Source organism: Musca vetustissima, unplaced genomic scaffold (assembly GCF_032173495.1).
Source record: "Musca vetustissima isolate MV318-11 ecotype Yass unplaced genomic scaffold, APGP_CSIRO_Mvet_v1 utg1266, whole genome shotgun sequence".
Classification (NCBI taxonomy): Eukaryota; Metazoa; Arthropoda; class Insecta; order Diptera; family Muscidae; genus Musca; species Musca vetustissima.
In genome coordinates this window covers 248,447-309,394 of record NW_026882875.1, presented here as the reverse complement: position 1 = coordinate 309,394, position 60,948 = coordinate 248,447, and the positions used below count along the sequence as shown (strand labels likewise).

The window sequence follows — 60,948 nt, the reverse complement described above, 5'->3', positions numbered from 1 at the left end:
GAGCCCAGAAAAAACATTTTTTAATAAATCAACGCTTATTAGGGCTCTGAAAAAATATTTTTTAATAAATCCACGCTTATCTGGATCGTGAAAAAATTTTAATAAATTCACGTTTACCTTAAAAAAAATTGTTTAAAAATTGCTTAATAGGGTCTTAAAAAGGTATTCTCAAAAAATCTTGAAATATATTTTTTAATTAAAAATTCCAAGCATATTTAGGCCTTAAAATCATTTTCTTTAAAATGTCCAGTCTTAGTTAAGTCTTGGAGAAAATATTCTTTAAAAATCCGCGCTTATTTAGGTCTTTAAAATATCCAGACCTATAAAGGCCACATAAAATATTCCATAATTTGCTTATTATAAATTAAACAAGTCCAAGCTTATTTTGCCTTCAAAATATTTCACGCGGATACTTTAAAAATCCACGGTTATTTGGCCATCATCAAAATGTATTATTCTTGTCGACTCAATTGGCCTAAATTTTTCTAGACCCCATTGGCCTAGATTTTGTAAATACGGCGTGGTGTATAATATAAAGAAATTGATCCAGAGATCGATCGAGTAGGAATAAAACGCCCGTTTAATTATTTTTTCATGTTTAACAGTGTCCCAGTATTTTGCTAGTCGTTGAAGTTGTCCATAAACAATTTTGGAAATGTCTCGAATGGGCATTGAGCTCAGGTGTATGTGCATTTTTCTCTCACTCTCTTCTTATTTATCAGTTATACAAATTTGGCGATAACGTTTTATTGACATATAATTGACAATTACCCATAAACGTGTTGCAGCATGCTATAAACAAAATACACTGCATAATTTAAAAAAAACTTGTTGTAATATGTCAACGAATTAGCTTTATATCATTTGTTTTTTGTTTCAACCAATAAATATTTTTTGTTTCCTTCGACAACAACAAATTAAAAAAATCTCACTTTAAATGTTTACGTTTAAACGAATAGCGAAATAAAAAATTCACAGCAAAAATTCCAACATTTAAAAAATTAAAAATACAAAAATCACAAACATTTGAAAAAATATTTACAATTTCTTGTAGTTATTTTTAAGACACACTCACACCACATAACATAGTTGAGCTGCGGTATTGTTACAGATGTTCGGCAGCAGGTTTTATTTCGCTTTTGCTTTGTAGTTTTATTTTATTTATTCGCTATAAGCGTGGCTTATTACCATTTTTGTTTTGTTGGTCGTCACCGCTTTACATTCGGTTCGGTCTGTCATAAATTGTCCAAATGTAATTCACATTGCTGTAGTTCATTCAAATGGCTATTTGTGGTTGTGGTAATGCGAGTTGTAAGTGTGCGTCATAGATTGGCCGGACAAGCCTCTCTCTATGTCTCGCGCTCGCTCTTTGAATCTATAAAATCGACATACCAAAGCGTTTTAAGCGCCGCTTGTTTAGTTTTAAGTTTTTTTTGTGAACACTTCTGCTTAACTTCTTATTCATTCATTGAATAGTATTCAGGTTTTGCTTTTTTTTTCTTCGACGGCATGGTTAACATAAACCACCACAGTGGGATTGGGTTATGACGAACGCAATTATTTATTCGTTACAATAATTAATAATTTGTAAAAAAAGTTATTTATATTCAGTTAATACACCATTTTCATTATAAGTGTTTGGTCATCTTATCCCTGTCTACCTGTAAGTCTGCAATTTTTGTTATTTTTTTTATAAAAAACATAATAGTGGATTTTGATTTATGTTTTTGATAAATGATAGAAACAAAAACTACAACACAAAAAGTATCTACAAATAATTTATAAAGAAATGGGTGGCAAATCCATGATGTGAATACTAATGAGCTATAGTGGCAAAGGAGAGCTTCGTTTCGATTAAATTTAATCCATGTAAAGTGTGGTTGTGTGAACCAACAACAAATCTAGTTAAATACATATTTAACTAATATTTAAACATTAAAAAATTGTTTTGTGATTTTTAGTTTGGCTTACTAATTTTAGCCGCTTAGTAAAGTCTAATACGGTTAATAAAACATAATTAAATTTTTGGAAAAAAAGAAATGCTAAAATAAAATGGAAAATATTTTGGTGATAAGCTATAAAATTATTTCTAATATTAGGCAAGGTGTTAATGGAGTTTCTCTAATAGAAGTTATGAGTCATTGTGTCGCGTGGGGTATGAACTTTTTTGGTGGTCTTAAAAATTAAAAAGACAAACATAAAACTCTGTTTGAATCTTTGGAATACAAATAATAATTTGAGTTTCAAAAAATTATTCTTTAAAAAATTCACGCTTATTTGAAAGTTATGAAAAATATTCTTTAAAAATACACGCTTATTTGAGTTTTTAAAACTGCTTTTTTTATCCACCCTTATTTGAGTTTTGAAGAAGATAAAGAAATTGACAACTTCGATAAATATCGGATCAATTCTAGAAGTATTTTATTAAGTATCCTTTAACAAATCCACGCTTATTTGGGCCCTGAAAAATATTCTTTAATAAATTCAACTTTATTTGGGTCTTGAAAGAGTATTCAGTAAAAAACAAGGCTTATTTTTTATTATTATTATTTAAATATTTTTTAATTTTTTTTTAATAAATCCACGTTTGAAATTTTTTTTAATTTTTTTAATAAATCCACGCTTGAATTTTTTTTATTTTTTTTTTAATAAATCCACGCTTGAAATTTTTTAAAATTTTTTTTAATAAATCCACGCTTGAATTTTTTTTAATAAATCCACGCTTGAAATTTTTTCAATAAATCCACCTTTGAAATTTTTTTAATAAATCCAAGCTTGAATTTTTTTAATAAATCCACGCTTGAAATTTTTTAAAATTTTTTTTAATAAATCCACGCTTGAATTTTTTTTAATAAATCCACGCTTGAAATTTTTTTAATAAATCCACGCTTGAAATTTTTTTAATAAATCCAAGCTTGAATTTTTTTTTAATAAATCCACGCCTGAAATTTTTTTTAATAAATCCACGCTTGAAAAAATATTTTTTTAAAAAATCCACGCTTGAAAAAATATTTTTTAATAAATCCACGCTTGAAAAAATATTTTTTTAATAAATCCACGGTTGAAAAAAATTTTTTTAATAAATTCACATTTTTTTAAATACATTCACGCTTGAAAAAATATTATTTAATAAATCCACATTTTTTTTAATAAATCCACGCTTCAAAAAATATTTTTTAAAAAATCCACGCCTTTGATAGGCCATGAAAATATTCTTTAAAAAAGCCTATCAAGCTTAAAAAAATATTTTTTAAAAAATCCACGCTTAAAAAAATATTCTTTAAAAAATCCACGCTTAAAAAAATATTTTTTAATAAATCCACGCTTAAAAAAATATTTTTTAATAAATCCACGTTTAAAAAATTATTTTTTAATAAATCCACGATTACCTGGATCTTCAAAAAATATGCTGAGCCTTAAAATAATTTTTTAAAAAATCCACGGTTATTTGAGTTTTGAAAAAATTATTTTTTTAAAAGATCCCAGTCTGGAAAAATTATTCTTTAAAAAAACCACGCTTAAAAAATTATCCTTTAAAAAACCCACGTTTAAAAAATTATTCTTTAAAAAACCCACGCTTAAAAATATTCTTTAAGAAATCCACGCTTATCTGAGTCTTGAAAAATTATTCTTTAAAAGTCCACGTTTATGTGAGTATTATTATTTAATATTAATAATTAAGTCTTGAAAAATTATTTCTAAAAAATACGCCCCTATTTGAGTCTTGAAATATTATTCTTTAAGAAACACACGCTTATTAAGGTCATGAAAAATTATTCTTTTCAAAAAAATTCGCGCTAATTTTAGTCTTTAAAAATTATTCTTTATTTATTTATTATTTTTTTATTTTCGAAAAACTTTAAAATATTCACGCTTACATAAATCTTGAAAAAAATATTCGTTAAAAAGTCCACGGTTGTTTTTGAGTCTTACAAAAATATTCTTTAAGAATCCACAATCTTGAAAAATAATCTTGCAAATATCTACGATTCTTTTGAGCATTGGACATTGAAAAGTTTCTTTTAAAAATCTACGCTTATTTGGGCCTTAAAGCAGATATTCCTTGAAGTTCCACGATCATTGGGTACTTAAAAAACATTCACTAAATACTCACAACACTCGGTTGGGTCTCGAAAAATATTCATTAAAAATTCAAGCCCATATTAATGAATATTCCTTAAAAATCAAGTCTTAACAACCAAAATGAGGTGGACATACAAAATATCTAAAATTAATATTGTAATTATTCCCAGAAAAAATTTGAAAACTACTAGTGACATTTGTGGTAATTATAAAAATCCAAGATTTTCTAATATTTGAACCAATATATTCTTAAAAAAAATTCGCGCCAATAAGTTTTCTCATTCATTTTTTGGTTATTAAAAATGTATTCAAAATGTGAATTATAGTTCTCATACAAATTACCTAACTTTAATTCCAAAAAATTGTTAAAAATAATTCTCAATCTTTTAATATTATCTAATATTTTGCTGAGCATAAAATTTTTGTTTTTGTTTAGCTTCATTTTGTTTGTTTTTTTTTTTTTTTGCAAACATTACCTTGTAGGTTTGTTCATTTCATTAGATTTCACTTTATCTAATTTACTTAATATAGTAATAACAACAATTATAATAATAACAACTTATCATCATTTAAATATCTACAAAGTATTTAAACTTAAATTTCATTCCCCTATTGTCATCTTCTTCCACATTGTTGGGTATTATTTTTGGACTAGCTTTTATAATTACTTCATTTGTCATAAACTATGTGATTTTTTGTTTAGTTCTCTCGCTCTCGTGCTTGAATTGCTAATAGAGAGGCCTGCTGATATACTAGCTCTTAGGCCCTTATCTTTTTTAATGGTCTTATCAAAGTGTTTTTTTTTATAAAGCTACCACTGCTGGAATATACAAGAACAAAATGCATACGAATATATGTAGGAATATATACTTTTGATTTCTTCTAAAGTTCTGTTTTTTTTTTTACCAAAGTCAAGGTAAGCTAATAGTGGCAGTTGACTATACTTTTAAGTGGATGGGGGGATTTATATATGACCAAAAACATTCGTTATCATCATCAACATTGTTTGGAGACACCACTTCGGTCTGAAGTAATTTGTGTACATTTTGTTCATACATACACCGGCATAGGAAGTTCATATTTATGTGTGGACGTTGTATGTTGTCATGTTTACCAAAACACACAAATGAGTGAACACATGTTCGTAAGTGTTAGCCCACTTGAAATGTTTGCCAGAAATTACTATAAACAAATATATTAAAATGCAATTTTTGGTGGAAGACTAGCGGGATTCGAAAATTCATAAAAAGAAAATAAAAATTCAAGAATGGGGTGCATTGTAATTTAAGTTTTCACGGCTGTTAAGAGCAGCACAATTATGGGGTACGAATTTAAGTCGGTGTATATAAGCATTTAATATACAAATTTGGGGAGTATATTCTTGATTAGATCGATTTAGCCAAGTCCATTTGCTAAAATCACAAAAGAGATTGTAATATGTTCGACAGACATTTAAAATTTGGTATTGAAATTTAGCTATGTCGATTCGAATAAGACCCCATATAACCGTACGGAACTCATTTCGGTATTTTGTGGGTTTTATTCACATGTTCAAATATTCTACCGAAGGTTCTCAAAAGGAGACATACATTTAAGCTGATTTGTACATATGTCAAATAATGGACCCAGTCTTGACGTAACCCTAATTTAAAGGCCCCGACTCATTTTCCATACTTTGAAGTTTTAGCTGAATTTCCCACTGAAGATCCGGGCCCCTCTTTTCACAATATGTTCACAGAAAATTTTAAACATAGGTCCATGTTTTGACATTGCTACCATGAAAAGGCCACGGTCCATTACGCAGGAAATGTTCATGAGTTGGCAGTGATCCCTTGTAAAATCCCCGGGCTCATTTTGCCACCAATATACCTATTCGGAGGATAAAATACCACTTGACGGCCAATGTTCAAATATTTAGGTATTTTAATGGCCCTAGATGCAGTTTCCAACCAAAGTGGCCGTAAATCCGGATTATTGGAGGGTTAAAACGTGTATACGTTGTCGCCATATACCGTTATCCTTAAAAGAGGACCGATATCGATCATTTTTTTGGTAAGGTTATTTGCTACAGAAAGTACCAAATTACAGCCGAAACTCTTAAAAAAAACCCCGATTAATGGATATACCGTTATATATGGACTATCATGGGGGCTCAAGTGGACCGATATTCATTATTTTTAGTAGGTAGGAGGTTTGCTATCCAATGGAAACTCAATGTACCAAATTACAGTCAAATCGATTGTAATAGAGACTTAAAAACCGAATATTTTGGGGTACCGTTATATGAAGGTTATATCGTGTTTTCGGCATTTTGAGGTTTTAACCGCATGTTCCAAAAGGGCTGGTTGTAATTTGGCATTCCGGATTTGTATACTTATATCGCAGAAGTTGGGCTCAGTCCAATTTGTATATCCTGATGGAAGTATCAGGCTGCAGAAAGTACCAAATTACAGCCTAAACTCTTAAAAAAACCCCGATTAATGGATATACCGTTATATGGGGACTATCAAGGTTTCTAAAGTGGACCGATATTCATTATTGTAATAGAGACTTAAAAACCGAATATTTTGGGGTACCGTTATATGAAGGTTATATCGTGTTTTTGGCATTTTGAGGTTTTAACCGCATGTTCCAAAAGGGCTGGTTGTAATTTGGCATTCCGGATTTTTATACTTATATCGCAGAAGTTGGGCTCAGTCCAATTTGTATATCCTGATGGAAGTATCAGGCTGCGCCAGCGGGTAGTGCTTCTCAAATATCAAACTTTTTATTTCGAAATAGTATTTGTTGTGAGGGTTATATAAGATTGTGTGGATCCATAACGAAATATCGGACCGACCGGTCACATCTCGTAATGTATGAAATGCGATGGTTGACCTCTAAACAATTCTATTAACAGTAGCGATTACATGCTTCTGGCGGTCCTCTTAAACTGTTAATTGTTTCCCTGAAAAAAATACTTCTATCCTTGGGAAGAGATTACATTTGTTGTTGTTTTTTTTTTTTTTTTTTTTTCTGGGTTAATGCCTTGTAATATTTAAGTACCTTGACCGTCTTAGCCGGTTTTTTCCAATGAATTTGTTTTTAAACTAATTAGTCGGGGTATTTTAACAATTCATTTTTTGTTCTTTTTACCGATATTGGGCCCTACCCACATTGCTGCGGATGAACTCAATACGACATTTCTTTGTCAATTTTTCAAAGCACTCAAAGGTCATACAATGTGCCGGCGGCAAGCAAATTCGCAAGTACTTGCCAACGAAATGTGATATCATATGTTAAGGCTGAACAAAACCTTATTTTTTTGGGTTGTTTGGATATAATAAAATTTTCAAAAAAAAAAAAAAAAAATGAAAAAACCTGTTAAGCAAATAAAATATTTAACCTAAATTCTTTATGTTCCAAACAAAAAAAAATTGTCTGTTATTTTGTGTGGTGTTTTTTTTTTTTTCTTTTTGCCACTCGAATATAAAAAGTGAAAATTTCATACTAGCCATTCTATTACCTAGAAAACAAAAGTAAAAGCTATATTGTCTAGAAAAACTAAAAACTATGTCTAGTAAACAACGCATTCCATTTTTTTGCTACTGCCACCAACCAACTTCCTGGGTCTGGGTTGTCTAGGTATGTATTAGTTTAGTTTTTTTTATTATTTCCATTTCTTAGCATTTCCAGGCCAATGTTAGTAAACATTTACATGGAAATTACGTGTTAAACGATAATAACACAAAAAAATAAAATAATGAAGAAAAATATTTCCACCATCCCCATTCGAGGTGGGTGTATGGCATACGGTGGCATCTAAAATAAAATCGATAAAAATTTATTTTAGTTTATGGCCAAATACAATACAATATTTTTTTCCAATACGAGGGCTACAATATATACTTCTAGCCTAATAATGAACAAGTTGATATGTGTCATTAAAAAAATCGCCCGCCACCAACTTTGAATCCTTACTGTTATCATTATTGTTCCATTTATATATTTATTTTTTTTTTTTTTGTAATCCATTTAAAAAAAACTGTCGACCTAATTTAATGTTATTTAATATAAAATACCAACACCACCTACAGAATAACAAATTCTGATATTTACCCCACTTGCATGTTCTTGTTCCAGGGGGGGAATAACCACCCACCCTGTGCCCGACATAGGTGGCTAAAGTAAATTTGCATGTTGTCAGGATATTGCAATTGTTAAGTGACCCCAATGCATAACAAATTAGGCTGCCGTGGATTGCTTTTGTTTGTTTAAATATTCTACATACTTACATATATACAAATTATAACAAAAAATATATACGTATAGGTGAAAAATAAAATTCAGCAGCAACAACAAAGGGGTAAATAAACGTTATAAAACTGAAATATTTTTCGTTCGTGTGTTCACTTTTTTTTGCTTTGCTGCTAAGATAACACACTGCAAATAATAATAACAATAATAATTGTGAGCGAGTTAAAATGAAATGACGTCAAATACTACTCATTTTCGCCACATATCACTCACTCAACACGAACAATTTTGAACAGAAAACAATAATCTAAAATAACACCATTCAGAAAAATCACTGGTACTTTATAAATTTTATATTTTAATTTTCAGTAAAGAGAGATATTCGGTGTATTTTTTATTATTGAAATTAAGTAAATATTTATTTTAAATTTATGGATAATCTATATATATAAAAATGGAGCCATAAAAATGTATACTAACTCATCAATTGAGAACGGCTGGACCGATTTGACTCAAAGTTTCTTTCAGTTGTCGGTAATTACAGTGGGAAGGTTTTTATGAAAGAAAAATTTAAGAAAAATCCGCGAAAATCTTGCAAAAAATCTTTTAAATACTGGCTGGATCGATTTGACTTAAAATTTCTGTTAGTTGTCTGTAATTGAAGTGGAGAGATTTTATTAAAAGAACATTTTGAGAAAAATCCGCGAAAATTTTGCAAAAATTATTTTAAAGAAACGGCTGGACGATTTGACTTACATTTTCTGTTAGTAGTCTGTAATTGAAGTGGAAAGGTTTTAATGAAAGAACATTTTGAGAAAAATCCGCGACAATGTTGCAAAATATATTTTGAAAGATATTAGAATGTCCACACATTTTATATCGAACCTTTATGATTTCATCTCTTCGTAGTTCTTCTTGGACATATTTTGGTCGAAAATTGGCAGCGTATAATATCTTTAAGTAATTGTCATTAATGGAAAATTCTCAAAATATGTTAATTTTCTACAATCAATTGGATTGTCATTGCCTTGAAAAAACTATTGTATATATGTATATAAAAATGAATTGCTGTTCATTAGTCTCGCTAAAACTCGAGAACGGCTAAACGGTTCTTAGTCTTGAAAACCGCGGAAAATTTGCAAAAAAATTACTATGAAGCATATTTGCATTTCCACGAATTTTGTATCAAGCTATTTGCACCACGTCGTAGTTGCTTTTTGAGATATTTTGGACTAGAATTGGTAGCGACCAATCCTATAAGCCTGCATTTGTCAATTATTGAAAATTTTCAATATCAATTGGATTGACATTGTATTTAATTTTTTTTTTATGAGAATATAAAAAATAATTGAGAAGTATATCATTGAATGTACACGCGATCATTGTATGTACACGGTTTTCTATAAAATCCACGTAAATTTTGGGACAAATGCAAGGATGAAAATCAGAAGACAGTCGGAATAGTGTTCTGATTCTAAGATTCATGCCCTACATTATTTTCTTGAAAATAATAATAATAGGGACATGTTGATCCTTATAGTACCTAAAATGTTGCAATGTCACGAGAAATATCAAATCTTCTCCTAATCGTTGGTTAATGTCTTTGAACTTTTAAACACAACACTTCGCACTTTGTAGATTCCCTAAATCGATGGGGACAATGTTTCAGCATTATGTGGTAGTAAGTTGTCCATGCTCTGAAAAAAATAATTTTCAAAATTACAGACATACCGATAATTAAACGGGAAATATTTATGGCATCTTTTTAATACGTTAGGCCAACCCAATTCGCTCAACGTCTTTACAATACGAAATATTGGTCCTAAATAGAATTGTTTCCGCAAAAATGTGTTTTACCATCCCGGAATGATATATTACAGTTACTACAATGGGAATGGATATATGCCAAATTACAGTCCCATAGCATCGAACATGTGGAGTACTAATATATAGGCGATATTTGGAGGCTTGGGCGAATATAAAATTACAGCCAAATACCGAATTTTAGGTATATGGGGGATATTCGAATTCTTGGGCCAATATTGATCATCTCAATTAGGCAGTATTAGTAGTAGTATCCCTAAATTAGAAGTTGAATATTGGGGGCTACATTAAAAAGTGAACGAAAATGTAACATTTTCAATACCAAATATCTTATGAGTAGTAGAAATGTGAAAATTTCAAAGTTCTATATTAAATCGTGGAGGGTTTAAAAATCTTATTTAATATTACACTACCTTTATATGGAAGTCTAATAAATATATTGGGAAAAATGTAATTAAAGCCGGAAGTCATACTTATATGTGCATTTAAATGTTTTTAATTTAAATTGATTTTCCACGAATTCAATTATTAATCAACGAAACTTTAGAAGACAAAAATAGCAAATAGCTCATAAATATAAAATTTTAGATATTCTGTAATGTTATTACAAAAATCTGTGGAGGGTATAAAAACCAACCTAAAATGACGAAAATTATACATCAACTATATTGCTAGGCAAGACAACGTTTGCCGGGCCCGCTAGTTATAATAAAAAAATCGAAATTTTGGAAAATAGTGTTATGTGCTTATATTCTTCACAGAGGCGTTTGAAGAAATATTACGATATTATAAACACATATATATCAATCAAAATAAAATCTTATAAAAATATCATAAAACAGTTATATAACCTCTACCTAATATTGAGGTGGAGCAATTTTTTTTATTGAAATTATATATATTTTTTTAAAGTGTGATTGTTTGTGATTAGGATGGACTTATATAGCCGACAGTTACTTTAAATCTATGGTTTGGTTAAATATTAAAGTCTTTAATTTTCAGAAGGGTCAAGAAGCAATGACCCCATCTTCCAATTTAATGTACGTTCAATTTGGACACTTCATTCGCTTCATATGAAATTTACATGCTTTCAAAATTTTGCCCTTGGTAGGATAGGTAAAAAAAGGAAAATCTCATAAGTCCCGTCGTCTTTGGACTTGATCTGGGGTTGGTAGAAATTTTATTTCCTTTCGCTTTGACACCCACATATATCTAAACTAAATTTGTACACATTAAATGAGTACCTGACATTGCGAGGGTTCGTGAATAATAAAATCATTTTCCTAGAAAATATTTTCAAGGCCCCATTATGAATAGATTTAGGTTTGGGGAAAAATAAATTATTTTTATATGAACAATATGACTTTATTCAACATGCTTCGGAATGTCCGATTTGGGCCAAATATGCACCGTTTTGTTATATTATTTGTTGCCATTTTAAAGGTAACCTCATAATTCCTCTCTCATAGAAGTCCTGCTCTATATTTGCAAAAAAAAAAAAAAAAAACAGTGAGCGGAGCAGTATTGTCGGACGTGGCCGACCATACGATACCCTACACAACTACCACGGAACTCAAATTTTCTGCGGGTGTTTATTCCGAGTCTGGGCAATATTTCGTGATATTTGCCCGATTAGGGTTAAACAGCACCTCGTCCTCACACTGACATATTTTCCGAATATTACGAGTATTCAGTACAGCTATTGTACAGATTCCCTTCACCGTGGGTTGTGTTGTAATGTTCGGCTTTCATTTGTGGTCTATAGATCGACTCGAAAATAAAACAAAAAATTAAGTTTTCGGTCCAATTCATCCCAAAATTATTATGTGATCATCACCGAAAATTATAGGCGTTGCCCTTGACCATAACTGGAACCTCATTGAACATTTCAAATCGATCAGCGCTATAGTTCCGCTCTCTAGAGTGATAATGGGTTACTAAGTAATATACGAATACGGAGATACCTGTAAATATTTAGGTGTAACTCCCACATTTGAGCACATACAACAATATAATTGGCATTAATTTAAAGATCAATCACTCCTCTTAGATATAATATCAACTTCTCGGGTCTATGTCCTTCAGGGGTAAATATATACGCTATAGAATACAAATTTTGTAATTTTTCACACAAAAGTCAGGGTCCATTTGACCCGCTAAATATTGATCGATCTTTATTATTCTTTGGCCCGATCCCCTTCTCCATGCAAAATTTCACAATGTTCGGACCATAACTGCGGCCTCTGCAGCGACCAGAAAAACCGACAAAACTTAAGTATTTGGTTAATTTCATCCACTAAATATTAACCGATCTTTCCCAATAGGGGTCTTCATTGGCCAGAACCCATCCTACATGCAAAATTTCGTGAAGATTGGTCCATAACTGTGGCCTGTATCGTGTTTACAAATTATAATGGACAGACGGACGGACGGACAGACACACATGTCTATATCGACTCAGCTAGTCGAGATATGACGATCGGTATACATAAAGGTGGGTCTAGGACCAATATTTCGCGGCGTTACAAACTTTTGGGGCTGCACAAAGCTATAATACCCTGACAACATAGTTGTGTAGGGTATGGTCGATTTTTAGCTCCTGGGCGATATTACGAATGCTAACATGCCGGTCAACTTCGATCATTTCAGGATTTCTTTTTCCCCAAACTAAAAAAAGAGTAGATTTTACTACAAAAATTTTCGTGTCCAAAATAAGTGAGGAATTTTTAAAAAATGTTTTTTTTCAGAGTCCGAAAAGCAAAGATTTTAAGGATTAAGTGGAAGTAATTTTTGTAAGGAATGTTTTTCAATGCCTTAATTGGCGAGGATTTTTTAAGGAAAATATTTTTAGCCACCAAATATGCGTGGATTTTTGAAGGAATATTTCTTAGGAACTAATTTTTCGTGCTTCGATTAAGCGTGGATTTAAATGGGATTATTTTCCATTATTACTTGAAATTTTAAGACAAATTTTCAAATAGCGAGAATTTTTATAGGACAAAATGTACGAATATTTATTCCCTTTCGATCTAAATTATCAACATGTTTACTGTTTTGGCGTAAGTACTTCAAGGTGTGGACCGATAAACCTCATTTTTGAACAATATACGAGCTTGGTCATATTATTAGGTTTTGCAAAGCTTGATTCAAATTAGATACTCTTTTCGCATGGTATTTTAAAATTAAGGAGTTGACCAATATTACAAGAAGGAGTTGACCGATATTTCTCATCTTCGACCTTCCTTATGTTCGAAGACATATTATGATGTGCAACGTTTGGAGGAAATCGGTAACTCTTTTCGGGAGTTAACATGAGTATCAGACAAAGAGACTAAGAGGGACGGGAGGAAGGACAATTGAAAATCAACTCCAATTTGTTAGAAACGTCCCTCCGTACGTCTGTCTGGCTGGTGCGAACCATTACTCTCGAAGGGAGTAAGCAATATCATCCACACTTGACACAACGTAATATTTCTTTCAAACTTAGTTCAAGTTCGATGATGGGGAATATCAATCCCGTTCTTCTGGCACAAAACGATCAAAATTATGCTAAATATTACTTTTATCATATCATGCGAATGAAATATCCCATTTGAACCAAACATGGTACAACCCATTATTTCATTGAAATAATGCCAATTTAGGTATGTCAATGCCATCAAAGGTGAACCCAATTTAGTATTTCTGGTCTCCAGTAGGGATACTTAGTCGAGCGCAAAAATCGACTTTTCGATTTTTGTCTCTGACTATAAAGTCGATTTTTACCTTTGACTAAAAAGTCGACTTTTCGATCTTTCGATTTTGTCAAAACTCTTCAAAATCTATCTTCGACTCTTACTGACTTCTGCAAAATCGACTAAATTTTAATTTTGTTATATGAAAAAGTTCTGGAAAGTGCGATTTTTGGCCAATTTGAGCTTTGTGATATAAAACCAAGTATTTATGAAAAGATCAAAGATCAAAAGTCGACTTCGACTTTTAGACTTTTCAATACAAAATGTCGATTAATCGAAAGTCGATTTACCTATCCCTAGTCTCCACTAGTATCCCAGATATCATTGAAAAACATTGGTTGCATATGATCACTTATGTTTAATATCCCCTATATACATATCCACCATTTTTTGATTGCATCGGATGTTTGAGCCACTTTCCCCGAACTCTTTTTCTTTAATTTCAAGTAACTGAAGTAAGGGTAAATTTCTATGGTATTTGCAAATAAAATGTTCTTCGAAACATTTATCAACATAAATGTCCCCATATTCAATTTCAACAAAATTACAAAATTTATCTCCTGCCGTTACGAAGAAAAAAAATTCAAAACACTGGCGTTAATATTATTCACGTAATAAATGATAAGACATTAACAGATTCCCCTTTGATCACTTCCAACTGGACACATAAAATATTGACATTTATCACCCCAAAGGGTATAAAATACAATAACAATTACATTTTGTGACTAATAAACAATTTCAACTATTTGCCGTAACAAAATGATCGCACTTGCATTCATAATATAAATACATATATACAATATGTATGTATGTTTGAATGAAATTGAGGCAAAGTGATATATTTTTAGTTTTTCGTTTTACAAAATTTATGTCAAATTTGATTCGTGACATACACGATGTGACGTTATTAGAAGAAGTGTGTGATAGCTGGGCGTTCTTCTTGTCAATTAATAAAGCGGCACATTGTCGCGCAAATGCATAACGAGAAAATGAAAAAAAGAACCGAAAAACTGGGTCAATTTGACCGCACCAATAACTGTGCAAAAATAACAAAAAAAAAAAAAATGCAAGAAGAAAATAAAAAAGAAACGCAAACATATTATTATTATTTAACACCAAACACAATTGCCAACTTTTATGATGTGTTTATTAAACTTTTACCAAACATAAAGGGTGTTGCACTAAAGGTTGATTATCTAAAACACGAGGGACCTTTTTTATAGTTTTAAAGAAATCATCTGAAAGTGAAGATTTTTCTTTTATAGATTTTATCATTCAATTGGTTGCACCGTTTTTCGAATGCAGCACAAATCGTCTGCCAAGAAAACATTTTTAGTATTTAATAATATTACATAAGATATGATTTTTTTTTTTGTAAATTTAAAAATAAAATCGTTTGGTTAATCGTGACAAAGATTACAAATCTGTTGACACACAAAAATGCAGTCAAGACAAGCGAAAGTTTAAAAATAACGACCTACATACATACAGTTAAACAAGTTTAAGCAAATTTTCCAGGCAATATAAAATAAGAATAAAATATTCTTCAAACATTAAATTATATGGATCGTACTATCGATTCGAAAAAAATGTTTCAAAGATTTTTCTGAATAGATTGAATTAATCTTTCAACAATTAGGCTGCTCGACTTGATTTGAAGACAGCAGAACATTTTTTTTTCTTGCAGCAAACTTGGAACCTAACACATATTACTATATGTTTTTAAGGCTACTTATATATCTATACTAATAATAAAAGAGTAAAATGATATACAAATGTACTAAATTTGGTACAATTTCATAAATGGAAAGAGCTACTAACGACGTGAAATTATGTCCGTGAAAATAAATTTAAATTTATCTCACAATATTTTTTATCTCCAATTTATTTCCAAATTTTTCCCGAAGCTCTATCCTATTTTTAGACCCAAAGTGGCCTGACTTAAATTCCATATAAGGGGAAAATAGGTTAGGTCCCATTGTGGGAAAACGGTGAGGTCTGTCACATTGTGGTATTTATTTTCGGAAAAGGCATCGAAAATGCTTCTAAGCCAAATTTTTCTTGAAGCTCTATCCTATTTTTAGACCCACAGGGGCCTGACTTAAATTCCCTATAAGGGGAAACCGGTTAGGTCCCACTGTGGGAAAACAGCGGGGTCTGTCACATTGTGGTATACATTTTCGAAAAGGGCATCGAAAATGCTTCTAGCCCAAATTCTTATTTTTGAGATCCACAATGGCCTGACTTAAATTCCCTATATGGGGAAAATAGGTTAGGACCCACTGTGGGAAAACGGTGGGGTCTGTCACATTGTGGCATGCATTTTCGAAAAGGGCATCGAAAGTGCTTCTAAGCCGAGTTTTTCCCTAAGCTCTATCCTATTCTTTAGTCCCACAGTGGCCTGACTTAAATTCCATATAAGGGGAAAATAGTTAGGTTCCACTATGGAAAAAGGGTGGGGTCTGTCACATTGTGGTATGCATTTCCGAAAGGGGCATCGAAAATGCTTCTAGGCCAAGTTTTTCCCGAAGCTCTATCCTATTTTTTAGACCCACAATGGCCTGACTTAAATTCTATATAAAGGGAAATAGGTTAGGTCCAACTGTGGGAAAACAGCGGGAGATAAATTTAAATTTTTTTTAACGAACATTTGGAATTCGAATTAAGTTTGAGAAGAAGAGTCGCTATAAGTAGGTGGTTTTGAAAGCGTGTACTAATGTATGAAATAGTACTACACTGTACTAAATTTGTTACAATGGTAAAAAGGATGGAGCTGGAATCCGGATGGATAAACCCAAAAAGGGTCCAATTTTGTGGAAAAACTTGAATAAAACCCCTAAAACATGGAAATTCCGTTAAAAGGAATACTACCTTGAAGTTGTAAACCTAACTTGATCCACACTGTCCGTTTACTTTTTCCACAACTGAAGACGCCGATGAAAAAAATGTTTTTTGCTGTTGGCTAAACCAAAAAAAAAAAACCTAAAGCATCGAAATTTGGTAGGTAGCGTTATAAGGAATATTACCTCGAAGTTATGCACTAGATTTGGCCCCCACTTACCGTTTCCGTTTTCCAAAACTGAAGACACCGATGAAAGGAAAGATTTTTAATACAACTGAGTAGATTTGGTTCAAGCTTTTTTTCCAATTCTGGCAGAAGTACATAAGGTCTAAGGCGGATTAATTTAAAAGGCCAAGACAGTTATTGGTGAATAAATAAACTGTTCAATTTTTGATCTGATCTTAAAGGGCGAAAAGGACTTCAGGCTTGACATGTTAACTTGATTTTTTTGGTATTGTAAAAGAATAAAGGAGAACACTGTCCAAAATCAAGATTGACTGTGATATTCCATATTAAATAGATTTTCAAACTTAACAGGCGAAACCTGAATCCTCGTATGTGTTTCCCCTTTAAGGGTTTTTTTTTTGTTATTTGAATTTTGCCTTGTAAGGGCAGTGATCATTTGAATGTAATTTTAAGTGATTATTTATACTCTTCCGAGTCGAGCTTGATGATCTAAGTTTTGCAATGAAAAGGAAAGCCAGGAGAAGAACCTACGTACCCCCCATTATGCGACGCGTTTCGCCGTTGGGCAAGCGGCTCATCAGGCATATTGGGCTAAGTTGTGTTTTTTTTTTTTTTTTTTTTTGATCAGAACTCGTATATATTAAGTCTTACGTAAATATATCGGAATGGCCACTTTAGTACACACTCCACCTAAATACTGACAAATAATTCCCAAAGCCCTCAAAATACCGATAAAACATGAACATGAAACATACTACAAATTCAAACATACGGCTTCCATGATAGGCGGCGGGACCTTTAAAATACCTATGTATATTTTTTTTATTACCAAAATATCAGTTTGTGGGCGAGAAAGGTGAAGCGTTGTCATTCCCCTCAACCCTCTCTACTACAATACAATCAGGACTTTTGATTTTTTTTTTTTTTTTTTTTTTTGATCAGACATACAAATAATAACCAAATTTCTATAAGTTCTAAAAATTGATATCTGAAAATTTCATCATCATACACAATTCTGTCTATTTATGTGACACATACAAATATGACTAACAAATACAATTTACAACAAACAACAAAATGTTCTAGATTTTGTAATATTTTGACCAACAAATATGTTTAAGAAAATGTGTGTCAAAATTTTCACTCACTCTTGGAGTAGTTCCATTATGTGTGTGTGTTTGATTGCAGATTGCAATATTTGTTGCTGTGGTTGTTGGCATTTTTATGGCAGTTTTATTTTTCTTTCTCTTCGTAGAGGAAATATTTTAAACAAAATTTTAAATTTGTTTTTCAAAGTCTTATACTTGTTTAAACATTAACCTATGAGTTTTTTTTTTCGTTATGGTTTGTTTAGGAATTAAGTTGGAATTTCAAAAACGTGGAGAAAATTCTAGCAAATTTTAATAACATTGTTTAAATTTTTTGGAATTGCTTTGTGGGGAACCATTGATATTAAATAAATTGAGCATAAATTAAATTTTTTTATTGTTTTTAATTTTTGTTATTTATTTATTTATTTTTTTTTTTGGTTCACTAAAATATTTGCTAACATTATTTTAAAGGATTTCATTCGCTGTATAATTATTTTCAATATAATTTCGGAATTTTTTTCCAACTTACCTTAATTGAAATTTAATTTCCACTAATATAAGGCACATGCATACAGGTCTGGTAGATTTTTCCACTTTTAAAGTAATTAATTTTTTAATGCACTTTCTTTGAATTTATTAATGGATTTATATTATTTCATATATTTCTTAATTTTTTTGCTGATGCGAAAATTTTCACTTAACTGGACAATTCATTGATTTCCATTTAATTTCGATAATGAAATTAACCCACCAACACAATAACAACAATAATTATGAATTGAGTAACGTCGATATGTGGCTGTGGTGGTGATGGTGGGTGAATGTCATCTGAGCTGCAGTGCAAGCCCAGTAGATTGCGCTGAAACAGCTGTTTAACCACAAATGATAATCAAAAGGAAAACAATTAATAACACATCAATGGATTATTATCGCAAGATCATCACTTGTTTGTTGGCGAATATGCAGGTGAAAGAGAGCACGAAATAATAAAATTGTTATTGCGGTAAATAGCAACATAGTATATTTTCCTTCTTTGGTTATTATGGAGTTCTACAATTTAATTTGAGATCCCCCATCTCCTCCATCTTTACAAATAAACAGTTACCATCTTTACAAAATACAAGTTGTAACCGATTGCAGCTTCTTCGCAATAATTCAATGACAGTTGACATTGACACATATTTCAAGGTTTGTTTATCTCTCACAAATCAAATAGACAAACACATTGGGAATGTCCGAAAAGTAAGTCAAACGAAAACAAAACTTTACGATACAAATTACCTAGGTTTTGTTTTGTTTTTGTTGTTTTCTTGCATTGAATTCAACACCTTTTTGGTCTCACGTTTATTTATTGTTTTCTTGTGATTTTTAAAGTTCAAGTGTTTTGAGTTTTGTCATCATGGCTGGCTACTGCCCAACCAACATCGCAACACCATATTGCGCGACTCATAATCTCAATATCATTTCACTTCATCGGCATTGTCGTGGCTTTTTTTCTTAGACGATTGTCATTGGCAAAGTAAATGAACGATGAATGGATGGATGGCAGATCGACACCTTTTTTTACACCGGTATGTATTGTTGAAAATTATGAAAACAATTATCACACATGGCTTATTATAATTTGTGACGGGCGTAAGGTACAGTGGCTCAAAGCAAAGTCTATGGGGGAATACTGATTAAATTAGGTCTCTATCAACGACCCAATCCTCTTTTTGGGAATCAACTTAGAAATACGAATTAAACCAAGTAAAAACTTCGGCCGGCGGGTTTTTTACACTCTACCAATAGGTGAACGTTTAAAATAACAGTAATCCTTCGGGACTTTCAAAATGACGGGCTAAGGCATATTAATTATATGGTAGGAAGATATGAAGAACCAAATTAGGTTAAAATATGTGGCCAAAATCTAATTTTATTTCGTGGTGTGCAAACGAAATGACAAATTTAATATACACTTCACCTGGTGGAGTTGGAGAAACCCTGAGCCCTCACATTGATTCAAGCCAGGCCTTTTTGACCGGTTAAAATGTGGATTTTGTGGGTTATCTGCAATATATATTAAATACCAAAAAAACAATGTGATCAACATGGTCAAGCATGGTGGAGGAGGAGTCATGGTGTGGGGCTGTATGTCTTCAGCTTCGTTTTCATAGAGGGAAAAATGGACAAAAACGTATACCTAAATATTTTGAAGAAACATCTATTACAGAGCGCGGAAAAGCAAGGTCTTGTAGAAAGTCAAGACAATAATTCCAAACATACTGCCCACAACGTACGAATATGGAGAGGCTATAATTCTCATGGAGAAAATGTACACTTTATGGCGTCTCCAGTGAATATTTTGGATATTTGTTTTCAATAGACGTATCCCAATTGCTAACAGCCCTAATCCTTTAAATTTATTGACTTATCTTTAATTTTTATTTATTTTTTCTCCCCCATAAAAATCGCCTTTGATCCACTGTCAAAAACGTCTACAAATCTAACATCTATTGTGTGTGTGCGGTGTAACATTTTAATTTATTATTTTGCAATCTAAATACTCAGTGAAGTAAGGAATGAATTAAAATCAACAACAAAACAAAACTCCCACATGCAGTTAAAGTTATTCACTCACCCATTACTCATAGTGGAAGTTAAGAAAATCTTTAGCACAATCGCCTTGTTTGTACTGCAGTAAGAAAGACCTTCAACTATTCTTTTGAATATTTCATGACTTAAATGAAAAACCCACTATCCACTTAAAACACGGCAATGATTGAAATAAATGCCCTCACACAAAAACATATTCTTGGAGAATTTTAATGAGTTCGATTGTCTTCGTGTGGCATGGTAAACATGGTAAACTGAAGTTGGATTTTTTTTATCAGTACTAACGAAATGGGTTGCAGCAATTCGATTTTTTATGTATCGTAACGAAAAAGGAATAATAAATTCTAAATTGTCACTTCTTATGGAACAAATTTTTGCACTGTTAAAAATCATAAAGAACAGATGGTAGGATATTTTATTAGATCTGACACAGATTCTCCAACCCCACTGCTGGTATTTTAGATAAAGTAGAAGTATCCACTCGGTTTTTTTTCTTATATGAGAACATGAACATCCTTACTCAAAGTTAATGAAATTAAATAACCAATATTTATATAAATGCAATATAAAAAATAATTATTATTACACAAAATCAAATTTAGCCTCACTGTATTATTTACAACTTAAGGGAACCCCACCCCCCCTTTTCTGGATTTTTTTTTTTCAAGATTTTCAATGGGCTGGTAAATCAATACCAATGCTTGTTAAGGTTTGTAACTTTGCACATATATATTTGAAGATTTAGAAGGGAATAAAATAATTTACAAAAAAAAAAAATCGGAGTCCGAAAATTCCAACGTTGTTAGAAAGAGTACATGTCTGGCTCTCGTATGAACTAGGATTATTGACTTCTTGAGATTTTCATATGAAATTTTGTAGGGACATTCTTGAATTAGTGTAGATTCGAATTAAATCAAAAAAAATTTTTTTTTTGACCCCGAGAATCGGGGGTCCCCTTAATAACGGTTAAAAATCAATCTTCTCATGGAATATTAAGTTAAATATTGCTTTTGATATTTTTGTACATTTTACACGTGAGTTTTCTTATTTGGATGTCTATCGTGAGAATTTGAGACCATGAGACGCCACACAACGATTGCCGATAGAATATTAGTTTTTCAACATGCTGAACTAGGAAAATCTCAACGGAAAATAGCGGAAATAAGAGAGCAATTCGGAAAGTTCTTAGCCTAGCACAAAAAGTGTGGTATAAACTGAAAAAAACGTAAGTGTTTTAGAAACTTCCATCTCTGTTGTGAACACATGTTAAATTTTGTTTCGATCTGGCAACATAAGTTCCCGATCGTTCGAGAATGGATGATTTATAGTTATTCAAAAGTGATCAAACACCTCCTCAGTCCCCGGATTTTATTCTTATATAGAAATTCTGGGGTATTTTGGAGAAAATATTAGAAGCTATAACATCCAAAGCATACCAAGTCCGAAAAATGCTTTTCAAGTAGAATGGGGGGGAAATCCAGATATCTTGCACGGAAAACTTGGTAAAATGTATGCCGGCCGGCAAGGTTGAAAGCTATAAAAGATTACGAGGGATATCATACTAAGTATTGATCATCAAAAGAAAAAATAAGCTTGTTAAAAAAATATATTGGGTCCTTTTCACTGAGAGGTTGCAATTGCTTTTGTTTAACAATCATTATTTTGTTATACATATATTGCATTATTTTATGTTAAGATGTTAATTTTCACATATAAAACAGAATAAGATTTAATTCATTGATTAACACGCACATAAGGCATTTTTATTATAAAAAACCAAATGGATACTTCTGGCTTTTGAATATCCATATTTTGGGTATACAAAATATTTGGTCCGGCCAAACTTAAGGCCCTTTTTGCTTTTTTCGCTTAATTATGGGTTTTGAAGACCTACCCTGCATAAACGATCAGCTTAGATCCATAGTTTTTTTTTAGTGAAAATGCATTGCCTAATTTAATTTGGTTTTCAAAATCTCATTTTTTTCCGAATTGATCTGCCTTTAAAAGCTTAGATTTCCATGTAGTGGATGGTATAAATTGTTCGTTCTGGCGAAATATATCCTGCCGCTTTTGTACATGTTAGGTGTTTGAAAGGTCCTGGAGGTTGTTTCACCGATCTGGTGCATTTGTTTTACCTTCATTTTAACTATACTATGTGTGATTTCTGTATGTCAAAATAACAGATCCAACTCCTCGATCTAACGTTATATCAGAAACTTTATATTCCCCAGATTCTTACACATACTTCCAAAAAATTTCTCACAGTTAAAAAACTTTAGAAAAATTCCTGTTTTTATTATGGCAGGATTTTAAATACAGTCGAATTTGTTTATAACGACGGTGAAGGGACCGGCGAAATTGGTTGCTATAAACGATATCAAAATAAAGGCAGAACGTTTCACGACACATATCGTCATAACCGATATGTCGTTGTAAACGATTTCGCCTGAAGTGTATTTTGTAGAGTATGTAAATTTACACACATCCCACTTCCATAATCGAACTATTTTTCTCAGATATTCCTATTCCTATATTTCTGAAATTTCTGCATACAAAAAATATCATATCTCACAAAAATATTCACTGGAAGTACGAACTATTTGCGAAGTACGAACTATTAATTGTTCAAAAAAAAAAAAACAAAAACAATTCATTGCCATCTCAACTGGCAAAAATTCCCTGGAATTTAACAATAAATTGGAAAAAAAGAAGCGTTTCTCCACTTAAGCAATTGGTGTTGTTGTTTTGTTGCCAATTATCTAGCCAATGCCTCGTGTTGTACTATTTTGTCCACAAAAAGAAGTTAGCAGCAGCCATGATGACAACAACAACACAAGTATCTTCAACTCAACAGCCTGCCGCTGAAAAAGAGCGACAAGTTAAACACACAAACCAGAAGATGAAAAAAAAAAGAAAAAAATTAAATAAAGTCATTAAACTATTAAATTTTATTATTTCGCACTCTTCCACTTTGCCACTGTCGTCACACCATAACACAGTAAGAACAACAACAATAATATCTTTTTAAACGTTACAACAACAACACAGTAAAATAGTAGTTAGAAATTAATAATTTCTTTGTTGTTGCTGCTGCTGCTGTTAACAATTTACAAATTTTGGATTATTTATAAACACAAATTTAATAATTGTTGTTGTTTTCTTTATTTCACGGCTTTTGTTGTCGTTGTTGTAATTTTTCTTATTCATTCCATAAGTTTCCGGCTTAACTACTTTTGTTTGGTTTCTTTCGTTACGTTTTTTTTTTTTTTTTTGCTGTTGCTGCCGCTACTGTTGTTTTTGGTTTTCCTACCACTTTTTTCTCACTCTCGAAAACCAGCCAAATAACAACACGAAAAACACAACAAGAAAGACACAAAAAACAGAAAACGAAAAAATATAGACACAAAAAATATCCGTTAAAATAAAATTCGCATTCGTTTCAAAAAAAAAAAAAAAACAGCTGCCAGTCAATCGCCGCCGAAGTGTTTAATGGTTAAATACAAAACAAAAACGCACACACACGAAACCGGCACAAACGGAAAAAGACACGTCTTAACCGCACGAAAGTCTCTCATCAACTAAACTAACAACAACTGAGTCGCCGTCGTCGGCTGTGTGAAGTTTAGTTGTGGATGTCATTTGGGGCTTGGGGCCAACAACAAAACGCAACGAAACCAAACAAAACAAACCAAAGAAATCTCACGGAAACGTACTCAAGTGCTCGTCGGACTCTGTGTCACTGGCTGAGACGGCCACAACCAACATACGAATTCTCACAATGTTTGTCGTCGTTCAGTTATCATTCATTCAATCGTTCGTTCTCTCAGAGTTACTCTCTTTCCGTGGTGGAGACACCATCATTGCATGTCTTAAGACCCCCAAAATAAAAAAATAAAAACAAACTATCGTGGTTTTCAGTTAAATGGTTATGTATGAATGTGTGCGGCAGTTTTTGTTTACCTGTTGGTAAGAAAGATAGTCAATTGCAGGGTTGGGAATGTTATATGTGATTCAGTTGATAATTATTGGACTGATTGAGTGTGTCCAATAAGAATGATTTCATACTCTAACTCTAGAGGTGATATTCTTCGTTTTTATACGCTATATGATTAGAACGGAAAGAATTTTTTAAGGTGGTTTGTTTTCTCTAAAACAGAAATGAACAGTTAGTCATAGTCGAAAGTATCCACTTGGTTTTTTTATAATAAAAGTGACATAAATGCATGTTAATCAATGAATTAAATTTTATTCTTTTTAACTTGTGAACCTGAACATTTCCACTTAAAATTAATTCAATAAAATAAACAGTATTTATGTGAATGCAATATAAAAAATAATGTTTGTTAAAAAATGCAATTACAACCTCACAGCGAAAAGTATCCAAGATAAAAGTTTTTTGACGATTTTTTGAATACTCAGTATGATATACCTTGTTATCTTTTACAACTTTCAACCTTGCCATCATAGATTTTACCAAGTTTTCCGTGTAAGATGTCTGAATTTTCCCCATTCAACATTTGGTATCCTAGAAATGTTATGGCTTCTAATATTTCTCCCAAAATACTCCATAAGTCCTCTATAGGATTCAAATCCGACTGAGGAGGTGTTTGAATCAATTTTGGACAATTATAAAGCATCCATTCTCGAACGATCTGGGATTTGCGTTTGGGGTCATTATCTTGATAAAAATATTATCCATAATTTCTTCAATAAAAACGAGATTTCCTACTCCGGCAGTGCTCATACAACTCCATACCATTACAAAACCTTTATAATTGTTCTTATGGTAAAAATATTGGTATAGACTTCATTCAATTATCTCGGAATTATAAATTTTTTCCTCCTAATATTAGGTTGGGGAACAAGAAATCCATTATTTTTATATGAAAAATAGGACTTTATTTAAAATGCACCGTTTGCTGCATAATTTGTGGCCATTTTAAAGGTAACTTTATAATGCCTCTCTCATAGAAGTCCTGCTCTATATTTGCCAAAAACTGTAGTAGTCGATTTTCACAATCTTCCCTAGATACCAATTCGTATACCCTCCACCATAGTCTGGAGGGTATATTAGTTTTGTTTTCCCGTTTGTAACGCATCGAAATAATCATTTCCGACCCTATAAAGTATATATATTCTTGCATGTAGGTCTGTTTGTTGTAATCAATCTAACGTCTAAACGAATTGATATAGAACGCCAAAATTTTGCATAGAGTCTTTTGTCTGCAGGCAGGTCAAGTTCGATGATGGGCTATATCGCATAGCTTCCATATAAGGGTACACCCCAATTTTCGGTATTTTGGGCTTCTTGAGAGCGTTTTACAACCGAGTTCGCTCAAATTTGGTACAATAGATTATTTTTGGATACCAAATGTCTCCACATTAAATTATAAATATAGTTCCAATATAACGGTACCTCCCAATTTTCAGTTTTTGGAGGTTTTTATCCAAAAATTTCGCCCGAATTAGGTTTAATTTAGAACTTTGAGTTCTTATTTGGTAGCAAATCTCTCCACTTAAAATTATAAATATAGGTCAATTTTTTCGGGTAGCCCCCATATAAGGGTACCCCCCATTTTCAGTGTTTTGGTGTTCTTGAGCGTGTTTTTCAACCGAATTCGCTGAAATTTGTTACTATGAGTTCTTATTAGGTAACAAATCTCTCCACTAAAAATTATAAATATAGGCCAATTTCTTCTGTTAGTCCCCATATAAGAGTACCCCAAATTTTCGATATTTTGAGGTTCTTCAGCGCGTTTTTTAACCGATTTTGCTGAAATTTGGCATTTTGTAGTCGTATATGGTAGCAAATCTCCCAGCCAAAAATGATTAATATTCTCCCCCTTTTAGGGGTAGTCCCCATATAAACCCTTTTTACTTTATATTAAAATAGTTATCCGATTTGTTCCGTGTATTGGGGTTGTGTCCCCATTCTATTCTGCCATAATATGGGGGGTAGTCGTTACAGGGAGTAGTCAGTTTTTACCCTACCAAGACGATTAAGCCATCTGTTGTAATCATCACCCTCAAACCTGACAATAATCTCCTCCATATAATGATACCTCCTGAAGAAAAGAATTAAAAATATAAAAAATTAATGAAAATTGGGTTTAAAATATCATTTACCGGTCATTAATTAGGCTTAACCCTCATATAATGATGTCCCCGAATATTCGCTACTTCCTACACTATGTAATCAATATTTAGGCATAGCCTATATAACTTTGTAATCTAAATTACGTTATCAGTATCGGTCCACGTTTTGGATCTTTCAGATTTTAGGAAAAATCGCCATTAAAAATTGCTCAAATTTGTATTTGTTGTACATTATGGTTTACATAATCTGTTTGTATAGGTCCATGTTTTAGTATGTTCCCTATATATTAATTTCAAATACCTGTCAATATACCTATGGTGGAGGGTATCCAAAGTCGGCCCGGCCGAACTTAGCGCTTTTTCACTATTTTACCAGTGGGTATATATTGTCAATTCCATTGTATATATGTTAAATAAATCCCGATAAAAATTATAATCTACATGCCGTTTAAAACAGTTTTATGGTCGATTTTTAGCTCCTGGGAGATGTTATGGCTGCTAACACGCCGGTCAACTTCGATCATTTCTCCGATTTTATCGATATTTTCGACGACCGGCCTAAAAAATTTATTTTTTCCCAACCTAATAGTTTTTATTGATCGTTACACCCCTTGGCAGTAACACATGAACTTTCCCTTCAATATTCAATACGTATTTTCCATCTCTGCATAGTTGTCACCCATATGTGCTTTCCAGCCCAGTCGTTGTTTGCTGTTATAGGTTTAGGTTATTGTTGTTATTATTACTTCCATTCTACCATGCCATTCGTAATATTTGTCTTTGGGGAGAATATTTCTTTACCAAATGATTCAAGTTGTTTGCTCACACAAGGCAAAAAAAACTAAAAATGTAGAAGGTGAGATACGTGAGGCTAATGCACAATGGGTCATTTTGACATATGACCGTGTAGATTGGTGAGAGAGAATCAGGAGGCATATCAATTTCTTAACTTCAATGCCAAGATACGATTGCACACTACACCATATTGTGGTGCAGGATATCATGTGTTTGAAACATACAATAGAAAACGCTGTATGCCTTGGCTCAGATAATTCATTTGAACCAGGGCGAACTCTATGGATGTTGGTAAAAATCAGTTTTTATATAGCACCCGTAATTCACGTTCGTTCGTCAGCCATTTAAAAATCGGCAAACATTTCAAATCTCTTAATGCCTTTTAAATATTTTTATAGCCGATTAGCCCATTGTGCAAAGTAAACTTTTCAAGAAACTCCATAAAGATACCGTCAATAACAACAACAAAATCCCAAAACAGTGACTATGACAAATAAAAAATGGAAAAAGGGAATAGAACAAAAATCATTAAACGAAAACAAACGAAACCTTTGTACAGGGGCCCACTGCGCTCAGGGGACACAAGCTACAGAACCAACGAACCTCCAAACAAAGCAAAAATGTGTTCTCCCTTTTTGCAAAAAATACCCCATCACCTAACCCAAACCAGACCGGTCTATAATTTACACTTAACAAAGAAGTAAACGACAAAGAAAACAATAACAGCAGCAACAACAACACACAACACAATAAAATCGATACCTAGGAAACAACAAAAATCAAAATCGAAACCAACCACAACAAATCAATACAAAACAAAATGCAACAACAACAAAATAAAAAGGTAAACATCTGTTGTGGGAGCCACTCACTATCTCACCAACGCTGTGGATGTTAAGAGAAAATTGACTTTGGCGAGAGATCCAATGTAAAGAACAAGAAGTTCCACATTGATGTTTTTGTTTTCGTTTTCTTTTTTGGAGATTGTTGTACAACAACTTGTTGTTGCTTATCATTGTTATTGTATTACATTCGCACGTACATTCATCCGTACGCGTTTTCGTCGTTTTACGCTAATACCGCTGGCACGCCACATTTAGCCGCTGTAATTGCACCAACCAAAGATTATTGCCACTTGGCTATTCTAAAAATAATAATAAAAGCAGCGAGCGTAATCAAGTTGATGTTGCTGATGATGCGTCGTCGCTTATTCCTGTAGCCGTGCGATATGTAGCGTGTGCCACAGGTAGAGTCAGTCAATTCATTCGGTGATAGAGGGTTACCAGATCTCAGGGAACTGGCATAAGAAAAATTTGTATGGAAATAATAAAGTCGACTGGGTCTGTTGTGGGACAATACAAAACTGTGGACTTACAATTGCTAAAAGATCAGAAGCCATTTAGGAATGAAAGAACTTTGAGAATACAAGGGATGTTACTCAGATTCTTTCTGTAGCCTACACTAATATATACCGGTTTAAACCAACAAATGTTCTTCTCTAATGATTTTAGTTGTATGGGAACCATCGGACAGTAGTATTAGTGGACCTTTGATTTGACATAAAATATTTGCTCTATATCGATATATGAACCGATTTCAATCAATTCATGCTTAGTCCGAAGGTGTCAGATAAGGCTGGGTTTTGGAAATCCGTACTAGAACGGCACACAAAGTGCTAAAAGTACTAAATGATGTCATTTGTATTTGGCGAACCGGCGGACCTAGAACTCTTAAATTTTGAATGAAGATCACATGATATACAAAAGAGTTTTTTTTTTTTTTTTGGAAATTCGAACTATAACTCTCCGAAAGTACTAAAATGCACTAGATATCGTACAATTTCGTAGCATTAGAGCGGATAGAACTTAAAACTTGAAAATTGGAATGCGAATCAATGTTGAGAAGTGGGGTCAATATAAGGAGGTGGTTTTTGTAATGTGTATTCATGTATACGGAAAGTGCTATATGGTACTATATTTGGTACAATTTTAATTTGGAGGTACAGATGGAGCTGAAATTCTGAAATTAACATTATCGCCGGAGAGTAAAATTGGAATATGTATCTAATTTTGGAAATATTCAGATTTTGTTAGTTCCGGAACGAATTAGTTCATTGGAACTATTCCGAGAAAGGAACGATCGGAACTAGTTCCAGCTCATTAATTAATATAGTTCCTTTCTCTGATCTCGTTCCTTTTTGATCTCGTACTTTTTTCTTTTCCTTTTTTCTCGTTCTTTTTTCTGATCTCGTTTCTTTATTCCCAGATTAAAAGGAACTATGCAGGAGCCGTAACTATATGGAGAAAATGAACTATTTGAAGTAAAGGAACTATAAAGAGCAAAGGAACTGTATGGGGCAAAGGAACTATTTGGAGCAATGGAACTGTATGGAGTAAAGAAACTATACGGAGCAAAGGAACTATAAAGAGCAAAGGAACTGTATGGAGTAAAGAAACTATATGGAGCAGAAGAATTACATTAAGGAACTAGTTCCTTTTTAAAAAAGGAACGAGAAAGATCGATCCGCTAAGTGAACTAGATTGCCCAACTCTAGAAATTTTTCACTTATGTATACAAAAAGTACTAAATCGTACTCTATTTGGTACAATTTGGATTTAGGTGAACACTGAAATTAGATTTAAGATTACTGCCTATCGTACACTAGATAGGGGTATGGATGTAGTTGTGGAAATTCATACTTATGGATAGTAAATAGTACTAAATTTGATACAATTTGAATTTTGTATTTGGTGAACCAAAAGAACCAATGGAGTTAGAATCATTATTGGGGTATATAGGAAGTTTTGGAAATACGTGAGGTATGTTCTAAACAAATATAATTCTGACAATTTTAGTACCATTATTTGGTACAATTATATTTGGGTGAAGCGATCGGGCTGTAAACCAGAAATTGGGAAATATGATTTTTAGTTTTGGACGGATTTCATCAATATATCAATTTCAAATATTTTGAAAAAAAAATCAATTAAACGCCCATATAAAGGTCTAACATAATTTCCAAGGTGGGGAGGTTGGTTGGTCAGTAATTCCCATTCCGAAGATATTTAAAAATTGTTGGAGACATTTTCAATAAAGCACTCATATAAAGGTCCAACATAATGTTCAGTATGTTAAATTACCTACGTCAATTTCAAAACTAAATGTCTGAGGTTTGGTATTTAATTTTTTTTCAGCGCATGAACAAATTACTAGCAGTTAGTTCCTGAAGCGGTTCGAATGTTTTGGTTAGCTCACAAATGGAACTAAGTCATTCAACTAGTTCCATAGTTCAATCGTTAATTGGTAAATTAGTACATTTCAATTAGTTTGGCCAATGAATGGGAGGACCCTAAATGAATGATCGGATCGAAGGTAACTAGGCTAACGAGCCTTGTACTGTTCATTCCATTTGCGAAATACTTGATTTGAACAATCTGCACAAAAATAATTAGGTTCTTGTTTCAGTTCCATAGCTCAATTGTGCATTGGTACACGTCTGTGAATTCGGTCAATGAACGGGAAGATCTATAGAATCAAAAGGTACTAAGTGAACGAGAGCAAAAAATGAACGACTGTAGCAGAATGAACTAGATGAATGAATGATTCTGACCTATTCCTGATTGTTCCTTTTGCATACCACTCCAAGGAATTAATTATTTTCGAATTCATTCCCAACTCAAACTATCAGACAATTTACAGCCTCAAAGTTCTTATATAAAGGTCCCGACTTTCTAAGCATAACTATGGCAACTCTACCATTTTTATATCACCGCTAAGGGTATTCGAATAATTAAACCCAAAACAAACATGACATACTGCTTTAGCGTTGATGTTTTTTTGTTATCCATATTTGCAAATGAAAGTATTAGAGACGAAGTTAAGAACGGCAAATAATCTAAATACTTGAAAAATATTCGAGTCTCTGATACACATTTTTATTAGTATTGGTAAAAAGTGAAATAATTTAAAAATAGATTCTACCAAGAAAGCAACCACGAATCCATAATATAAAGAAAAAACTTTCAAAGCCAACGTACAACACAACTTGCCTCTAATACAACACCAAAGATGTTGTGAATCTTGATTTGCAGCCATTCAGACCAAAACACTTTACCAAACAGAGTAAAACACTGATTGGTCAGGGAGGTAAGAAGAGATCTCTCCCCTTCATCATAATATTGCCCACAGCATGAAATTATTGATGAATGCATTAAGGAACCATTGGGCTGGCCATGCTGTTGCACTAATAAAATAATTGCATTGATTTAGTCAACAACAACTAGAACAACAACAGGAACAGCAGCATCAGAAAACTGCATTTGTTATGCAGCCTGGGCGAAAAGGAAAACACAAAACCGGAACGTGTTATTTAGCCCTAACGTCCTTGTCCGTATTTCTTTGACGATTGTTTTTTTTTTCTATGTTGGGTGAAACTTCGTTTGCTCTTTAAGGCAGGAGGGCTCCAAGGTAAACTGGATTTTAATAGAGTTGCTATCCCCATCATAGAATTGCCTTAATAGTTGTAGCTGGAAAATCATACTGCAACAACAAAAGCAGTGTTGCAGCAACAGCAAATAACTTCAAACACTTGTCATGGCTAATGAAAAATTGCCAGGAATGCAAGAAAATAAATTAAAGGCTATTTATGGTTTGCACTATTAAAATTACTTTATAATAAAGTTGTTGGTTTTATTTTTTGTTGTTGTCGTTTTCCATTTTGAGTTCTTTCAGCAAATGGGGTGTAGGGTGGCTAATAATTGTTGGAGAATGTGAATAAATAAATACAAAAAAATTTTCGTATGCGATTCTTCGGTTAGGAGGTATTATAAGGGCCCTTAGTAAATTTTTCCGACATTTTTTTATCATTAAAGAAATTTTGCAATGCAAGAAAAAGGTGATAATCGCTTGGTGCCAACTCCAGACTATATGGCGGATGCATTTAAACTTCCCAAACAAGCTTCCGAAGTTTCTGGAGAGACACTGTAGATATGTGTGGCCTAGCGGTGTCCTGATGGAACACGACACCTCTCCTGTTGGTCAATTCCGACCGTTTCTGGTCAATTGCTATTTTTAAACGGTGCAGTTGTTGACAATAGAGATCAGAATTTAGCGTATGGCCAACATATGACGGCCAATCATTTCTCCGGGTGTGCTATAACCCCCTTAGAATATTCTACAAAAAACTTAGACATAAAGTTTCCTTTTGCATGTTACGTCCTCATATGTAAATTTAGGGAATACAAATTAAAATTCCTATAAATTTTGAATAGCCTTCTATATTTACAAAATTACTTTTAAAATTGCTCAACCGTGGTTAGGCCTTTCATATGTCTAGTGGTCTCCGATCCAACTAACATAAATAGAATCCTTATCATATTTATAATCATCCTAGAAGACACCCTAGAGTCTCCTTCACTGAAAATAATATAATGCAAGTACAAATTCGTATAATCATAGGAAAGCCACTATTTTTTTTTTTTTTTTTTGCAAAAATGTTGCTCTACTTCACTAATGCACAAAATTGTACGATAGCTGTGATGGCTAAACACGTTTTCTCTTTTTTTTCTCTTTTGGTCAGTCATTTTTGATGATTTTCTCTCACTTACGCTCACACACTTACCAGGGATGGAAAATGAAAAATGTGTAAATGTACCAAAAGAGTACTTTTTTTAATAAAATAGTACTTTCTTCAAGAAAATAAAAAAAAAAACATTTTATTCAGTTTCATAAAGATCGATTTTCAGGATATCATCACATAGATTATCTTTTTGATGGTGATAATATGATAATTCTTGCTTCTTTCGATTGCATTTGAATATGTATTCTATTGACTAATTTTAATTTCACTCCCACTTTCTCGAAAGCCAATATACCCCAAACTAACATGAATTTCAGTTCCAAAGTGCTCTTGAAAATAATTGAAGTAATCACGACGACTAAGAATGTAATCAGGAGATAGCACAGAGTATGCCAAATTGAGTATCTGACAAACATATCCAGTTAAAAAGATTGGAACTGACAAATTAATTTAATGTTTGTAATTTCAATCATAACTGAACAGTTATCAGCGCAAACCTATTTTTAAAGATGAATATTGCAATCACATCAATATCTTTATCTGCAATACTTTTGCCGGTCAAAACCATAAAAAATTCTAATCCAAAAAATATATATCATGGTGTAATGAAGGATTGGAATGGTACTGAAATGGTCACGGGGGTACTACGGTACTTTTTTGGGTAAAAAAGTACTGAAAAAGTACTATTGTACTGAATTTTCCATCCCTGACACTTACTCTCAATTTAGTTATGTTCAACACAGCTCCACTTTAGCACTATTTGCGCTCATTTTTTCTCTCTCTCTCTCTCTACCTTTCTCTTTTCTTTTAATTTTTTTTACAAAAACAAAGGCGGTTGTTTATCTTGCCAACAACGGTCGTCCCTTCACTCATTCGATTTGCATTCCATTGTTTCTTTATTTCAGACACTCTTACCGACCTCTGCGTCGGTGTTACAAAATTCGCATATGTGTTTTCCAAATTATTTCGATATAAATTCTAATTAAAATATATTAAACATTCGAATGTTTAACATTGAATAAAATTGTTTAAATGATGCAGAACATTAACATGTAAGTAAATTAGAATAACGGAATAACTAGACATAACAAAGGAGAAGAACAAAACATAAAATTAAAATAGAAAAATTAAAACGACAAAGAATTTCGTTGCGATAGAAACCACATAACACACTCCAAAGTTGTTTTTTGATCTCTATCTGACAATAAACCAGCATTTAAAGTTTTATGAATTGCATTCATAAAATGCAGAAATTCTGACATTGGCAACAATTTCTGAACACTATTCATGTAATATACGAATTATGTTTTCTGTGTATAGATATAAGTCCGATGTAGAATTTTCGATATTTGAATAATCTCATTTTTTTTAAATAAAGTTCATCCAATTTTTATGGATCTTTTTATATAGAATACCCCTTCAATATTTTCCAATTACAAAATTTTGTTATTGTATGGTCATAACAAAGAATATGTTAAACGATCACCGTTGACGAGATGTGACTAAAATTAAACACTCTGACAAAATCACCATCTCTTTTTTTTTTGGTAATTGGAAATGATTGACAAGGGGGTGTGTCGTAATGAGCAACAAAAACAACAGAGGCAGCAGCAGGGCAATACCAGATCACATATTACAATGTGTTTATGACGCTTTGTTCTATAGATTTCGGTTGTTTTTGTCTTTTGAAATAAAAATGTGACACCGTCCGGTGACATTCAAAGGTCACTGAAGTTTTGCAATCTTTTGTGTGGTTGTCATGTTTTTTTCAACGCTTCGCAGTTTTACACAGAGATTGCTGTTGAATGATGTAAGTAAGTATAGCTAGGGGTAATCAATCTTTATTTCGCGATCTGGTTTAAGAAATGCAATGCAAAATATAAGGAAGTTATGGTGCGGTGAAAACAAAAGAAATGCTCAACAATTGTCGAAATGAAATGCTGATCACAGTAAGAATGCAATTTAAACTAAATTTAAAAGAATGATGAGGTTTTTATAAATTAACAAAAATTAGCCAATGCAACAGAAATAAAATTATTTTTATTTAATGTATACATCAAAATGTGGAACTATATCACTTTTTATTTAACAAATTAAATTTAAATAATCAAAGTCATTACACAGTACTGTGAAACGGTTCACGAACAGATACCTCATGTACAGATGATTCATAAATGGGACGGGTTACCGGATGGTTAGTGTGATGTAGTGTCTCGGTGTTTTTTTTCGAATGCAAATGATTTGTCAAATTTAGAAGAGTTTGTAAATTTATAGAAGTAACGGTGACAGACATACAGACAGCAAACGAGTCAACCAGCAGACAAATAATTGTTTTCATAATGACAGTCATCATCATCATCAACAGCCACAAAAATAACATGAGCGCTAAAATCGGATGCAAATGTCACAAATTAAAATATTTAATGAGAAACATCACCATCATTGTCAGAGGTGGGTGTCAGCAGCATTATTGGGGTCTTAAGTTTTTGTTGTACGCTTCTTTGTTTTTTAAGTTAACTAAACGCTGGGTCGTTCAAATTCAAGTAGAATATAATTTATCAAATTTATTTCTAATGTGATGACTTAATTTATTTATTTTCAATGTTTAAGACAATTATGGTCTGTTCCAGTACTTTTTAATAGTAAATCTAGTAAAAGGGAAACATTTCAAAATTACTCTCAGAGTTCAAAATAATTTGAAAAGTTCGGGAACGCAAATCTAGTAAATGTGCCAAAATTAGATGGCAATACTTCAAAATCAACATAACAGCCAATCAGAAGTAGGCATTCCTGTTTACCATTTTTACTCGACCAAATTTCTCGAGTAAAAAGTTTATAAAGAGAATGCCATTTTGTTTTGTGCTCTGTTAAATTTGAGTCAATGTTTTACCAGTTTTGTGGGTTGAGGAACGGTTTTCGAGTAAAATGTTGCAAAACATATAAGATGAGTAGAATCCTTTAGGTTCTGGAACGGAACTTTAAAAAAGAACATGAAAGAAAAACAAGTAAGGATAGAACAAAAGTAGGACCGGCTATATGATATCCTACAGCACTTTTCTGATTGAAGCCTACAGTAACATTCCAAATTTTAGCACGTTATTCTGAACATACATAGCTATAATATCAACTAAAATAAATGTATTCGGTCAAAATCTTAGTTATTATCCAACATTGTTTCTTGGTAAAAAAATATGCGATTTTCCAAAAAATTTTCCAAAAAATTAATTTTCCTAAATTTGCAATTTTGCTCATTTTCGAGCCATGTCAATTATCCTAGTTCATAGGCTCGCCACATACAGTGAGTCACAAACGGACTATCCGATTTTAACAAAACTTTGTTCAATCTATTATCTTTACCAAGCCGAGATCAAGTAGGAAGATAAGTCCCATTGTTCTACTCCTTCTGGTACCTTCCCCACAGAGGGTCAAAACTTGAAATACTTATAAATCTAATATCAGGCTAATGGAATGTCCGATTTGACCCAGACTTTGCACAACCTATTATCTTTACCAAATCTAGATCAAGTTTGAAGATGATACCCATTGGTCTACTCCTTCTAGTACCTCCCCCACAAAATGGTCAAAATTGTGATAGAAATTAATTTTATAATAACATGCAAACAGACTATGCGATTTTAACGAAACTTTGTACAAGCTATTATCTTTACCAAGCATAGATCAAGCTTGAAGATGGGACCCATTGGTCCACTCTTTCCGGTACCTCCCCACGGAGGGTCCTATTATCTTTACCAAACATAGAGTAAGTTTGAAGGTGGCACCCATTGGTCCACTGTTTCTGGTACCTCCACCAAGGAGGGTCAAAATGTTCAATATTTATAAATCAAATATTTGGCGAATGGAATGTTTAATTAAACATATACCTTGTATAAAACGACTAATAAAACCTGTGTATAATTCCGAAGACCTCCGTCGGCAACACCGACTGACACTTTTGTACTTGTTTTATATGTGAATATGAACATCCTAACTAAGAAATTACTTAAAATAGTCAATATTTATATAAATTAAATTAAAAAAAATCTGTTGCACAAAGTCAATTTTTGCCTCACAGTAAAAATTATCCACCGGGGTTATTTGCAACTCAGTCAATCTTCTCGTGGAAGTTAAATATTGTATCAGATTTTTTACATTTCAAGGGAGGCTTGGGAGTTCTGATATCCATCGTGAGAATGAGACCATGAGACCACACAACGATTGCCGAGAGAAAATTAGTTCCTCACCATGCTGAACTAGGAAAATCTGAACGGAAATAGCCGAAATACTCAATATTACTCGATATTGAGGCACAAAAATGATAATCGAGTTTTCAGCAAGCCGAAAACAAGCGGGGAAAAATATTTAAATGAAATCGCAGAGAAATATCTGGAAAAGAATATTGCCTAAGCATAAGCCCCAAAAAGCGGAAAATTTAATCAGGAACACAAAAAAGAATTTTGCATTTTGAAAATGTGTGTTCTTTTCGGATGAAAGAAATTTAACTTGTTTGGGTGGCATGGATTAAGTAAGGTATAGCGTAGGGTGAATGAAGTCGTGGACCTTAAGTGCACAACGTCGACAGTAAATGGTATGGGACTGTAAGAGATCTGCCGGAGAAAGATATCTCGTTTTTATGTTTTCTGCAGATGGCTGTACTGATAGATTTCTCGTAAAGTGTCGATCAAACAATTTCAGATTTATGCTCGATGGAAGGGTGACATTTCGCAGTAAAAAAAAATGATTTTGCTGTTTTTTGTTTGATGTATTCAGTTGTGAGTTACAAGGTGTTAAAAATGGAAGTGAACAAAGAGAAAATTCAGTATATTTTACAGTTTTTCTTTGACAAAGACGATCATGCAAGCCAAGCGGCTAAAATTGTGAATGGTGTTTATGGTTCCGATGCTGTAACAGCCAATTATATGCAATTTTCATTTCGTAGATTCCGTTCTGGAATTTTTGATCGTCGAAAATTTCGATAAAATCGGAGAAATGATCGAAGTTGACCGGCATGTCAGCAGTCGTAACATCGCCCTGGAGCTTAAAACTGTCCAACTGGAGATGTGTCGTGTTCCACCAGGATTACGCTAGGCCATACATATCTACCGTGACTCGCCAGAAACTTCGGGAGCTTGGTTGGAAAGTTTTAACGCATCCATTAAGCGATTATCATCTTTTACTTCCATTGTAAAATTTCTTTAATGATAAAAAGTTAGTATCTAGGCAGGATTGTGAAAATTGACAACTAGAGTTTTTTGTAAATAGAGAGCAGAACTCTCATTGAATGCACTATGAAGTTATCTTTAAAATGGCAACAAATCGGTGCATATTTGGCTCAAATTGGTGCATGTTAAATAAAGTCCTATAATTCCTACAACCTAATATTAATATTTAAACATTTGAAATGTAGTGCTGAAAAGTTGGGATTAGGGACAACATTTAAATTTTATGAAGATAATATCCCCAAACACAAATCCCAGATCATTGGAGAATGGATGATTTATAATTGTCCAAAAGTTATTTAAACACCTCCTCAGTCCCCGGATTTGAAACCTTTATAGAACTTATGGAGTATTTTTGAGAATAATATTAAAATCCATCTCAGACATATCAAGTCTGAAAAATGCTTTACAAGTAAAATGGAGAAAAATTCAGATACCTTACACGGAAAACATGGTAAAATCTATGTCGGCAAGGTTGAAAGCTATAAAAGATACATGGGATATCATACTATTAACTATCCAAAAAATCAAATCTTTGCAGTATTTCGTATATTAGTTCCCACCATTCACAGCTTCGTTACGATTAGCTGCATATTAGAAGGCAATTATGGCCCAATTATGCCACCGCACCAAACTGTGACTTTTCTGCATTGGCAACTTTGCACTGCTTCTGGCTGGTTCTGTATCCAAAAAATGTAAAACTTTGTAATGAAAATTTTGTAAAAATAAATATAGTAATTCCTCAAAATTTGGCCCTTTGTATACGTTTTATGTACGCCCCACGAGTCCTTGCCCATACTCACTAAATGCAAGTGGGATTTTTAATATTATTATCTCTGATAAATTTCCATGTGTTAATAAAAAATCATCTGCCCAAAACACGACATTGTCAATGGCAATAAACTCTTGTCAATGTTTTTGTTTTCGTCTTTTATTTATTTATTTGTTAATGGCTGATGTTATACGACAATTATTTGCAATTACTTCAAAAATAAAATTTAAAAACGCATTCACTTTTAATGGAGTCGACCGACCATGGCTGTGACAAACACATTCAAGTCCCCCCGCTACCATCATCCAACCAATACGGACTGTATTTAATCAAATCCAAATTGTGTTCAAAATAAATATTTAATTTATGCTCAAAAAACAACAAAATTTGTTTAAGGCCGCAAAATTACAAATATTTATAGAGGTATTTAAACGTGTGTGTGTATGAGTGTCTATTTAATTTGTTTGTGCTGTGCAAAGTGTCTCTCATTGGTGTTCTTTGCAAACGAAAAAAAATGCTTGATTTTTTTATAGGAAATGTTTTGTGTTTTCTTGTTACCTTTCTTCGAATTGAATTACGCCGGTGTGGTTATTCACAAATTTATTATCGCATATAGCAAACAACAACAAGAAAAGCCAACAACAACAACAACAAGGTCGGCAAGGTCATTACGTTGGCAACATGCAGTCTGGGAAACGGAACGGAAAACATAACTATGTTACTCATGCCTCCCCGACCAGCAACGGAACGAAACTAGAATTTTGATAACGGCATTATCTGTGGATGGTCGTATTGTTCATTCAGTTCTCTGACGTCATAATTATTTCATCGTCAAACAAATTAAATAGCAGCAGCAACAACATCAACAATAAATTATTAATTCAGTTTTAGTGGGAATGGTCTATAAATTTTTGTTGACAAATGTAAATATCGAGAGATAAGTGTCGGTCAACCTTTTTGAGAAGAAGTACGTAGCTATGACGGGGAACTGTTATTTATTCTTGTGCATTTGTCACAAAAAAAAAAAAAACTCAGGAAATAGTCAGTCATACCCTTCGGGAATAGAACTTACGAAACTGGTAGTCATTTTCTTAGAAAATGATTGTTGGTTTATGTGGTGAGAGTTTAATGTGATTATTTATTTTATATAAAAACAAATTAACACATGCTGTAAGGTAATAGCATTTGTGATGATGTAGAATATTTAGAATAAAATATTACAAACACATCTTTATGTTGAGCAGAACCGCTATTTTATAACCTTCACTATAAGACGGATATTTAAAATGGGACCTTTATATGAGGACTATTTTAAGTACATTGTTGTCAGGAAGTTTTATATCCTCTGTGAACACGAAATTACAAGCTTATATTGAAATATTCGTATTTGGCTCTTCAGCACTCGGACGAAACCATTATATTGGGGCTATGTCAAAAAACCAACAACCCATAATGCCAAGTTATTGCCACTTGTTTTTTAAAAAATGTGACTAAAAACTTCACAATTCCGATAATGGGACAGTACATTTGTTTGAAGGCTATACAAAGACGATCCCCAATAACAAAGGCCATAGGAGTTGGTGTTATAATGATTTAGCACCAGCTTCGTTGGCGAATGTGAGAATTATTTTAACATGTCTAAATACATTACACGCCTATTCCGACCGCAACAAAAATCTATCTCAATACTAATTTTTGTACCATTTATTACCTTTCGTACTCTTGTGGTACTTATTTCCTAAACTAATTTCAAAGTATGTACATGATTCGATTCACAAAATCACAATTTTACCAAAGTTAGTACCATTTAGTTCACATTTATATAAATTAAATAGAAATTATATTCCCCAATTTCTAGATTCCAGACTGATCGCATCACCCCAAATATAATTGTAACAAATATAGTACCCCTTTGAACACATTAGTACGAATTTCAAGATTCCAGCTCTATCGGTTCAACCAAATCCAAACTAGATACCATTTAGTACGCATTAGTACGAATTTCCTACATACCCCTATATACCCCAATCCTACACTACAACAACGATCTTTGTTCCAAATTTCAGGATTCCAGCTCAAGGTTCACCCAAAATCCAAATTGTACCAAATATAGTGCACATTAGTACGAATTTCCAAAAATTCCTACATCCTAACACCTCAAATTTCAAGATTCCAGCTCTCTCACTTCGGCTCATCAGTATCATTTAGTACACATTTATATAAAGTAGAAATTATATATCTCAATTTTAGGATTCCAGACAGGTGGCTGAAATAATTGTACCAAATTTAGTACCATTATGAACTCATTAGTAGGAATTTCAAGATTCTCTATCGGTTTACTCAAATCCAAAATTGATACCATTTAGTACATATTAGTACAAATTTCTAAAACTTCCTACATAGCCCAATTCTACACCCCAACAATGATCCTAGGATTCCAGCTCAATTGGTTCACCCAAAATCTTAACTGTATCAAATTTAGTGCACATTAGAATTTCCAAAAATTCCTACATAGCCCAATCCTACACCCCAATAATGACCGTACTCCAAATTTCAGGATTCCAGCTCTATCGGTTTACATAAAATTCAAATTGTACCAAATTTAGTACTATTTAGATAACATTAGTACGCATTTCAAAAACATCCAATCTACATTCCCCAATCCTACACCCCGAACTCAAAATTTCAGATTTCCAACTCTATAGTTCACCCATAATTCATAACACACATTAGTACTAATTTCCGAAACTTCCTACATGAACCAATCCTACACCTCCACAATGATCATAGCTTCAACTTTTAGGATTCCAGATCTATGGGTTCACCAAAAATTCAAAATGTACCAAATTTAGTACCATTCAGTACGATTTAGTACTTTTCTTACGCTTAAGTACAAAATGTCCAACACTCCGACGGTTTTTTAGGATTCCAACTCAATCCGTACCGCCAAATTAAAATTGTACTAAATATAGTACCACATAGTTATTTTCGTATACATCGGTACACACTTCTAAAACCACCTCCCCATTATCGACTCTTTTTTCAAGTGTTTAGCTCTATTCGTGCACATGCTATGAAATTGTACCAAATGCTGTACATTTTAGTACTTTTCGGATACTTACGGTCGAATTACAAAAAAAAAAAAAAAAACATTTTAGCACATTTATCCTACACTCCATCAGTGATCCTCATTCCAATTTAGTACTTCTTAGCACTTTCCGTGTCGTTCTAGTACGAGAGAGTGACCCTCACCTAAAAGTTACAATTCTAGCTTCAGCCGTTTCCTTTGGGCGTTGATGAATCGTGAAGAATGTCAATCAGTCAATCACTTCACTCTTTTATCAATATACATCCCATTTTCAAGGATGGTGAAAATATGCAGTTGCATACCATTGAAGAAAAATGTTGTAGCCTGTATGAAAAAAAGTCCGTCACTACAAGAAAAATCTGCTCTGAAAAAGAAAGTTCTGGTGTCATGCCAAATGTCCGAACCTTGACACGGTTGAATTTAATTCGTAGATGCAATTTCGCAACAATAGTCGACATAAATACAACTTATCAAGTAAAGACATTTGTAAGCCACATTGTCCAATATGCCTGATGAGCCGCTTAACCAAAGTCGAAACGCGTCGCATAGTGGTGAGAATGTAGTAACTCCGATCATGTAGCTCATCTCGAAAAAGAAATTAATAAGTAAAGTCGGACTGGGCCGACTATATGATACCCTTCACCACTTTGGGTATATTATACATATGTATCCGAAAAGACGTCGCTGTACTGTTTAAAATTTAATCTCAATCATACACCCATTGATTATTTGGTGTACAATTAACATAAATAAGTCGAAATTATATGGAAGCTAAGTTATATCTATATCTGAACCGATTTCAAGCAAACCTGCCAGAGATTAATTTATATTAACTTCAGTACGTTGTGTCAATCGGTCTAGCTATGGATCTTCAGTGCACAATTTACTTAAAACCATCACATCATTCTAGACTTAATTTAGCACGCTATGCCAAAATTCTTGCCAATCAAAAGATTTGCATTGCCTTTGGTGCACCATTTACCTATAATCAGGCGAAACTATATATGGAAGCTATATCTAAATCTGAACCGATTTTCACGAAACTTAACACACATCATTCTAGACCTAATTCCGTATGCTATACTAAATTTCGTGCAAATCGAAAGATATATAGGGATTTTGGTACACCATTTACCTAAAATCGGGCGAAACTATATATGGGAGCTATATCTAAATCTGAACCGATTTTCACGAATCATAACACACATCATTCTAGAACTAATTCCGTATGCTATACCAAATTTCGTGCAAATCGAAAGATATATAGGGATTTTGGTACAACATTTACCTAAAATCGGGCGATACTATATATAAGAACTACATCTAAATCTGAACCGATTTTCACGAAACTTAGCACACGCCATTCTAGACTTGATTCAATACGCTATGTCAAAATTCGTGCATATCAAATCATTTTCAGGGACTTTGGTGCATCATTTACCTAAAATCGGCCGAAACTATATATGGGAGCTATATCTAAATGTGCGCCGATTTTTCCCCATTTCAATAGGGTTCGTCCTTGGGCTAAATAGGTCAGCTGTGCCAAATTTCATCCAAATCGGAACATAAATGCGACCTTTACTTTGTTTACAATTTAACATCAACAGACGGACAGACGGACGGACAGACGGACGGACATGCATAAATTAATGGTCATATGTGCATTTTCCAACTGAAGTGGCTGTGATTCGGCATTCTGGGTTCTTTGATAGGAAAAATGTATTCGCAGTAAAGTCAATAATATAAATAATTTCAAAACCGCACATATTTTGATGATTCCAATTTGATTTTTTTTTTTGTTCAAATATTTTACATGTAACATTTTGTATTTGATTTTTTCTTCAAAGTTCTTGCACATCCCAAAAATTGCATAAAATTATTTCATAATTTTTCTTGGTGATTTACAAAAACATTTTTGCAAGAATGCAGGCGACACATATTATTGGAGTTTTGGAGAGTAAATTTCCTATTTAAAATTCTGCATGGGATTTAAAGAAACCAAAAGACACAACAACAACAACGAAAATTCACTTGAAAAGATATAATGCCGGATGGAAGATAAAGATAAGACAATGTCGAAATCTGACATGTTGCACATAAACCTGAAGATATGTGAATGAATGTGTTCTTGGAGCGCGGTACGTGTTATGTGCATAATTGTAATAATTATACAAACATAAATACAATATTTAACTGTATGTATATATATTTGTAATTGTATTAATTGTTGCAACCCACAAATAACAAATATAGATATAAGATATACCTAAAATTTGACTTTGACTATAGTTCGGAAATCTGCATCTACCATCTACCTTTTAACTTAGATTTTCGAACTCCATTCGGATGAAAATATATATGAAAAATTCGAACCAATTATCACCAATTTCAATAGAGTTGGTCTTTGTGTCAAACACATAACACAATAAAAACAAACTCCTTTACATACAAATCTGTTTGTTATAACCACGTCTGACTGTGGTATATTTACTTTGGTTATTTTTGGTACTAACTCAGCTCCACGATGTTGACTCATTTTTACGCCAACGCAGCAGCTTAACTATTTTTTGTTGATTGTTTTTTTTTTTAACTTGCAACATAGCTGTATTGTTCTTCGTCTACACGTTAGTCATAACCACAAAAGCTATTTCACAGACAAAAATATATTAAGAATTCGAATATATCCTCTAAAGAATCGAAGTAGATTATGATCACTCATATTTTATAAAAAGGATATGCAGTGGTATTCAGATAATTCGTACTCAAATAAATTGAAATATCGTTAATAAAAAGTGGATTCTCCGGATTAATTTTCTTTATAAAATGGACAATGCAAATATAAACCTTAACATTTCGCAAAATAATCTTTAGATATGGGACTATTACGGTTTCACTGTATCCAAATAACAAAGGAATTATAGATGTATGATAAACATCTCAAATGTGAACATTGAATAAATATTTAAAAAAAACTGTTGTTAATAATTAATTAATAACTGCTAACCGCAGTTATATTTTTATGCGAAATATTTCTTTTATTTCACATTGATGACAAAGAGTGCAATTAAAAATATATCGAAAGTTAATATTCGTAGACATTGAAATCAATATCGAATGAAATGTCCTATTCATTAAAAGATTAAAATAACTTACCGCTTGTTGTTCTAATCGTGGAGGAGTTTTTGAAGCCGTTGTTGGAGTATTTGGTTGCTCCCAATCGTCTTTGCTGTAGAAATAACAAAAAGAAAATTGTTTAATACTTTGTTTCAAATTACACTGTGCAAAAAATTTCATTTGTTTATACCCTTTACCTCAGTGTGGTACAGGGTATTATGTCTTTGTGCATATGTTTGTAACAGTCAAAAGGAAACGAGATAGACCCATGGTTCCTTTTGTGAATAAGCACAGAATCACTTTCTGAGTCGATTTATGCATGTCCGTCTGTCCATGTTAAATTGTAAGCAAAGTGCAGGTCGCATTTATTATCCGAAATTTGGCACAAGTCACTTATTTGTCCCAATGGCGAAACCTTTTGAAATTTGCTCCCATATATAGTTTCGTACGATTTTATGTAAATTGAGCACCAAGGAGTCAAATTTAGGCCGATTGGCACAAAATTTTGCACAGAGTTCTGAATTAGGTCTAGATTGATATATGCCAAGTGAAATCGGTTCAGATTTAGATATGCAAATGGTGCAAATGGAGGAGCCCATGTCTATTCGCTTTACATGAAATATTGCATGGCGTATTGGATTGAAGGCGTTTCAGGTTTAGATATAGCTTCGATATAAATTTGCATCTGATTCCATCAAAATGTAAATGAAACTAAAGTTTATCCGCTTAGGACGGAGTAGATTTTCATAAATTTCAGAATGGTATATGTATGGGTTATTTTAATTTAGTTCAAACATCTACATTTGGCATTCGCGTTATGATATGAAGCTCTTACCGTACATCACTAGCTTCGATACATAGGTATCGAATATCAAAATAAATAACTGTCGCAAAATTTGAAATCTCTAGCTAATAAACATTGGGGCACATTCGGCCACGTACAGATAGTGCTATATTATTTTCTTACAATGGTTTTGAGTTTGTCTTTAAAAATATTCCTTTAATATAGTTCGAAAGTACATAACAAGTACCAAACGTGTTTGTATTGACGAAAATGTTATAGAAAATCCCTATTTCTGATGGTGTGTGTAGCATATTAAAAAAGAATAGAACCTTTAGAGGATCTGAATTTCAACCAGACTGATAGCGGTGATAATTACCAGGTTATGACTATGGTGCCGAATGTGCCCCATCAAATGCCGATGGTACCCCAAGTAGGGGCACATTCGGCGAATATGACTTTTTTACAAAACTGTAAAAATGTTTAACTGATACTAATTTTTTTTGTTATATGTTTTTGGTACGCGTTTTTATAATTAAGTATCAGGGGACTATAATTAGCCATTTTTTTTATATCTGTTGTATAAGTACTGAGATATAGAACTCTAAACAAAAAGTGCCGAATGTGCCCCAGTTTCCCCTACTTCACGCAGTTAACTTCGTCCGATTCCATTTCAATGGTCATCCAAAGATGCTATGTCTATTCTATCGAAAGGATTTTGTACATATGGGCATCTCTTGTATGTACCCAAAGTGGTGAAGTGCATCATATATTCGGGCCGGTACGACTTTTGAACTTTCCTTACTGGTTTTATATTGAGTTTGGACATATTCGTAAATAACAACTCTTCCAGAAGTTAAAGTCCTTATTTTGGTACTTTTTTACCCAATTACTTGATCCAAACCTTGCACATCGTAATATTTCTTTCAAACTCAAATGAAGTTCGAAGATAGGAAAATCGATTAAATCCTTTAGGTGCCTCCCCCACAAAATGGTCACCTCAATTGAGCTGAAAATACTCAGTTCGCATGATATATTTTATAATATCATGCATCCGATTCAAACAAAACTTTGCATAACCCATTATTTTAATCATGTCTGTTGGGAGATGGGACTTGTCGGTCCACTCCTTCTAGTACATACTTCCTCCACAAAGGGTCAACATTTTGAAAATTTGTAAATCGGAATATTCAATTTCATCCAGATTGTATTCAAAGATGGGACCCATCGGTTCTTCCTTGTGGTACCTCTCCCACAAAGGGTTTACATTTTGAAAAATTTGTAATCCAATAACAATGGAATGTCCGATTTGATGTCAAATGTGCACATCGAAATATTTCTTTCAAACTTAATTCAAGATGGAATATGGAACCCGTCGGTTCACTATTTCTGTTTGAATTTGCTGAAAATTGGTTTTATAATATCATGCGAAGGGACTATCCGATTTGAACTACACTTTACACAACCTTTTTTTTTAGCCATACCTGTAGAATGTTGGAAGTTGCCACTTATTGGTCCACTCCAAAAGGACCCAAAAAGGGTCAACATTTTTAAATATTTGTAATACTCATATGGAGCAATTGGAATATCCAAATTCAACCAAACTTGGTACTTGGTAATATACCTTACGTACATCAAGTATAAAATCTGGTACCTTCCCCGCAAAGTGTCAACATTTTGAAAAATGTTTAATCCAATATTAAGATAATGGAATGTCTGATTAGACCCTTTTTTATATCTGGATACAATTTTTTTTGTAGAAACATTGCTCTTCATTAGTTTTGCAATATCCAGTAAATAGTTCACAAAAATGTGCAGATCTATTAAATTTTTAGTTGTTCATCTAAATGTTCACTCGATTTTCTACACATATCGTGTTCAACAATAAACAGTGGAAACACAGAAATAAAATGTTGTTCACATATCCTGATAATTACAAACGAATACGTCTTTAGCAATCTAGTGCAAACAACGCCATCTAACTTTTAATTCGGAATCATGATGCCACATTTTTTGTGCCGTTTTTGTTTTCAATATACAAAATAAATTTCGTATATTTTTTTTAATTTTACCTTACACACCTTGAAATAGAAATGATTCGTAATTTTATCATGGGTGCACGAATACAGGTGTTGAGGGTATACCTCTGTTCGGGAACGCCGACACTATTTTCCTTACGTTTTTTGCTTCAGACTTAGGCTCTCAGATATATTGTCGACCGATTTTACGCAAATTAGACTTATCTGATTTAAATTGATAAACATATGTAAATAGCTCTAAGTTACGAAACGGATCTTTTGATCACTTGGTGTATATACCAAAAGTGGGTATTAAGTAGTCGACCCCGTGTGATTGTGGTCTTCCCTTACTCCTATATTAAATAAAATTTGAATTTTATCATTCAATACTGTTTCGTTGATTATAGAAATTCAATACTAATTTACAAAAAAACTTATTTCTATAAGGTCGATCATGTCCAAAGACATAAAAGTATAAAGATAGTATAATTGATACGTCGACAAATTCCAATAGATGGATTTTCCTCTGTTGTTACGATATCATAACAACAGAGCGAACTATATTAACACTAGATTGCCGAAGGCAGTCATTTAGACCGTTTTTAAATTTCAAGTACAAAAACAATTGTGTATATTATGACCCAGCTTTTTAAAATTTGGTGACTTTTGTACCACATATTAATCATAGTAGCTGCTTCCTCCCCTCTTTCATTCCCCGTATTCACATGTGCTATACCTATATTGCCTAAAAGCGGTCATTTTGACCTTTTGTGAAATATTATATATCAAACTACTTTTATTATTGTATAAAGTAAATTTCTTATATGACCAGATCAGTACAACAACATCGAAACCCGTTTGCTACTCTAAAAACACAAACGAACATACAAATCGGGAAAAATAAATTTTATATTTCCAGTCGATTTCATTTTCAGAGTAAAGACTTCCTCTTTTTCGAACATTTTGTTTGTGCTCTTATTTTTCAAAAGGGGAAACTCGAGAGCCCTACCACCGAAAACAAATAATAACAACGTTTTGTATGATTGTAAATAATGTAAACAATATTAAAAAATTTGTTTAAAAACATTTCTTTACACAATAAAAATTCTTTCAGAATGAGGTCATTTTGACCGATTTTAGGCAATATAGGTATATACAAAATTCCCGTCTTTCTAGTGTTAAACAATCTAAGCGCTATATAGCAAGCTTATTAAAATGCATTTGTCGAGTCTTTACGGTTTCTATGTCTTTGACATGTCTTTCTATTATAATTCTCCATACCAATTCTATTTATCTGCTGTAAGCATGTGTCTGTGTACAATAATGACATGCTTACCTCTCCATTCGTTGAATGTGCGACACTTGTGCTCTGCTATCGTGAATGCGAACTTGGTCGGGTTTTATCTCCTCCAGAAACATGTTGCGTTGTGTTGGCATTGTCTGATAGCCGCCATCGTTATCGAAAAATATCGGACTCAATGCACGACACGCACCACTCAAAAGCTCATCAATGTTTTGGTGGCGTGAAATGAAAGCTTTTTCGTTCTTTGAACGTAAATCATTTTGGTTGCGGTGTTGGCTAGGTGGTGTTTGTCTTTGATACACCGAGGGTTGTGGTTGTTCATGGTATGATGGTGTTTGAGGCATAGCTGGTTGGTCTTGTTGATAGGCAGCGGCGTTGACATTAATTTTATTATTTTCAGGTATGAAGGCCGTTTGATTGTTGCCAACGGGCAGTGGTGGTGGTGGTGATGCACCTGAAATTGGCATTAGATTCATTGCATCCACTGCCGTGTTGTTGTTTGCCGGTGTTTGTTGAACTTTTGTCATTGTTGTTGGAATGTTGTCGTAGGGGGATGAGCAATACCTGGTTGGTTCATTGTTTCGTTCGGCCGGCTCTTCTTCGTGATGCACGGGGCTGGCACATTGACCCAAAGGTGGTGGTCGTTCAGAATATTCGAAATTAAATGAATTACTCAGTTCGGTTTGTGAGTCAACACGATTTTGGGGCAAGAATGTGGATTGGTGGTCATCATCATCGGTAGTTAATTGATAGGAGTGTGGGTAATTGGGATGTTCATCCAATCCAGCTGAGCTGTGTTGGTAAATATCTTCGTTAGACTGATGATGCTGTTGTTGTTGATATTGTCTCTGGCGTTCTTGAAGCCAGCGTTCTTTTTGTTCCTCCAAAGATTGTTGTTGGGTTAGAACTCGTTTAGGGGGCGTTTCGGCGTAATGAACAACCGCTGGTGGACACACTTCGGCATCTTCTTCCAACACTTCACCTGCTGCTCCCACCTCTGGATGTGAGAATATTTGCTTTACCGGACTTTGGCTGGTTCTTCTACAGGTTGACCATATTGGTGATTGTTCTTTCGTTGGTGTACCCGGTTGCCTTGAATCAGGCCTATTACGATTTCTAAATTCCTGTTCAGGTTCTCGTGATCTGCTACGTGTTTTCCCTCTCTCGTGGGTATCTTGTTGCCACCAAGGTTCTTCTTCTTGATCCGAGTCCAATCTGGATATGTTGAATAATTTTTTATTGGGACTTCGTTGACGTTCCATGTCCTGCTTAGTGGGACTTCTATTTTCCCGCAAACCTTCGGAATCTTTAGAATTACTGCGGGTTTTGGATTTTTCCGGACTGTCTTCTAACCACCAGGCTTTTTCGCCAGATTCCACACGGGGTATATTAAAAAGTTTCTTGTGATGGGGATTTTGGGGAGGTGATGCTGAGGGTGTATGACTGGTGATGTTATCTGATTTTTGAGAATTGTGTTGCTCTTGATTTTGAGAGTTGCTATGCTCTTCTCTGTCCTCAGAATTCTCATCCAACCACCATGCCTTTTCTCCCGACTCCACCCGTGGTAGATTGAACAGCTTTTTAATGGTGGAATTTTGTGGTGCCATCGAATCGACCACGTCCACTTGTTCCTTACTTTGGGAATTTTTACTTTGTTGACTTTCTTTGTCGGAATTTTCATTTTGCCACCAGGCCTTCTCTCCGGATTCAACACGAGGAATGTTAAATAGTTTCTTCGATGGTCCTGTCATCCACCATTTTTTGGGTTCGGTACTCATACTGCTACTGCTGCTGGTAGAGGTTTCTGGTTCGACGGATGGTTTCTGTTCCTCCTGAGGCGCTTGATTATTTTCATCATCTTGTTGCCACCACGGAGCCTCAGCGGATTCAACCCGACATATTTTCAGTTGAATGGTACCATTTTGTATAGGTGCTTGTGGTGGTGAGGGGGGTGATGGTTCCACATTGGGCAACTCCTCCGCCTTGGCATTTGTATCATCATCTTCGTCGTTCCACCAGTCGGTTTCCGGTGTAAGACGACTGCGTGGAAAAGGTCGACTTTCACTATCGGTTATTTCCTGCTGGTCATTGTAATAGGTTTTCGTTTTGTAATCTAAATCGCTAAATGAAATATTTGCGTCGTTTTGATATTCGTTTGCGTTATTGTCGTCTGTCGTTTCCCACCAGCCAGCCGCTTGGGCCTTAGTACCCTGTTCATTGTATATATCCACGGTTGCCTCATCATTCTCGCCGTTGTCTTCCTCATCCTGATTGAGTGTGGCCAAATCATCGGCCAAGGTTGCCTCATCGTCGTTACGGAACCACCAGGCTGTCTCGCCGGAGTCAACATGTCTCACCTTGAAACGCATTTCATCTTTGAAACTACAGTCTAAGGCCGAAGAAGTGTCGATTTGCTGACTTGTGTCTTGCCACCAACTGGGCTCTTCCGAATCCGTACCTCCCGTGGAGGTTGTACCGGGGGTGGTGGTGTGCGCGTATAATTCCGATTGCAATTCGTTAGGCATTTTTGTTGCTGACTTAGGTTTTTTGGAAACACCACTACTGGACGAAGTTATCGACGTAGAAGAAGCGGAAGATTTAGATTTTGTTTTCGATTTCGAAGTCACGGAAGACTTTGTCGCGGACGATTTTGATTTTGAATTTGAATTGTGCGTAGAACGTTGTTCACTTGCCGAATTTTCTCTAGTATATTGAACTGCGGGACTGCTACGATTACTGGCACTTCTGCTCGTGTTATTGTCGTTCGCTGATGTCGCTGGTGTTGTTGATTTCGATGTTTTCGTTTCGTTCGCTCGTAATAAACTAATGCTCTTTTTTGAGGATTTTGTTGAACCCACATCTAAATCGGTAGAGGTTGCTGTGCCGCCTCCACTGCCCCCACCACCTGAGGTTTCGGTACTCTCAAGATATATTTGATCGTCGCTATTTTCAGCGTTTTTCTGTTGGGCAACGAAAAAATTCGAAACAGAAGACAATTTTTTCAAACGTCGTAGTGGATCTTTGTCTGTGCGCGATGAGGTTGAGGCGGATTTCTTTAGCGGTGATGATTCAGTTTTCTTAGCTGCGGCAGCTGTAGTTTGCGTGCCAGCCATTGCCTTGGGTTGTGGCAGTGAACGTTTGCTAAGTGATGACGTTGCGGCTGAACTTTGATTGTCGGAATTGTTGGCGCTGCTGCTGCTAAGGCTTGTTGTGGTGGCGGTGGTACTACTACTGCCGGGCGGAGCTTCCTTGACAACTTTCTTTTTGACCATTTTCTTGTGCGGTTTCTTAACTTCTGCTGCAGAACTTTCTGTACCACTGGATGATGATGTGGCAGCGGTAACAAGAATTTTATTCGAACGCATTGCCAACGGAGATGCGGGCAGGGGAGATTTTGCCGGTTTAATACTGGAATTACTGTTCTGGCGACTCAGCGGAGAGGGTGGTGTACGGCTGCCCAGTGGTTTGTTGAGAGCTCGTGGACGTAATTTATTTTCACTGGCAATGGTGCGTAGCCTTGCTGAACGATTTGAGGCAATACTAATTTCGGAACATGCACTGGGCGATCTCTCCAAACGTTGTATAGCTTGCAAGGCACCATTGAGAGCATCAATGGTATTGAAATCGGAATCAGTACCCGTACTGGGTGTACGTGATTTCCGGGTGCGGTCTGTTGGTCCAACATTTAATGAAGACTTGCGGAAATCTTTGTTAGGCAATCTCGAGGGAGCTGGGCTTAACGAGCTGGGAGAGGGTGATTTGTATGGCGATTCTGCCTTGGGTCCGAGGGGTGGTTTCTTGGGACTAAGACTTTCCACCGACGATTGTCGTGACTTGAGTCTTCCCACTCGTGGTGGAGAAAGTTTGGATTTTGTCGTGGCTGTTGTTGTTGTTGCTATGGTTTTTGTTGGTGTGGTTTTTGTTGTTCTACAAGGACTACTGCTTGAGGTTGTGGAATCCTCCCGCCGACTGTCATTTGCCGAAAGAGAATTCGATTTTGAGGTGCTGGAAATTGGACTACTGCTATAACGCAAATTGGATGGTGAACGCCGTTCCGCCGCTGAATTATAGGGTGAAAGTCGACTGCCATAGGCCAAACGACTCACTTTTGTACACTCCTCAGATTGCATTTCTTTTTCGAGCATTTTTCTTTTTGACGATGAACGTAGAATGGTTTTCTCGATGGTAATGGCTAGGCTGTGGGTTGAGCGATCTGATACTTGACTACCGGGTGGATTGGGTGATGTGCCGCGCGTACAAACGGTAATGCTTAGGAATTGTTCTTTTGGTGGTTGGGGAAGAATTTCTTCATCTTCTGAGGTATCGGATTCTTCAGTGGTGTCAGAATCCTCCTGATCATCTTCCTCCTCTTCATTTTTCTCTTTCTCTTTGGTTTCCTTTGATTCGCTCTCAATTGGCGGTGCATTGTTAGTTGATTCTTTTGGGGATTCCGATGTTTCTGAAACTGGAATTTGTTGTGGAACCGGTGTGTGATAATCTCTAGGATAATAAGATATGGGGGATTGATTGGAGGCATTCCGAGGTCTACCTTCCGAGGCCAAGGGTTTCTCTTCTAGGGCGGGTTTAATTGAGGAAGAAGGTGGCGTTCTGCTACTAAGGCCATAACTGCTACTGGTTGAAGCAGCAGCAGCAGGTTGCCTTGTACCATATGAAATAGGTTTGTCTGCCAAAGATGTGCAGGAAGGTGTTCTTCTGGTGCTAACGGTGCCATATGATAATGATTTTTCCGCCAACGAGGTTGTGGAAGGAGTTCTGCTTGTATAACTTTTGTTTTTATCTGCCAACGAAGTTGAGGAGGCAGTCCTTGCTGTAGGTGTCTTCTCAGCCAACGATGTGGACGATGGGGTACGTGTGGCTCCATAACGACTACTATATGCCGACGAAGTTGGTGTCGTGGCCGTCGTACCCGCCTTTGGCATATTCATGCGGTACGAACTACCATATTTATATTTACTATCCATGCCTGGACTTGGATCACGTGATTGTCCTCTTAACGATCGTATACCGGGACTGGGATCTCTGGAGCGCATACGATTGGTGTGTTCTAAGGCTGCTGGACTGGGTTCTCGTGAATATTTGCCTATACTACTGGATGTTGAGCCATAACGTTTCAGTTGGCTCACCGATTTCATATCGGACGTAGAGCTGTCGGCCCTTGCCAATGTTGTGGAAGATGTGACCGAACTTGTGGAGGGTGTATAACGACTAACATAGGTGCTGGCAGATGATGATGTAATGGATGGTGTATCACGCTTTAGGCGATATGTTCCTCCCGAAAAAGAAGGTCGATAAGAACTGGGGGATGTAAGGGCTGAGGAGGAGTAGCGTGCTGTGGAGCTGCTGAGGTCATCACGTGACGAATACTGTAAGAGAGAAAGACTGGGCTATTAGAAGTACACAGAAATATCACATTTACAGCTCACCGAAGAGGATGTTGTTGAGGATTTGTAGGTAGAGGGTAGGGACGATTTAAATGGTGTCTGAAATGGAAAAGAAAAAAATAAAATTAATATCAAGCAAAAAAATGGAATTTAAATAAAAATTTAACAAATACCAAATGTTTTACTTCCTTTCGGATATTTTATGGACTTCAGCTGATGTTGGATTTCTAAATTTCAAGAATCCCAAACAATAAAACAAAACAACTTTTTAATGGGCTGCACTTGTTTTTGATTGGCTGCCCAACATTGATTTCGTGTCAAAAATAGTTTCGACGCATTTTCGACTTTCGCAATCAACTGTCAGCTACTCAGCCAGCCAGCGAGTCGTTGGCACTCTAACTTTTATCGATGGGGAAAAGTGCGCCAATGTGCATGAATGCACAAGGTCCGCATGCAATGTGTCTCTATGTCGGATTGTCTACTTTTTTTTTGTTCTGAAAAATCAATCACATTGCATTTTATTGTTTTGCCGCATATCGTTCGGATCACTGTCGTGACCATAGACACCACATTCCCCCTTTTTGATATCTATAGCCACTTAACGTACAAATACACACCCATAAGACAGACATGCCAACATATTTAAAAAGAAGTCGAACACTTTTTCATCAATTTTTGTCTGGCACATTTTGTGTCTGTGAATGTGTGCATTGCTGGGTGGGGGTCGGAAATGGGCAACCAATGCAAAGTAATATATATTAGTAGAGTTTGATTGATTTCGTACTTCTGAAAGAGCGGGGGTCTTCTATTCCAGAGCGCAGCCAAAGCCGACGATCAACGATTTTCGTCAGCAAAGGACGCTGTTTTTGAATTCAAAAACCATGTAGTTGTCTCAATTGGAGTGTATCTTTAAAAGAATATTTTTTTAAGAATTCTATAATCGAAGATTTTTAAAAGAATATTTTTTTCAAGGACTACTATAGGCGCTGATTTTTTAAAAGAAATTTTTTTCAAAGACTACTATAGACGTGGATTTTTAAAATAATATTTCTTTTTCAAGGACTACAATGGGCGTCGATTTTTAAAAGAATATTTTTTCAAGGACTAAAATAGGCGTGGATTTTTAAAAGAATATTTTTAAAGGACTAATGTAGGAATTGATTTTTATACCCTCCACCATAGAATGTAGGGTATATTAATTTTGACTTTCCGTTTGTAACTCATCGAAATAATCAATTCCGACCCTATTAAGTATATATATTCTTGGTCATGGCTATGACGATATAGCCATGTCCGTCTGTCCGTTCGTCTGTTGTAATCACTCTAGCGTCTAAACGAATTGAAATAGATCACCAAAATTTTGCATAGAGTCGCCTTTTGTCTGCAGGCAGGTCAAGTTCGAAGATGGGCTTTATTGGTCCACGTTTAGCCATAGCTCCCATATAAGGGTACCCCCAAATTTCGGTATTTTGAGGTTATTTGGCGCGTTTTTCAACCTAATTCGCTGAAATTTGATACATTGGGTTCTTATTGAGTACTAAATGTCTCCATAAAAAATTAAAAATATAGGTCCACTTTTTCTGGTAGCCCCCATATAACGGTACCTCGTAATTTTCAGTACTTTGGGGGGTTTGATCGTATTTTTCCGCCGAATTTGCTGTAATTTAGTATTTTGAGTTCTTAATAAGTACCAAATCTCTCCACAAAAAAAAAATATGAATATAGGTCCATTTTTCGGATAGCCCCCATATAACGGTACCCCCAATTTTCGATATTTTGGAGTTCTTGAGCGAGTTTTTCAACCGAATTTGCTGCAATTTGGCAATTTGGTTTGCTGCAATTTGGTAATATTCGCCTCTTTTTGGGGTAGTCCCCATATAACCCGCCTTTTTATATTAAAATAGTTATCTGTTGCAATCTGTTGTAATCATTTCACCTCCGAATTAAAAAAAATAGAACGTAAGGTTCGATAATGAACTATAGCCGCATTTAGACCTAGCCCTTGTGTGGAGGTTCCAGAAGGAATGGACCGAAATCCCACATCTTTGAATTTGAACTAAGTTTGGACACATTTTCACCGTGTTAAAGTGTATACACCCTCATTAGCCATAAGGCTGATAATTATCCATTAAAAATTTCTGAAATTTGTATTATATATATATATATGGGCAATATTGCCAATTTTTTAACATAGCTGAAGCGGAGGTTCACACCTTTATAACTCGGGAACTACTTAAGTATATGAAAAAAAGTGAATAGTTTTGGGTTAATTGATCTGTCGTTGCAAACTGCTCATGATATTGACCTCCAAACTTTATTTTAGTGGAAGCTGTGTCTACTTTAATGTAAAAAAATGTGTAAAAACAGGTTGAGGCGAACCAGTTTTTTTATGTTCTCTATCGATTTGTGACTAAGCCACTCATTGCACGGCCTTCGTGTCAAAATAAAACTAGAAGCCAACAAAATGGGGACTACGCCCCTTATGTATCATTTTTCAAAATTTTAACCGCATCTACCTTTAAATGATGCTGACATTTTGAAGCTCGATTTTGAGTGTTTTTTGAATTTTAGTTCTAGCATTAATACGCGAACAGGAATTTCTAAAAATCGATTATAAGATTATTGTAGTCGCGAATCTGCGTAATTTGATATGTATTTTGTGTATGTAGCATGCACAGCTTCAGAGTAATACTCATACGAAGGTGCAAATTTTGTGCGATCAAATTTCTAAAAAACCTATTTTTCGGGCCAAATTTTTAGATCTGTCAACTGAATGATATGGGTACCCGCGATCAATAAGGTTTTTTCCGTTTCGGATGATATAAAATCTTCCTCGTGAAAATCCATCTACTAGAACGGCGGGAACTGGCCTTCCAAAAACACGAAATTTGGCAAAAAATGTTTTTGAAAATATCGCGGATTTATTTGCGTTTTCTGTGTATCATTTCCGCTTCAATAAATGACCTCATACGGATATTGATCTTTTTCGAAAAGAGAACTTTAAAAACTTCAGCCGAAAGAGAGATGTACGCAATTTATCTCAAAAATAGATTGTGATGGCACATCCATGGTTCTTAATGGACCACATTGAAATCGGTATAGATCGATGTATTTTTATAGGGTGCACACCGAAATCGGATGCGCGTTAATGACATATGGAGTTTTCGGAAATTATTCGCGTTTTACGGTTTTTTGGGTACTTCAATGTAACGTGCGGCACCTCTTAGCCGTCAAATGAAATTTCGCAAAATATATATGGATTGGAAGATAAACTTCAGTACTTCCTGGAAACCGCATGCGCATCAAATGATTTTGAGAATTACGCGATGTAGACGCAATTTATCTCAAAAATAGTGTGAGCTGGCACATCCATGGTTCTTAATGGACCACATTGAAATCGGTATAGATCGATGAATTTTTTTTGGGTGCACACTGAAATCGGATGCGCGTTAATGACATATGGAGTTTTCGGAAATTATTCGCGTTTTACGGTTTTTTGGGTACTTCAATGTAACGTGCGGCACATCTTAGCCGTCAAATGAAATTTCGCAAAATATATATAGATTGGAAGATAAACTTCAGTACTTCCTGGAAACCGCATGCGCATCAAATGATTTTGAGAATTACGCGACTTAGACGCAATTTAAAATGTATATTTCATAATATTATTTTATTTTAAGATTTATTCCTATTTATAGAATTCTAAGATTTATCGGAAGGGTCTTGATATAATCCGCAAGGCTTATACACAAAAGGTGATTATAATTATATATGTCATTTTTTCGGCGAAATTCGGGTAAAATAGCAGAATAACCCCAACATTTTTTTCTGAAATTTCTTGTATACAATTAAAAAAATAAATATGATGACATTATTTTTTCGAACCAAAAACAAATATTTTTCCTCAATATCTTGTTTTGTTGTCGCTTTGATTTAGAAACCGCTACACGGACTTGTGTGATTTTGAAATCATTTGATTCACCATCGTGTTTAGATTATGTAGATATTTTTAAATTAATTTTTAGGTGTGTGTATGTCATTAATATAATGAAAATATTGATGTAATCTGCTATATTTGTTTATTTTTCTCATATTTCGCGAATATGTGCAACTTTATCGTTATTATTATAATATATTCATATTCTTATTTTACGGAGGAAGATATATATAAACGTTTTTGGTCAATATAATAAACGGCGTAATTTTAAGATTTTTTTCTTATGCCCAAAATTAAAACCTCGATAACTTTTGCGCGCATCAACCAAAAATTTGATCGCGAAAGGTTTCAGAGTCAGAACATTTTTCTCTATATGTGTACCAAAAATCATAGATGTGCCACAAAAACAAAAAAGCTGATTTTTTGAAAATGGAATATTAAAAAATTGGCAATATTGCCCATATATATGTTCCCTATATTTTCATTTCTAGTACCTGTCTGTATATCTATGGTGGAGGGTATCCAAAGTTCGGCCCGGCCGAACTTCACGCTTTTTCACATGTTAAAATATTAGCTTTTTAAAGAGCAGCTTATTTATGTTATGCTATGGATGTTTAAAATAATATTTTTTCAAGGACTACTATAGGCGTGGGTTTTTTAAATATTAGTTTTTAAGGATTTTATTGGCGTGGATTTTTCAAAAATGTTTTTACAAAAAAAAGTACCATGGTCTTTTGATCTATAGATTATGGATATCGAGGTCTTCTGATCTATAGGTTATAGATATCGAGGTTTTCTGATCTATAAATTATCGATATCGACGTCTTCTGATCTATAGTTTATCGATATCGATGTCTCTTGATCAATAGATTATCGATATTTTCTACTATAGAGAAGAGCAACACCAAAGAGTCAGTCTTTAGAAGAACATGTTATCTTGGTACCGAGGACTTCTATTTAGTAAAAATTCAAACCTAAGCCTTTAATAGATTAGATGACTAGTACTGAGGTCATCAATTTTATTAAATAGAAGATTAATATTGAGATTTTCTTGAATATAGAATCAAAATCTATAGACGTCCAATACCAATATTCTATAGAAGACCAATACTGATGTCTTATATTCTATAAACAACCAACTCCTTGGTCTACTATTCGACAGTAGCAACCAAATACTGAGGTCTCCTAATATATCAGGTCAATACCGAGATATGTTATTCTAAAGAAGGCCAGTAGAAAGAGGTCATGTTCTATAGAAGATTCATACTGAGGTATTCAATTCTATAGAAGACCAATACCAAGGTCATATTTCATATTATTACTTTTTTTGCAGAAGATTTGTGTTATATAGGTAACTAACTTTGAACTCTCTAAGAATCTCAATATAAATGTTTCCATTTATATAGAATACTAATGCCGGGGTCTTTATTCATAGAAAAAGTCTCCCCATTATATTTTACCCTTAAAGATACGTTATCTTCTGCAGAACATTAATACCTTGGTCCAAATAATTTTAAATACTTCCCTTACATGATTTCCCCTATTGCATTTAATTAGAATTTAAATTATACTGATCACAGAATCATTGAGCAGAGGCAGAAATTTCACTTCCCCCTTTCCCAATAATACTATTGCTAGACATGGATATTGTGGCAGGGTGTACTCGGTGTATTCCGATGTTGTTGTTGTTGTTTTTAAGATCCCCACTTTGCATATACTTCGAAAGTGTAAACAGATTCATTTCAATTATTTTCAACATCTGCGGCGCTCTGCTGCAATCAGTTTTTCTCTCTCCACCCCCTCACTATTTCTTCTTTGTATATATGAATATATGCATATGTGTGTGTTTGTTTGTAGTAAACAATTTGTTGTAGGTCATGAAATGTGTAATCAAAATAAAGTATTTATTTCCGAATTTTGGAATTTATAGTGTCTGCCGGAGTAGAAAAATAAAAAATAGTTTCAATGAAATTGTTTATTTTACTATGGAAGAAGTACAATTTTTTTCGTCTGACAAATTACACATTGTAAATAAATTTTGACACATGGAAAAACTGTCATGTTTTGGCACAACAATGTTGTGTTAATTGCAAAATTTCTTGTGGCCTCTGGGAAAATGTTTAGGGCTAGATGCTGTATTTTTCCAGGGCAAAAATTTATGGCGCCTTGTGTCGTCAGTGTCGTCAACCGTAAACTGACAGACTATGGAGCCATAACAATTCGCGCGCTCTCTCACTCACTCTGGAATGTTAAT

General features: G+C 34.0%; 1 protein-coding gene across 1 annotated transcript; it reads right to left on the bottom strand.

The window, feature by feature from the left end:
* Window positions 1-23,353: 23,353 nt before the first annotated feature.
* On the bottom strand, window positions 23,354-54,745 carry LOC133329554 (serine-rich adhesin for platelets-like; the record flags this gene model as incomplete). The annotated part of the gene is made up of 7 exons (XM_061538030.1): window positions 23,354-23,455; window positions 45,293-45,365; window positions 49,389-49,919; window positions 49,965-51,297; window positions 51,352-51,813; window positions 51,913-53,254; window positions 53,336-54,745. Coding segments are annotated over 7 exons (5,253 nt in total), but the record flags the coding sequence as incomplete, so codon positions are not given.
* Between the last annotated feature and the right edge of the window lie 6,203 nt (window positions 54,746-60,948).